The sequence below is a fragment of the Medicago truncatula genome, chromosome 7, assembly GCF_003473485.1.
Source record: "Medicago truncatula cultivar Jemalong A17 chromosome 7, MtrunA17r5.0-ANR, whole genome shotgun sequence".
In the NCBI taxonomy this organism is placed as follows: domain Eukaryota; kingdom Viridiplantae; phylum Streptophyta; class Magnoliopsida; order Fabales; family Fabaceae; genus Medicago; species Medicago truncatula.
The window spans coordinates 44,658,212-44,730,300 of record NC_053048.1 but is presented as its reverse complement, the minus strand read 5'-3'; the positions used below and the strand labels follow the sequence as shown (position 1 = coordinate 44,730,300).

The following is a 72,089-nucleotide window of genomic DNA, read 5'->3' as shown; positions in this document are numbered from 1 at the left end:
AGTTAACTCAAGTGGATTCGTCTACGTAATACTATTAAATCAAATACGGAGAATTACTAATTATACTAGATTTTTGTCGAAGTGGACTATAGTAAAGTTAGGTTTGTCGAAGTGGACTATTAGCCTCTCACAGTTTGCAAGTCCAATGGATTTGCAACGTCCCCTTAACAGTTTATGCACTCTAAATTCCAATTCTACCATCTAACTTGCGACCTTATATATATTTTTGTATTCTTTGACTTTGCAATGGAGTGTAACATTTTGCCTTCTGGAGATGCCATATTCTCACCTTTGATATTTAATTTGAATTAAAATTTTTCCCACTAACAGCTGTATGGATTACATACGAATGGAGGCAAAGACTGTTGAATTACGTCATATTTGTTAAACAAATGTTTGAAAAAGAGAAGCTTTTGCAAGTCATGATGCTACAAACAAACACCTTGATTCGCTATCTCCTCATTTCATATGCTGGAAATTGATGATGATGTTCTTTTTTTAATTATCTTACTAGTATCTAAGAATTGTAATTAAGTGCATAGCTAACTTTGAGAAGGTTGAAATTAGTTTAAAGTCATGGCTTCAAAATCAAAAAATGATATCTCTACCGTCCATAAAGCATAAATGGAATCATTGCATCTTCATTTTATTTTATTTAACGTTTGATAGGTTGATGTTCTTTGCAATTTCAGTATTTCACTATAAGAATGATACGTATGCATATATAATATAAAAAATAGGTTTAAATTTTGATCCGACGTGGACCAAAAGAGGACGGCGACCACTTCACAAAAGAAAGTAGTATACATGCAAGGATTCCAACACTCATGTCAACGAAGGTTGCATCGAACCTAGACCTAGATGTTTACCTTAAACAGAATATTTACATTTTAAATAATTAATATTCATTTCTTTCGAATAATTAAAACGAGTAGTAAAAGTTAAATCATCTGTAACAAAAAAACTTTTTTTAACATAAAAAGTTTTATTTGTCAATTTAATTACCACAATGTCAACCATTAGTCATTGTAATGATTGTTTTTATTATGTCATTCTTTAAGTGAATCGAATGACTTTTTTTCACAATTTTCAACTTAATTCTTAATCCTAAACTACAAACACTACTACTAGTACTATATTTTTATTTTGTTTGCACGATCGATCCTCATGTGTTATAGCTAGTTCTGTTGTGGCATTTGATCATTTCCATATTACTATTTTTTGCGTGGAGCAAACAAAACCATAGGAATAAAAAAATTGTAGCACTAGCTAGCACGGTCAATACTCAAAACTCAACTTATTAAGTAATGTTGCGTTTTATTAACATTTTAGACTGATTCATGCAAGAGAATCCATTGCCTTTCTTCCTCTAAAGACAAAAAATATGCCTTAGTTAAACGATACATAAAATATTAGCAAAAAATAACGATACATAAATTAACATTTCACGTACATAATGAATCTATAGCTGGCTAGAATAATTGTGTTTAAATTGAGTCTATATATATGCATTTTGTTCATAAAGGTTTTAATTGATTGGCCAATTTAGAACAACCGCAAAGAAGTAAGGGTGGATTAATCTAAATAATACATTCAAGAGCATTTGATCTATATATGTTTAGGAAATTGACCTAGCTTTCAAAAGTTTGTGTAAGACGCATATATTCTTGTCCCCTTCCTTTTATTTCCCTTCTCATATTCCTTTCATAATTCATTCGACCCTCTAATTAATGTATTACATATATATGAAGCAATTATCTAAGAACTATGCGTGTGGTGTACCAAAACCAGTAAATATTCTAGGTCCCTCTCTTGTAGCCTTCACGACTATACAATATATAAGTTCTTTTATTGGAATAAGATTCTTCTATTATAGACTCTATTTTCTTTTGGTACACTATAACTCTATTTTATTTTGTCACAAAACTAAATTTAGTACGTCATCATTGTTTGAAAACTATACTGTGTATTAAGGTTAATTGGACGTGTAAAACATGGTGTTCTGAAATAAACATAATTTTACATTTTTGCTATCATCTGAAACTAATGAATTGATGTATCCGACCACTGTTAGGTGTGTGATTTTGCCACTTAATTGTTACATGCATAAATTTGGTACTGATTACCATATTTGAGATGTCAAAAGGATATGTTCATGTGTCCTAATTAAGTCCAATATCATCATTATAAATCTGTAGCTAGCCATTTATAGCATAAGAATTTAATTTAAGTAGTACTATATATATGGACGGTGTAAAATAGTTTTACATGTTATTCAAGCACATTACACTACATATACACTGTAGATATCTTAGCCTTTAAGAATAACAAATATTATGTGCCTTCTTATTGGAGGTTTCTGTTAATTTTTGTACATTGTCAGTGATTACTGATTAAACTCGTTAATTAATGAATCACAATTTAGTCCATACAATTATATAATTTGATATCTGAAATTAATATTTTTAAAAAGTAATTCCTAGATTTGAAGATAATGTATAACACTAATCAGTCATTTTGGATAATTTGTGGGGCTATGATCACCTACAAGAACTAATACATTCAATGATTTTCAATTTGTATAGATCATTATTTAGTTTTGTTAATTTTAGGGACAATATTTCCCCATAATTAATTAACTAACTAATTAATTATACATGGGAGACAAATAATGAGCAAATTAATCATGGTTATAAACCAAATTGTTGGACTCGAATAACAATCGATTTTAGTAAGAAGGTCAAATTGATCGGAAGCATGAGTTCAAATAAGAAGAAACTAAATTATTCCACTCGACTTTAAGAAGCAGCACACTCACATGTCACAAGCCAATACCAGGAGGCCAACCTAAGTGACATAAATTGAAATATGATACATATTTTTTTTTGTTGTGGCCGAGAGTCGAACCCCAGACCTTGCATATATTATGCATTGTACTTACCAACTGAGCTAAGCTCACAGACGAAATATGATACGTATGATTTCATCAATCATGAACTAAGATAATGATAACCATGCATGGAGTAAAGGTGCCATTTAATTTGGGAAATAAGAGTTCTTTCCCACCATGGGAAAGTTGATCATGTCCATTAGATTAAATGAGAAACATATTCCTATCATACTCTCTCAACCACTAGATTATTTTTTTATACTATCTTTCACACTCTCTCTTTCATGTCCCCACACACCCATACCACCACCACTAAATCACAAATTCAACAACCACTGCACCACCACACACCACCATGGTTGCTGCCAGAAAGAACTTTCCTTTCCCAAATTAAATGGCACCTGGAGTAAACAATCAAAGAGAACATTTCATAATTAATTGCAAAATCTAGTAATTATTTTCAATGTCTTGGGGTGAAAAGCAATTTCCTTGAAACCGTTAGTTTCATTCATTGCCACTCGTTACTAGTTTCAATCCTAACCTAAGTGATGGATAAGGCAAATGAGCATATTGTATGTTATATATGTATATTGCATGTTGTAAGAGCCACTGCCACACAATTAATTTGATCCTTTTTGTGTAATATGCATGACTTCATGTACAATAGGCTGCACAAGTGGATAACTTTTTACTACCCTAGCTTAGCTATATGCTGTAATGTGTGTATGCTGATGATACATTTCAGCATTATTTCCAGTGAATTTTTAGCACTTTTCTGAATCTGCAGATTCCTTATACTTGTATTTCTGATTGTAAAGAGAAAAAAAGAAAACGTGTATTGTACGATGAAAATATTATTAGCCTTTAGATATTTATAAACCAAACTTTAATTGGAATATATACTTTGTACTACTACTAATGTTCATAAAATCGGAGCGGACCGTTGATTTTATCTTAGTTATATTGGTCAAGTAGTTTAATAATTATAAATTCACCTCTTATAAGATGAAGAAATGAGATGTTCAAAGTTCGAATCTCAACCCCTGCATATTTTATGACACAGTCTCACCGATTTTATCTCTGAACGATATGAGTTTTAAAACATTTGCTTTGTAGACATCAAGTGTGCATGACATATTGCTCAGCTGGTCCATACAGTTGATGGCCAAACGAATTTACTAAATTGTGTCAAGCTTTTAAAACCTTTTGTTCTCTTGATCATTTGTATATATGTTCGTATGAAAGTTATAATATATATTTATGGATTAAACTTTTAGACTGTGAGAGGAAGAGAGTGGCTCGAAGACCATGTGCTTTTACAAAGTAGCTTCTTTTGATTGATCGAACCTCTCTAGTTGTTTAAAAAAAAGAGCAAATAATATGAACATTTTCCGTACACTAATGGATTGTGGAGAGATTTGGCCAATAGAAAAGTCAGAAGAAAAGTGATGATGAAAATGATTCTTCCCTTTTTTCTGACCAGAAATATATACATGTTGGCCATTTTAATTTGTAGAGTGGGTTGTAAACTTCATTATTGAGTGAAAAGGTAAAGAAAAAGTTTGAGACCTCTTAGATTAGAAGACATAAAATTGTATAAAAAAAACTTAGAAAATAACAAAGCTATGATCCCTTTCAACAAAAAAAAAAAAACTATGATTATTCAAAACTTATTTTAGTAGTCCTTACTTGCTTCACTCTTGTATGGCTGGTTGACTTATTAATTAGCTTACAATTCCTCCACTATAATGTTGGAATTAACTTAATATTAATCATATGGTCAATAACAAAGATTATAAATAAGACCATAATTTTCTCTAATAAAAATATTAATCATAATTTAGTATGGAAATCAAATAAAAATACTAGCATGTATAGAAACTAAGATCATCAATGATCCATGGCTAGAAGTCTCTCGATGGTAATGATCGTAAAACACAAATAAAAACGGGTAATGAACATATATTGTCTTGTAGTTCTTTCTCGACGAATATTGTTTATGTCTTAGACACTCTTCAGGTGAGCATAAAAGACAATATATGTTATATATTGACATCATAAGTCTATAATATATATATATATATATAATGTGATGACAAATTATAATTTTATGGTATTTACTAGGTAGTTTATCCGCTATTGTATACCAAACAAAGTCTTAGATAACAACAAACATAAGTTATTATTTATTTTTAATAAGAGTTTAATTTGGTTTGGTTGGAGAGATATATAAAGTGTGTTTTTCTAATAAAGTAATAATAATTGAAGAAAAAAAGATGGATTATAGGTACTGCACGGATGGTGCTAATCCAATTGTGATTGTATAATATATAGTAAATAGTAATTGAAATTGGTTATTCTACTATATTTGGTTTTGTTCTATTGATGGTAATGCCAATGCCAAACCTATGGCCACAATAAAAAGAAGTTCAGTTGATAAATATAGGGAAGACTATGTCAGTTTGTTGCTTCTTTTTCACCACTTTAATTTTCTGTGGCAGCAAATTGATTTGTATATAGATTATATGAAGATAAGTAATTTGGGGAGCACCGTAATAAAACCTACACTTAACACTCTATTCATCCTTTATCACACTATTCATTTTAACATATCTTACTTCATCTTAGTTTTAGAGATAAATTAATTAATTAACTACACACATTATTCGCAGGCTTTACACTAGTGCTATATCAAGGTTTTCATTCTTTTTAAATATGTCAATATGTTTGTCATAAAAAAAAAATGTTAATACGTTATTAATGTGAAATATTTATGGATTTTGTTGATGGTTAATTTTTGTTAAAAAAAATCCAAAAAGTTACCTTTAATAGAATCACCGTTCCGTTCATGTGAGTTTAATTTAATTAGTATAGTCACTACATCAGAATATGCATGGGTCAGAGTTGAACTTCGAATATCTTATTTATTTACTTTTAAGCGAAATTTTTTTATCACTAAACTACTTGATAAAAAAAATTAACAATTATATCACCGCCCGCAAACATCTTTTCATCAACAAAGCTCGAGTCCAAAATATTGGTCAAAAAATTTAAGTTAAGTTATACTCAAATCAATATAATGTTTTATATATCAAAGTTTTAAATCGCGATAAAAAGGTTGCATCATTACACAAAACTGTGTTGAATTTTTTTATTTCATTTCATATTATGGTATATCTGATTTGAGAATTAATCTCTACGATCAGATGATTTTTTTTTTGTTTGACAACATGATAAACGGTTAAAAAAAAACTTGAATTTGGACCGTGAAACACAAATTAAACTCATATAATAATCATTTGAAGAATGAACATTTAGAATAATTCAATTCTCACTAATCAATCCGCCTCAATTAAATTATGCTGCAATGAACTTTTAGCAGAGCATATGTCCGAATGCCTCAAATTTTATTACTCTACATTACCACCCAGGATTCAGATGTCAAATTGAACTTTTCTACTGACATTCTTACATTTTTTTTTTATATTCATAAACAAAGAATAACTAAAGTTTGTTACTGGTTAAATAATACTAAAGTATAGACACAAAATCAAGGGTTTATATCAAAATAATTTTTTAAGAATTGATTGAAACATGGAGGGTAAACCATGTCGATTGTTAGATTGTTTCAAGTGCAAATGTTTTTAAACAACAAAAAGTGATGGAAGCATATTTAGAGCATCTCCAATCAATGGTAACTTCAATGGATGATTAATTTTTTTTTTTGTGGGTTCAACTCAAATTGCTATTTAGTATTATTTAAGCAATTTTCAAGGGATCAAACTACATTTTACTCAAATGGTGATAAAGTTAAGCAACAAATACTTGACTCCAAATATTAGTTTTTATTCAAGATTGAATGTCAAAATATTATTTTTAATGCCTAAGATCTTAGGAGAGAGGATTTCTTCTTTAAGCTCCATAACTTATTTTAAAATAATCTCAAACTCCATATCAACACACTCCAATGGTAAAAAAATACTAAATTTTATAATTTTATTTTTAAGAGAACAACTAATGTACCTACATTGGATATGCTCTTGGGTCATGTAAATGTAAACGAGAGAAATACAAAAATAGCAACAAAATTATCATAAGTAGACTTGAATTAATAAAAATTTAAAATTAACTTTAAAATATATAAATTGACGTTTGTACATATGGTTCGACCTTCCTTCCATCGATTTCAGTTGTGATTTTAAATTATTCAATGAAGCTCGTGGTTCTCTCCAAATTTGTAAGAGGGTATTTCTACCTTATTTTAAATTTTTACTTATGAAAAATATTAACTTTTTTAAAGGAAAAAATATTAACTTTGAAATGGTACCAAACTTAGAGAAAATAAGAAAAAAGTTATGCTATATTTTACCACTACTTTCCTATTGTTAGGGAATAGGGACCCTCTTCCCACTAGACACAATAAAGTTACAAAGGTTAGTAGGTTCACACCATTGCCCAACTATATATATTAGACCCACCCATTTCACTCCTCATTCATCTCCATTCCTCTCTTCTCAACCCTCTAATTTTCTCCCTTATCCTTACAAACCTAATCTTCAATTTCATTTCAAACAACAACAAAAAACCAATAACCAAACCATGTCTTTGGTTTAACACTCTCCAAAATTTGCTCTCACCTCATAACATCCTCATTTTTTTTTGTACTTTAAAAATCCTCTGTTTTTCCCCTGTTTTCACTTACCCTGTTTTTAAAACATTTTTTCTTTTTGGATAAGACAAAATGTCTTCTTCCTTGTGCCAAGGGTTGCAATCTTGTCTTGAACCTCGTTTGATAGAACCACGTATTTTAACGCTCAAATTGGCTCCACCAGGATCAAACATTTCACCTTCTTTAGACCAAGAGAAACCCATCATCATCAACAATGAATGTGAAAAAAATGACACAAAATCTAGCTGGAGTTTCCTTCAAGCTTTAACAGAAACTAACAAAATTGAAAATGCAAATGGTAACGTCTATGTTCATCCTACTGTGAAACGTTCCTCATCAATGCTAAGTGAAAAGAGCTTAGAAATGTGCACTGAAAGCCTTGGGAGTGAAACTGGTAGCAATGCTGGTGAAAGTAGTGATATTGATGTTTCATTATTTTCTTCTGACACAAGAAATGATGTTAACAATAACAACATGAATAATTGTGTGTCTAGAAGAGTTAATAAAGCTTCTTGTAACTTTCCTCCACCACTCACTTCAATAACTGATTTTGGTGGTGTTCATGTTAGGCCTCATCGCGAAGGTGGTAGGTTGATATTAGAAGCTATTGCTTCTCCTTCTACTACTCCTTATTTCCATGCAGAACGTGTTGATGGTAGGCTTAGGTTGAGTATTTTTGAGACTGTTTTTGATTATGATGGTGATGATGAGGATTATGAAGGAGAGGAAGAAGAATATGAAGAAGAAGAAGTAGAAGAAGGTGAAAGTGAAAAGAAGCATAAAGTGAGTGTTGATGATTATGAAGGAGATGAAGAAAAAGAAGAAGAAGAAAAAGAAGAAGAAGGTGAAAATGAAAAGAAACATGAAGTGTATGGTGATGAAGTGAGTGAGGAAGAGTGTGTTGAGAAGGTGGAAGATGAGATGGGTGTGACTAAGTTTGGAAGACCAAGAAGGTGCAAAGAAAGTGGGAATAGAGATTTTTTTGGTGATGGATACTTTGAGCTTCCATCTCTTTCACTATGTCTTTGAATATAACTTGTTTGTATTTTACTACTATTATCCATCACTTTCTCTTTGTTTCATTTTCTTTTTAGGATTTCACCACTTATGATTGGTGCTTATTTCTCATTGTCCTGTGGAAGTTAGTTATTATAGTTATTATTAGTTATATTTGGACATCGTCCTTCTATCTATGCCCCCTTCTTTATGGTGCTAGTCTCTTTCTCACTCACTATTTTATTTATTTTCGTTCATTATTATTTTTAATGTTTTCTTCTATTTGTTGTATTTTATGTGTTTTTTTACTTGAAATAATCATTGATTGCATTTTACAAACTTTTTCATCAAACTTTGGATCACAATTTTTTTTTTCCTTTTTAAAAACTAGAGGAAGCGTGAGATATAAGGACAAAACTTTGAATGAGATGATACAAATATCTTAGATGTTGATTAAAAATAGGCTTAATTGCACTTTTGACCCCTATCTTTTCAAAAGTTGTCATTTTGACCCTCTAACTAATTAAAATACAAAACATCCCCTATGTATTGGATCTTTGACAGTTTTGGCCCCCAAGATCAATTTTGACTTGGTCTTCGCTAATGTGGCAATTTAAAATAAATAAATATTTTTTTAAAAATAAAAAATGATTTTTTTTTTTTAAATTTAAAAAATAAAAAAATATCTTTTTTATTTTATTTTTTAATTTAAAAATATACTTTTTTAAATAATTAAAAAAAATTAATTAAAAAAATTAAAAATTATTTTTTAAATAATAAAAAAAATACATGTGGTGTCCACGTGTGCGTTGACCGAGTCAAAATTGGCCTTGGGGATCAAAACTGTTAAAGATCCAATACATTGGGGGTTATTTTGTATTTTAATTAGTTAGGGGACCAAAATCTCAATTTTTGAAAAGATAGGGACCAAAAGTGCAATTAAACCTTAAAAATATTAGGTTTGTAAGCAATATAGTCCTAACTTGCTTATGAGAGTGTTTACTTGCCAACATTTTTTTAATAATTATGATGTTTCTTAAATTATAAAAAAACAGTAAATGAACATGTGAATTAAAGTTGTACAACTAATTCCAATCCATAGAACAAACTTAAAGAATGAACAAGGAAAAGGGAAGGAGAAAAAGCTAGTGGTGGGGTGTAATATAAGGTGGACCCAAAACCTTAATTGCACCATATATGTTGATTATTATATTTTGTTATGGTCCTTGTCTGATTTTTTCTTTTCCCACGTCAAAATCCATATATTACATAAAGGGTGATATAATCCCATTTCTTTCTAATGATAAGACTTTGCTATGTTGGCAATACTTTAGGTCATATACCGGTTTCAATTTGAGCATACTGTTAGGCTCACGCGAGGCTCTCAACTAACCAATGGCTACACATTGATAATACAACTAATTGTTTGTTTTCATTAAGAAAATGATGTACTAAATCTTAGTCCTCAACCTTTAATCAATGTCCCCCCTCTTAATTTTTGTACCAAATTGGTGTTTGAGATCCAATTCCAAGTTATTTTTTAATATATCAAGGAGGACAATTTTACAAATTGGATTACCTATGACATATTGTACTGTATGGTGTAGCCGATATTAAACATCTGATTAAAAAAGAGAAAACTAATCTCTCTTAATCTAACGGTGTATAGTTAGTTGCACCATAAAATCGACGGTAGAATATCAATTTTTTCCCTTTGTTAATGTAACACTCTACCGTCAGTTGTACCATAAAGTCGGTTGTAGAGAAGTTGAGTTCGCATTTTAAGTTTAAGTTTCCAACCTCTAAAGCAAAAATGTCAATCATTGTTGAGATGTATTCCCTACAAGCATGTAATGTATGTCAGTTAGAGCAACATGGGTGGGCATGGAATCTTGCTAGCTCATGGGAAAGTGTTGAGGGTTAAGAGTGAGTGAAGGAGGAGGGGATATAAAGTGCGTGACTTCTTAATCTAGTAATAAATCAATGGGGGGAGATGAAAAGAATTGCTGCATGTATACCCCCTCCCCTTCCTCAATAGCAAACCTAAAACAAGTTGAGCTGTACGGACTTAGTACCAATGCCTGGTGACTATCAAAAAGGAGGGACCCCAAAACAATATAACATGGACTGACTTCATCACGTATAATGTATCTCACCCATGTGATACCATTTGCCACTCCTCTTCAGTCACTCCATCATCATGTTATCAACACATTGTAAATTTTAACAATTGGCCCTACTTTTTTTCCTTTATTAAAGGATTCTTACGTCATTCAATGGGTGATATGCAGTTGGTAATACACTTTGAGCTTGAGAATGAGAGGATCAAACTTCAATTTTTGCAAAAATATACATTAGTTAATGGTTGAATTGTAGACACTCGAAAGAGTTTGAGAATGAAGTTTGGAGTTCAAACTCTGTCTACTAAGTTTAAATTGCAAATCGATGATTAGTCTAATAATACGCCAAACGACTTACAGATACACGAGTCAATTGACAATACTTTCAGATTGTGGATAAAAGGATTAAAGTTCGCTCCTCACAAAGCACGCCTTTGAAAAGGCGCGAAGAGATGTAAATGTGACCAAATTCAAACAAATAAGAGAAATGATATTTGTACAACCATTTTGTGACAACTTTATCTCACATACTCACATTATACTCTTATTCTCTCTCCATTGTTTTTGACCAATGAAAAGAGAGAAAAAAGAGATTATCACAAAAGTTGTTTCAAATAGATGTTTAAATATCACTACTCAACAAATAATCACTCTCATAATCAATACAAATGATTTAAATTTGGGACACCCTTTGTCTTAAGGGAGGCAAAGAACCAAATTAATGTGGATTGAGAAAAAGATTCTTATGTGAGATATCATATCATGAAAGTGAGTATATGATATCCTAAGTGTGTTGATGTGACATGATTATAAGGTTTATAGATGAAGTTGGGTGTGTGTGACATTCTTGAAGAGGGGAAGGCAATGGCTAATCGTGGAGTTTGGGCATCCATACAATAAATTATTTTGTGTTGAGGGTTTGGATGACAATACTTGTGAAACAAAACTTTCAACCCCATATCACATGCATCATTTGGTCCCTAACATCATGTGCTAGCTTTAAGAACCTTGTTTTTATGTCCTTTAAGCACATATTCTCTCACCATATCATCTCACAGTAAGAAAAATCTTTGGGGCAATCCGCATGTCCCCTATTTTTATTTTTTATTTTGTCACATGCAGGTACAAATGCTAATATCTATCTATATATATAAAAGATCATTTAAAGGAGCAAGTAGATTTTTTGTTTCTCTTCATTTTTCTAGATTCGATATATAGGTGATAGAGTTTGGTGTATCTATGAAAAATGCTGCCTCTCAAATTTCATATTCGACCACCAACGGCTATACCAAAAGAACAAAAATAGAAATGTAACACATTATATATTTGGCATTGTACTTATTTTTTTTCTGGTCTTGGGTTGCCATTTGTCGATCACCTAGAGTTTTGATTTGTGTCTTCAATTAAGTCACAAGTGCATTTCATATGAATGATCATGATTTTAACTAAGATAATTGCAGCCACAATAACCTGTTAATGTTAAGGATTTTGATGTCTACGTGACACTTTTGCGATGATCACACTATTTGTGACCGCAATTTTAGTTGAAGAGTGATGTTTGTACAACCTATTTTAAACAACTTTTAAGACAACCATTTTTCCTCTTTTCTTATTGGATAAAAAGAATATAGAGAGAAAAAAGAAGAGGGAGAATAAAAATACATGAGAGAGTTATTTTCAAAGTTGTCAAAATTTGGTTTTACAAATATCATTTCTCATTTTAGTTGTAATTGTTGTATTTGACTTTTGTTTTTAACAATTTCAGAAAATGGTATATGGTCACATTTTCAGCTTTTACATAAAGCGATTTCGGTGACATTAGTTAGTTCTACGAATCAATTATATTAATCTCTAACATTCTTTGTTAACCATGAGTTTCACTTTTTTTCAGTAATGAGTCTGTGACATACATGCGAGTCTTTGGCTTTCATTCTAAGATGTTTTCGGTGGAGAATCATATAAAATAAAATACCTGGCAATCACATATGAATATGATACAGATTGTAAAAGAAAATAACTTTGTTTAGTATTTAAGCATTTTAGATATATTGAATTATTAATTGATTGATTTATTTACAAAATAAGTTGCAAAAAATCCTAGGAAATAAATTATTTCCTGATTAATTTAGAAAATAAATTATTCCTGATTAATTCATTGAGGGATTTCAGAGTTAGCCTATTGACAACACGAGTGGGGTAGCTTATGTTCTATGCTCATATGATAATTCAGAATAAACTTAGAATCTACTCCTGGATCTTCAATTTAAAATGAAGGCAAGCCAACAGAACCAATATAGTAGATATACTTTTTAAGACATAAAAAAAGAAGTTAAAATGGACTTATTTTTTTACTAGAAGTTAAAAGGAAAATTCTAGAGTGAAAGTCATGAGAATGACTTTTCTGGTGAAATTAAATGGTCAATTATTGAGCATTTGTGTATTTAATCCATGTCACGTCACATTATATGGTGTATTGCACATTTGCTCATAAGGTATGTTTATATCTTTACTGATTGCAATTGTGTCCCTGATTAAATCAAAATTAAACATAGATTTTCATTTGTACACTAAGATTGAAATTCCCCTTAATATTTTGTATGAGGACTGAATTTGGAATAAAGTAAAGTTTAATTTTAGAGTGGTCCACCAACAAGACACTAGCTGACGTGACACCTACGGTTATACTATTGACTAAACAAAATAACTTTTCCAAAAAAGATGATTTTCTAACTGCATCATAGAAACCTCCGAAGTTAAGATGATCTTATAATCAAAGTTGGGTAAATTTTGGTTTTGGTCTTGTAATTTTTTTTTTTTATTTTCACTTCTCTAGAATCTCACTGTGGTCATTTTGGTATCATCTTCATGTGACATTGCTAGTAGCTTATGCGTCCAGCAGAAGATGACATAGTCATCTTATGTTTTTGTTTTTTTTTTACAAATCATCTAATGTTCTTGGAAATATTTAGACGGGGATTCAAATTTACCATCTATTACCTCTCAAACTATCATATTCCTCTCCGTATAACATGTATTTGATAATACGATGAGTGTGTCAGAATCACTAAAAGCTGTAATTTATAACTTCTTTAAAATCACGTTGGGTCGTCGTGATTCTAATATATCTACCGTGATATCAAACATAGACTAATTAGGATTTAATGATTTTGTGAGAAAAAGTCACCATGGCTTTCTCTGTCTCTTTTATATATCACTCTCTCTCTCTCGTCTTAACTTTGTTTCTCATTCATATTTCTTTCTTATAAAATACTCTAATACTAATGTCACAATAACTTTTCCTCCATAAAGTCACACATTCCAATACCTACGTGGTCATTCCTAGTCCCGATCAATATTGTGTATTAATTTGGTTTCATGTTAGCATCTAACTATCCGATTATTTTAAAAAAAAAAAACGGATAGTTATATACTAACATGTAATTTTGGATGAAGAGAGTATTTGTTATAAAAAGAAAAACAGGTGTATTCACTTCTTTTTTTGAAGGATAACAAGTGTACTTACTGCAATTTAATTAAGAATTATTATTAAAAAATAATAATAAAATCCAAAAAATCATTATCTCATTCTTCCCTAGCTATTCTAATGTCACTATCTTACTATATTTAGGAATTTTAGAGGTACATAAATACCGTTTTGACTATTTGGTGTTGTTATTTTGTTTGAGGATTTCCCCCCAAATGTAGGTAACATGATCTGACAAACTGTGTCATAAATTCATAATTTATTGCATATTAGTAGTATATGTTGTTGAAATACTTAAGCAAGCTGAGTCGTTCCGCATAGACATATCATAGTGATATGTATTTGGCATCTCTGGTGTGATGTCTTCTTTCAAAGAAAAAAAGAAAGAAAGATCACAGTTGATAATATTAACCCACCTTGCATTATAGTCCTACATAAACACAAACATAAATAGTCAACCATGTCATTGTCTGGCCATAGTGTGCAGGATTTAGTACTTGATTATTCCCATAATAATTGATCTATTTGATAATTTTATCTAGATGAAAAAAATATAAAAATGAAAGAGAGAATAAAAGTTTACTACATTGCCCTAATCTATTATTAATATATTTAGGCAAAATTGTTTTTCCATGGTCGTTTAATTTAATTTCAGATAATTTTCAGTCTTTCATCTCTTTTTTTTTTCTTCTTCCGATGAGCTCATTTACATTTAAAATTCTTCAAACCGTTATCCTTCTTTATATAGAATTTGTTAGGAAATCCATAAACCTTGTACATGTTTTCAAAGAAACTTACATCTTCTTCGACCCACATGTTGATTAAAATTATGAATATTTCAGTTCCATGCTAGTTGATGGAGATAAATGAGAATGTAAAGGCATCCAAGCACGCTGTTACCCTCATATATTGTTTGTAAACTAACTTAAATAAAAGTGTGATGTACTAATATTTTAGGAAAATGTCTGTGTTACACCCATCTAGGTGTATACATCTTGAAATAAAGAGAAAAAAATGAGTAATGTAATAGATATAATATATTGATGTGATAAGAAAAGAGATGTAGAGAAAAAGTGAGGTATTGAATGAATATATGAAATTAAGAGGTGTCTATTTATTATTGTTGAATATCTATGATTACATTTTTTCAGTAACAATGAAAATAATATTAACATGTCAAAATATGATTAAATCATCCTTAAAAAAAAAAGATTAGATCATCACCATCTCACTTTATTTTTTTTTTAGGGAACCATCTCACTTTAATATATAATGAAGTTTCAACAATAATATTTATACACTTTCATTTTCAAACCCTCGTTCAATACTCTATTCTCTCTTTATCTTTCTCTTTCAATCATGTCACTATTTTATCCCATCTATCACATTATTTTTTTTATTATCTCAATCTCTCAAAGTGTCAAATAATATTTAGTATACAAAAGAATATTTTCCATTAAATATTATTGGCTGAGAACCCTAATAAATAGCAGCTATATATATATATATATATATATATATATATATATATATATATATATATATATATATATATATAAAGTGGAGTTGCATGTATTTGTTCTCCATGTGGATAAAAAGAAATATACCCCTACACAAAACACACAATTACATGACGTGTTAATGATATTAAGGAAGACGCCATCCACACATTGAGAAATCAAAAGGCCTTCCTAGCTTTGTTATAGTTTCCTTAATTTCAAATGCCAATAGTTGTATCCCATTAATTATACATGTGGTCTTCCACTCATATGTATAGATCTTAACTTGTTCAACGATCTGTTGTTTGCCACATGTTATGTATTTCTGATGTTGGATCCTTGTCATTGGCCTAATATCCACATTCCACTTGATCGATACTCAATTCAAAGTTACCTTTGAGGTCATAATTAAATTTGTTTTGTTTCCAATTTAAGTAGATTATTATTAGATCATATCCATAACACCAAACATCTGGTTAGTTGATTCATTAATTAATTAAGCTAAATGCATGGCCAATGTCGATAACATAGTTGCATGTAAAGTCGCACGTGTGATCATGTTATAAGGGTTAAGGGAAAAGAAGATAAGAACCATCAGGGGCCACAGCACGGTGGCTAAAGTCACCAGACTACTTATGGTGGTCAATTATAATTTGACAAAGTAATATTGGAGTTGAGTTGGCCAACAAATATTGATCCATTTTCTAAGGAGTTGACTTATATCCATGTTAAGAATTCTACATTTGATAAAACATGGTCTAGACATAAAATTTACTAAATACTTTATACTTCTTCAGACTAAAAATTATTATTTCTTTAGCAATTTTTTTATCTCAAAATAATTGTCATTTTAGAATATTAATTCATCATTTATTATTATTTCACTATTATATTCTTATTTATTGATTTTCATCTAACTTAACAACTCCATTAACTACAGTTTATAAGGATCTTTTTAGTAAATCATACTAATTTTATTAAAATCAATACCATTAATTATTTTTTAAAAAATCGTGTACAAACTTTAAACAATTATTATTTTGAGACAGATGGAATAAGTATTTTTGTCAGATGTCTCTTAACATTAAGACATGTTGGACTGTGATGAATTCATGAGATCCAACTCATATAAATTTTCACATGCTGGAAAAAAAATAGTTTTTTTTTTTTTAGAAAAAAAAAGTAGTTGAGAGTAATTTCCATTATTTCTTCGCAGAGAGTAATGATAACACACCCACTCTTACTAATTTGAATTCAATTGAGGTGTTAGTTTAAGGGTAATAGTTTAACATTATAACCGCAAACTGTTGGGCAAGAATTTCCTAAAAAACGGTTGTAAAATAATTACTATTGTCACTTTAATAAAAATTCCTCTCTTCCTCAATATTTAGAGGAAAAAATGGTATCCAATTGGATTCAGTAATATTTTATAAATGACTCAAACTATTTATGTGGGAGTGAACATGTTAAAAAGAGTGTGGTACATAAGTCTATTTTTTTTTTAACAATCTATCTTTTGTTGTTGTCTTAGCTCTCCAATTCTCGAGAAATATGTAATGTTAATTAAGAATTCATAGAGTGGTAAGTAAAACCCTAATGAAATATTGTTGGGATCAGAGTACACATGTTTCTCTCTCTATATATTGTGTATGTTCGATTTTAATTTAATTGATTTTAAAGATGTAGAATTGTTTTTGATATGTTTGGTTGTATGAGAATTCGATCATGGGTCTAATACAACATTACAAAATCAGCTTGTTAAAGACTTCCTTCACTTATATAATTATGTTAATACAATATCTTATTCGATATGAAACTTGATAGGTTGCTCTTAAATAAAATTGATTTTGCCCTCATAATTTATTATAACTTGAAATTAAAATTTGAAGTTTTTGTTATAGAATTGTTTTTTAGACTGAAATTTATGTTCAGCTCACTGTTAACCATGATCAAGTATATAAATTCAATTCATTCAAAATAAATTTTTATGGCACAAAACCAAACTCATACTTATATGTTAATTTATTAAATAAATAATTAAGGAATGAATTTAAATTTTGAACATACCCCAAGAAAAAGGGACGTTGTTCTTTTGATCGAAGCTTGGACGGATAGGTGGAAACATGACATATCGGTTTAAAGGGACCTATGGTCTATTTTACTTTAGGACTAAGCATTATCAAACTTTTATCTTTTAAATGGTGAAGGTTAAAACTTTTTTCAAGTCTATTTAATTAAGATTGTCATGAAACGAACCATAAAAAATCTTTTAGGCCTATTAGATGAGCATATTTAAGTAATTACGGATAACATTTATTATTATTATTATATTAAATTTTTGTACTCTAGAATACATTATAAATTTGTTAACTTTTTAGTATTTAACCTTATTTATTTGTCTACATTAATTTTCGTATATTTAAATGTATTATTATAAATTAAAAATAAAATATGATATTGTATATCATCAAATTCTTTAAAACATCACATTAAATGTTAAAAGAATGTTTAATTTCGTTGGTCTATTAGTTTGTCAAACGTCAGTTAAATTACTTATTTAAATATGTTAATATGAAACGTCGTACCCATTTTATTTTATTTTTTATAAAAATAAAATGATATTCATTCATTCAAATCGATAAATTACTTATTTCAACACCGCTAAAAATGTAAAGAATAAATCTGCAAACAAACTCACAGCATCCAAGTTAATAGCATACGATGGCATAAGCCTGCAGTAGCCAGCTTAGGCGGTTGGTGTCTTTCACACACACTGATCTAGCCGTGGAGTGGATGGAGTTGCAAATTGGTAGTTTGTTCGAGAATTTTGTTGCTTCGGGGTCAAACCAAAATTGTTTGTTATTGTACTACAACAGATGCCATGTCCATTAAAGCAATCCAGAGAATCCAATAGAGTATCCTCTGAGGCCCCCCACCTATGTTATTATCAACTACTTGGAAAGGATCCTCATTATATCAAATGATCAGTACTTGATAAGACGTTTTTTTTGTTTTTGTTTATGAAATAATGTTTGAGAATATCGTATCATGGATATTAAAAATATGAGAAATGATATTTGTACAATCATTTTTGTACAACTTTCTCTCTCATACTAATATTATCTTCTTATTCTCTCTCTTCTTTTTTTTCTCTCCATTGTTTTTGACCAATGAAAAGAGAGCACAACAAGGTTATCCTAAAAGTTGTAGCAAAAAAGTTGTTCAAATATAATTACTCTATAAATATGGGTCATGCTCACCCGTGCTCTTAGGGTGCCCTTAGAACACTAGTTAAGGAAACTAAAAATAGTAAGTCTGCATTGAATTTAAAAAAAAAAAAAACTTTTAAAAAGGCAAATATATTCATTTTCACCATTTTCCAATACAATATTTTTAAGTTTGTCCTCTTAACCAATGCCCTAAGGGCACTCTTTAACATTTCCCTAAAAATATTTTATTGGATTAAGAAACATATGATTCAGTCTATTTTAATTTTGTGATATGCTACTTGAACAATTATTTTTGTAAAATTTATAAGACAACCAAAGATATATAAGTAATGAAACACAAACCAAAACAAAAGAGAGAATGAGTTAGAATATAATGAATATAAAAAAAGTTGTCGCAAAATAGTTGTATAGATATCATTTCTCTTTTATTTAACCTGTTTTGAGAAACTATTCGTTAAAATAATTTTCGCATTATTGTTTTCCAAACAAAACACATTAATTTATTTGGTAACCTTAATTTGAAAATAATTTTAGAGAGTGGACAACCAAAAAACTTCAGCAATATATTCTCAGAGCATATTATAGATTGGAAGGTGACAAGTAGCGATGATGGGAAAATTGGAAAAACCTCAAGTTTTACATTGACTAAAATAATATTTGAAATGAGTTTATAAAAATAACATTCACCTTTCAAATCGATTTTGTAGGGGACGAGTCAGACCTAACCCATAACCAAATAGAGAATGATCGCATATGGTTGTGGCAGCAAAGGTGGAAGATATTAAACACTAATGATAATGGTGGACAATGTTGATTCGAACAATAGTGAATGTTGGTGGGCAGTAGTCTAGTAGATGGTGGAAGGAGTTGGCTTGTGGTGGTGGAAGGAGCTAGGTTGCTAGGTGGAGGAGGGTGCTGAATAGCAAGAGCGATGGCATTGTTGGTGGGAAAGATGACATTGGCTAATGGTGTCCTACCGTCGCAATGATAGTCATTAAAGAGGTAAAGAAGGATTGACCGAAATAGTAAGAACATCAAGACTATCAACCGTCTTAGACGTCAAAAATAACTAACTTTATTCAACTAAAAAACTTTACATTATTTTCCAAACTAAAATTAATAATATCTTCGATAAAGATTTTAATTGATTTTTTCATCAAATGAAAAAGAATATTAAAGAAAATTGATTATACTAATTAAATAAATGATTATGTATTCTAAATACCTCTGAAAAACATTCTATCAATGAAAAATATATATCAATGAGTATATATAGCTCCATAGTGTTATTATTTTCTAAAAAAAGTGAGGCGCATTAGATTAGAGTAGTCAATTCCATTAAACAAGGTAACAGAAAAAATTATACAATTGAAAACTCCAGTCCTGATTGTCTCCCACCACCTATGCATAGTGTTTGGGCATGTATGGAACTTAACTTGCATACAATACAATGACTGAGATATCATGTTCTTTTTTTTTCTTTTCTATTTTGTTGCATTAATTCAAGGCAAAGTGCGATAGGACAAGGAATTGTTGTCAACAAGCACTAGCCAACTTTAAAATTCCATTCAAAAGGGTCTCAAGTTTAACACTTGCTCTAGCCAATAGGGTAGCCTAGACTCTCTAAAAATGGATGCCAATTTCCTGATTTGTTCTCTTTTGGCCCTAGAACAGTACTGTCCTTTGAAGGGAATTGACACAAGTCCCTGAGGAAAATGGAAATTGGGGACCATACACTTGCACTTTAAAAAGGGAATATATTGCACAGAAACCTCATTCAAATCGATCAGGATATATTTGTACAAACCTGTACTGGAATTAAGTTTTACGTGTCGACACCCTGTGTGGCTTGTGGAGATTTTCTTGTACCCTATCGAGTGAATATATGATTTGGCAATGAGGTTTGCACTTTTTTTCTATTGCTACTTAACAAAACAGGTAAGGTGGAATCGTCTATGCCAAGGTGTAGCCATCATGTCATGTGTTAAGAAAAAATATATATGATTCGAAACCACTACTTTGTAGAATAATTGGTGGGGGCAGAAACCTGTAGCTATATATCAAGCACGATTTTAGGAACGAAATGAATGAACATGCATGCCAGAATAAACTTGTGAATGAATAGGAAGGTTTATGATTTAGTGATAAAAAATTTGTGGCAGTTTCAGTACAGACTACACTGCACGGGTGTCCTGTGAAACTAAACCCTAACAGATAGATAACAGTACTCATGCAAGAGGAGCACGATAATTTTGAACTTAGCCTAGACTTTATTTCGCGAGTTTACAACTTTTTTTAAAGGTGCATTCTTTTTATGGTTTTTTCTAGATTACCTTTAAAGAATGGTGGGTAATTTACCCACCAACCAATGAAAATGAACAATTTGTTGGTGGGATCAAGATAATTTATGGATACCACTTAAAAATGTGCTTATGTGGCTAATGTGTATTGGTTGGGATAAATTACCCACCATTCTTCCATGGGTACCCTAGTTGTCACCTCTTTTTATATGTTATTATAGATACAAGTTATCTCATATGACTTATTTTTTAATTAATGAAAATATATAATTTAAATTATTGGTTTCTATTACGGTCGGTTGAACCCGTGCATCTTACGGGTCAAAAGTCTAATTATTTTAAGTTTGAATATGTTTTCTATCCTAAAAAATATAACAAAATTTGGTTTTAATCTCTAAAAAATAAAACAGAATGATTTCATCCTCCAAAAAAAATTATTTCATTTTTGGCATCTACCAACTAATTTATATTCATATAAATGTCAAGGTTATGATCATTTCATGTTTGATATATGTGTTTAAATTATATTCATCTATTATATTTAACTTTTGTATGTCCATACTATGTTCAAGAAAAATCAAGAACATAACAAAATTATATCATTTTTCTAAAAAAAAAAAAAAAATTATGTCCATTAAGGACCAAAAAAGAAACGAGAAATGTTAGGAGGACGAAAATTTTAATTAACATTCGTTATATTTTAGAAACAAAAAACTTAAACTTATTTATGTTAGAGGGTAGTGCAATTCAACATACTTTTAGAAACGAAAAAACTTAAACTTATTTATGTTAGAAGATAGTGCAATTCAACATTTCCCTTATGATTCTCAACCACCGAGTCATCCTTAAACCCTTTCATGTCAATCTATAATACTAATTCATAGATATATTATTTAAACAATTATTTGTATGATAACTTATAAAACAATCATAAATTTATAAAGAAAAGTAGATATTGACACGAAAATCAAAATAATAAAGATAAAAGTAAAAACATAACATGAGTATGAACAATTTTTTTATTGTAAAATATAATGTAACTTTATATTGGCATACCATTGTTTATCTCTTGTGAAGTTTTAGATAATGATGATTTGTGTGTGTTTACGATGCCTAATGATTGTCAGATTGTAAAAAATAAATTATTTGATCAGTTCTATATTGAAAACCAATATAAAGTCTGATTAGCAGTTTTGGACACGAACTACTATTGTGTGATATACATCACGTGTTTTAAACACTACCCAAGGTCGTTACAAACATAGCAATTTAATGAACTTAAACACGTGGAACACAAGTTCATCAACATAAAGACGGCTATATGAAGCATTGATCCCATAGTTTCCACCAAAGCCGTTGTGGAAAGAAAGTACAATAAACTTAAATAGCAAGGCTTTAGGTTAAATTAATAGTCAGAGATTTGCAATATCATACCACTAAAAATCACATAATTGATATCAAATGGTAAAGAGAAATCTAAATTTCATTTTAATCTGACCAATCAAATTGTTAAATTTAATGACATTACCCACTTCATATTTGAAAACCACCAAAATAAAAAATAAAATTTATTTTCTTAGTAGTGGTTAATTGTTCTTCCACTTAAAATAGTTCAAATCACTCCAGTGATATAAAATCCAAAATGTCAACTTAAACAATTAAAACTAAAAATATATCTAACCAGCTTTCAATTTCATTTGCACTCGACTAAAAAAATTAAACAAGAGCGATAAGTGTAATTTCGTCAAATCAATGTGATTGCCCCTAAAAGGTCCACAATGAAAAACAGACTGAAACCAAACAATCCTATTGAGGAAACTATACAACAAGCCTTAACCTGACAAAGAATAAATGAAATTAGTAATTCCTATGCTTAACACATTCTAACATAAGGTTTTCCAATAAGGTTATGTATACATAAGTATTACCATAAATTAACTTTTGATGACTAAGCAGAAGAATTCTTCTTCACTGCATATGCACGGCATGCTGCCAAACCAACAACTGCCATAGCGGTCCCAACTGTAAATTCAACATAGAAAACTATTTTAGCAATGAACATTTGTTTTGCTAATTAACAATCAACACTTGAACAGCAGAAAAATGGATATTTTGCAAATTTGTGATGTATGTATGCATCATGCATCATGTCCTGGTTGGAAAAAGTTAAGAGAAACACCTGAAGCAAAAATAAGAGAGTTCTGAACAAGCCGATTGTATTGCTTTCTTTTCTTCCCAATCTCAGTTTCTGGAATGCTCAAATGAGGGTGTTCTGCAGCACTAACAATTTTATTATACACATTATTTGAATCACCTAATTTCATGCTTACGTGAATAGGTGCCTCTATTCCCAACTCCAGAGTAACCTATGTCAAAAATAAATAGATGATAACATTCTGAACTGTCAGATTGGGCAATGAAATTGTGCATAACTTATTCAATTATATGATAACACATGGCTGGAAATGCAATACCTTCACTGAATCTTGCACCGCCCTTGGATATGGAGTTAGATCATCCTTAGCAGCAATAAGGAGGCAAGGAACTCTATAACCAGTTAGATCACCTTGCCCAGCAACCTTCTCAAGCAAATCTCTGGATTTCTTCCACGAATATTCATCTGAGCTGGAAAACAAGCACAAAAGAGCAAAAACTAAGAAGATACTGGAAACAAAATGCCAAAAATAAACAAATATGCAACTTAGAATTGAACTAGATTAGTTTAATCGAGAGAAATTTATTCACACGAGGCCTCAATAGAATAGGCATGATAAAGATCCCTCTCAAAATCTGGTACAGGCATACAGCGATACTCATACAAGTACATAAGAATCGCTTTTTATAATTTTAAATAACATGAATTTGACTTTGAGAGGATAGCCTTCCCTAAGAACAAGTGCAGATGATGATGCATCGAGTTTTTCGTTCCTTCTTTAAACTAGCCCAGAAATACTGCCAATGGTGTTGGCATGAAACAGGTCATATCAGATTTTAATGAAAATTTTGATCTCATAATTTGTTATAATTTATTGGCGATTATTAACTCCACATACAACAAATCATTCCTCTAACTTGATATGATCATTTCTCTAGGAGGTCGAGAACCATAAAAGTGCAAGCCGTATCAAACTTCATGTCGATTTCCAATACAATCAAAATGAATATGTCAAAGATTAAGGGTAAATTTCATTTAGTTTTTCCCCCAAATAAACTATTCTATAAAACAATTTCCAAAACTGCATTTCCTTACAAAAAAAGAAAAAAACCAATTGCTATCATTGATTTGAATTTTTTTTATAATGATTTAAAACAAACAAAAAACTTAAAATGTGTCCGGTTATTTATCAAAAAAAAAACAAACAAAAAATGTGTCCGGTAATTTGTTTTATGGTGTATATTAAAACAAAAAAAGTGTTCGATAATTGTTTTATGGTAAAATATTGGACGACAGTGCCAGACAATTCTGGGCCGGAGAGGAGAATGGTGCCGAGTTGCAGTTGATGTGATTGTGGAGGGAGTTAGACGACGACAATGGAAGAGAGTCCATGGTGGAAGCAATGGTGTCGATGTTGCTAGGTAGTGACAGCGGTTGGGATTTAGTGTAGGTTTTATTTCAGAAAATAACATTTACATTGATAACTAACTAGTTTATGGGGAAATACAACATTAAAGACAGGTGTTTTTAAGTGATCTATTGGGGGTAGACTTTTGAGGGTTTTGAATAAACTTCTAAATCTGTTCCCTCACTTCATAATACTCTCAAAACAAAGAAAATATTATACAAGTATTCTCTTCTCCTCCCCTATAAAAACACTCCCAAATAAGGTGATGGGTACCCTCAATTTCCCTTCCCCCCTCCAAAGTGTTTCCCCCATAACTCCCAACAAATCCTTGGGAAATTAATTTACATACACACATATGGGGAAGTTATAACTTCTATTCCGGCAGTTGCTATATTTCACAGCTTATAGGATTAGAGATCATGTGTCCCTCTCCCAGCCAACCATCTGCCAGGTAAAAAACCGAATCCCCAACATTCTCTTCCCACTTCTACTTATTCTACACATATAATATTAAATTAGGCAAGGACTGTTGGGTCTGTGCCTTACATAGTGTGCTTAATAGGAGGCCTACTAACACATCCATACATAAAATGTTGGTGAAAGTAAAAGAAGAATGCAAAACAATCACTCCTACAGATTAAATGTAATAAAGCATGAACACACAAATTCATTTGCACCATACCTGTCATACACAAAAATAGCTACATCACACGCTGCCAAATAATCCTGATTTGACAGAAATTTCGATACTTCACTCTCAGGTATCTCCCGTAATACAAGAGTTTTCCTAGTTCCCTATATAGTAGTGAACAACAAAATCAAAAGTATAGAAAAACTGCACATTATACTCACTTAACTTCCTCCACAACATCAATGTGACTCTTATATTTACTAGTTACGGAGTATGTTGCAACTTGCATCAATGCAGAGCATGAAAGAAATAAAGCATACTTTTAAAATTGACATAAGTAATAATAATCTTCTCCCACCTTGATACTCACCCCTATTAATTCAATGGCATTTGCAGCAAACTTCTCAACTGTTGTTGGAGTATAATTATTTGAGAAAGGCCTACAAGATCGGTGATGTAAGTGTCGCTTTGAAGAAAAATGAACATAAACATTAAGAGTGGATAAGTTTTACTTGCTCATAGATCAACATATATTCAAAAGATGCACTAACTATGGTACTTGGTTTAGAAGCACACCTTCCCAATAATGCATCCAACAGAGCAGATTTGCCGGCATTTTTAGAACCAAAAACGTAGCATTGGAACACATTCCTTTCTGTCGTTTGTTTCTTGCGATCAACTGATCTCCTACGAGTAACACGGAGTGCTGCAGCAGGATTACCACTATATCCAATGTAAATCAAATTCGCCAGGGTACATGGTGGATCAAGTAATGTCATAAGGGCCCACTGCATCATAAAATGTAGGAAAATATATCAATAACTATCTCACTGTGAAGACTAAAAGACAGTACATGTTATCCCCACCTGGGATAGGAATCCGTTAAGAGACATGTAATCCATATCAGTTCTCTCAGTAACATTGTTATATGGAGCATCATTCCATGGACTGCAATTCAAAACGAACTACTGAACATAAGAATCAAGTGGAGAAACAAACATATAACTTTAAATCATTTCAGTATTATCACAATTGAAAAAGAAGGAAACAAAGTGAATAATTTGCAAATAAAATATCACATTTGAATCACTATAAAGTTAAGATCAAACTGCAAGTAGGCTTCACTTGATAATTTCCAAAATTTTAATGCTTCTGAAGGTGACCTGTGGTGGGCCATTGATCTACATGCATAAAAATAGAGGAAAGAAACGAAAAATGGGCCTCATAGGGTTTGATATACTAGAATATAAGAAAATATCTTATAATGGCTTTGATATATTATATTAGAGCACCTTAGTTTATTTCCTAGGAATAATTTACAGTTTTAGAGTATCATAGATCTCTTAGGATTAGTTTTTATATTACTTAGATATTATAATGATTTGTTTCCTCACTTATCTATTTATTTATGAATAGAGCCTTGTATCTCTATATGTAGATTTCGATCAAGTTGCTATCAAGCTACAATCAAGTTATTATGTGAGGTGTTACATTTCTATTTCAAAGAGTATATTTGTAACAAGGTTATAGCTTAGTAAGCTTTAGCTTGAGGGGCGTGTTAGAATATAAGAAAATATCTTATAATATTTTGATATAACAGTAGAGTATCTCAGTTTATTTCTTAGGATTAGATTTTAATGTGATTTGGTTCCTTATTTTCCAATTTATTTAGGATTAGAAGCTCTTATTATTTCTCTCCTCGTTTTATCTGAAACCCGTAACTTCAACGTGATAGATCATTGGCCCGCTTTATAGAAGAGGAATGAAACAGAAAGATGGGAGTAGAAAAGACCTGTTGTGGTGTATTAGTTTCCATATTCTAACAGAGAGGAAAGATATGGGAGAGGGGATTATCAAAGTAAGGCAGGAATACAAGGCCACTGATTGAGGAAAGGAATGGCACTGTATCTGGGGTCAATTCCTTATCTTTATGTTCCTTTGTTTTGTTTTCTGGGAAATAGGATGCTTTGTCATTTTTCTTGGGTTCTGTTCTAGAGAACTAGGAGCTAAGCACCATTGTACTTGAACATATATTGCTCTGTGAGCTCACATAATGCAGTAGGATAATATGATGCTTGTCGATGATATGTAGAATGAAATTCTGTTTTAATTCTACAGAAACAGAGACTTGTCAAGAAAAGAAGTGAAAAACATTCCTTCAAACTGTTAGATTCCTGAGATTGGAACCTAGGGAAATGTAGAGGAAATAAATAATTACAGAGAATGGGCACGGCAAGAAAGCAAGAAGAAAGAATATGCAATGTTATTATTCTGACTCACAAGGGTTCTCATAACCTTGCCAGGGCGGTAACCCTTACAACTAAGAGACCAGCTTCCATCAAAAATTCTACAAGTGTCTTATCCCTATAAAGAAAGAATACCTCTATATTTTACAAAAAATTCAACTACCAAACCAACTAATTTAACTAAAAGAACAATACACTAAAGATGTCCTTATTTCAACCTAGAAGATACATCCTAGCAATACATTCCCCTTTAAATTTCACCTTGCCCTCAATGCGGAAACAGAGGATTCCCATTTTGCAAGACTTCCTACTGATCATATCCCCAGCATGCAAATTTCCCTTCCAAATGCAGCAGATCAGCAGCCTCTCTGGATTGTTGATTCTAAGCAAGGATCAGGACCTGCACCTTTGGACATCATCTATGCTTACTGCTCAGGACTAAACAGTCACCCGCACTTGAAGAATCTCCCTTCCTCCTTCTGAAGAAACTCACAAGAAGGCAACTTCCGTGTCCCAAGCCTTGAATGAGCCCTGATCCAACATGTTACTCGTCGTCGCGTCGTACTCAAGGTTGTTGAGGCAGCATACTCACTACTTCCCTATCCACGTTTCTCACCGTCCTCATACCTAACCTTTGGTAAAGAAGTTGGTGCCACCATTTGCCCTGTACCAATTCTTGCCGCCAAGCATTCTTTAGCAATTGAGAAATCAGTATAAATCAAGAATTCCGCGAGTGCTTTCCCTTTAAGGTTATCCCCATCTCTTACAACAAATTCAAATACGTAACTAACTAATCTTATCTTATCAAGCCAACGGGCTAATTGACTAACAACTTCCTCCTAGAAGATGCATCCTAACACAAACCCACATATTCCAAATTTCTAGTGATGCCTCCAATAAATTGTTTTTAGAACCAAACAGTCTTAATAAGATATCGAAGCTTCTTAATAGATAAGTCTGGGAGTATAACAGTCCAACAATAGCTACAATTTGTTTTTAAGAAAATACTATCCCTGATCATTTTCAAGGGCATCCCAATGCATGAGACACTCACCAAGCGGGGTCCGGGGAGGGTAGATATACGCAGCCTGACCGGCGCAAGCAAGGATGATGTTTCCAAAACAATCAAAAGGCAAGTTTTCTTTGTTATATGCATAGAAAGATTTAAATTTTGTTTGGGGGGGTTTACAAGTTCACACACCTTTCTGGAGCAGTACAAAACAGCTTGTCCACTTCGGAAGGTTTTAGGGCTCGGTCCTATAGAATATCAATGTTCAAAGAAACAAATCAGATAAAAGCATGTTGAATACCATCAAAAAAAATAATGTGGAAGGAGATGGGGTTAAATTACATGGTATGGTTAAAGAAGTGATAATAAAAATCATTAGTACATACTTTATCGGTATCCAATAGTCTAAAGATGCCATTTAGAAACTCTACAGCTTCACCTGTCAGCTCCACACTCTGTATGATTATCAATGAAAGTTGAATACAGAGTGTAAAATAACTACATTAATAATGACTTAATGACCAAAAATGCTGGAAAATACTATTGGGTAAAAAGTGGATAGTGTGTCTTGTGCTTCTTTTAAAACCATTATTTGACTTAACAAGATTGCATCATAAAAGCAGTGACACCAAATCTCTGCATTTGTCGTCTCTCCGTCCCAGTAATAACTGTATAATATGTCAAGATCAATAATACACCGATTGAAATCCAAACTGCCATATTTGTACAATAAATGGAAACAGATAAGGAAATATCTAGGCAATAACCAGGAAACATGTAAGAATCATTTTCTGAAACAAATATAAATTCTACACTTGATTTTTCCAAATCATCAATCCTAGACCCAAGAAATTATGTTCACAGCTAATATTTGCAAAACCCTGAGTACACTTGGTTTTAGGAAATCATCGACCATGAGAAAACCTACTGGTGAATGGTATTATTACAATAAACATGCATAACCAGAAGATAAACTTTTAGTCCTTCTATCTCATCTTAGTTTTCTAATGAGAGAAACTCCAACTTCTCTCTAAACTTTATTTCTCCTTCGTTCATTGAGGAGGGGTGGTTTTAGGTCATTTTTTGACCTAGAATCACCCCTCTACATCTTTTTTCCCTTTTCTTTCAATCTAAATAAGTGGTTTACACATATATTAAGTTTTTTCTTTTGTGTTTTTTTGTGATTTCATCATCTAAGTGCGGCGTTGTGTTGTTCGTCGTCTTGTGCGGCGTTTGATTTTGCGTCTTGTCGCGGTGTTCGTTTAGTTCCTATTGAAAGATCGACATCAGTCAATTACAAATTCAACCAATGATTTGGGCGTCAACGTTGCAGATCCGGAAGCATGTGAATTTCGGTGACTTAGGTTTTATCATATTACTTGTAGGCATTTTGCCGTTTTATGCTATTAACTTGGGTGCTGTGAGTTTGTTCGCATATTCACCCTTTACGTTTTTAGCGATGTTTGTATCTGATGTACTCTATCGATTTGAATGAATGAATATCGTTTGTTTTTGTCAAAAAAAAAAAACTTTTAGTCCTTCTAATTTAACAACAATTTGCATGTTCTGTTACTATTGATACCAATATTGAAAATTGTTTAGTTAAATGATAGTATCACTACTCAAACCTCTTCCACTCAAACCGGATAGGAAGACAATGGTGAAATTTACATAATAATAGTATAAGTATAACCTGATCAGGAGCAGTCTTAGATGGAACAGGAAGGAAATTGTCCTTGAGTTTTAGATCATTATCATATCCAAAGTATCTTAACACAGCCCAAAATGTCTCCGGATTCCCTTTTCTTAAGAACATATTATGTATATACAAAAATCCTGGGAAAGTAAGACCATGTGAGTTGATTCCTTCTGGTACATCCTGTTGTACAACTGTTTTGACATCTGCTATTTGAGGTAACTCCAATGGTGCATTGAAACATCTAACCTGTAGATGTATTGAAAGTTTTGAATAAAGGGGCCACAAATGAAAACAATGCATTCTCAGAGTACATTAAATAAAACGGAAATAAAAAATAAAATTCTAAATCTATAAAAAACCTGAAAATCACTTAGTTCTGCATCATTGAGGGCATCATCCATGTCACGGTCACAAAGAACAAATATTCTTCTCAACGCCCTAACACATTTATCTGTTAAAGCTTGACTTTCATGATCAAACAATGGCTCTACCGGATGTAGTACAGCTTTTTGAGCAAAATAAAAAACTTCTGGGACCTAAAAACGTAAGATTGACGTTACATTTCAAGCAATTATATGCAAATTGAAGTGAAATACAGAAATAATATTATGAAGAAGATGTCTTTCCTTATTTGCACAACTCAAAACAATTGCAATATTGCAGAGATGCACAAATTTCTTACTTCACACTTGACTTGTATAGAATAAATGGGAACCTATTTAGCTGTTTTTGTATCTTTTCATGTTTTGTATTTGATGATTAAAGGTCATTTCGCCTTCAATAAAGCACGGATTGTATTTTAGAATAGGGAAACACATTGGAAACTTCATTAACTTGTAAGATATTGCTGTAATGAATGTCATTGAAATCTTTATAGGATTCAATGATTTTTAATCCAGAAAAAAGAAAGATAAACTTATAGAATTTCATCTTGTAGGCACAAAACATGATATACTCTCTGTAAATAAGTTAGCAACACCTCGTGAAAAGATAATACAGGAACGCAATATACCTGGTATAGTGTCGCTGCAGAGCATTCAATGCAGGTGGCAACATTCTTGAACTCTTGTAGGAGCTGTGCCATGAGACGTTCTAAGCTCACTTGTTGGCTTTCATCTCGCAGATCTAGCTTGCAACCAACCACAATTATAGGTACCGTTACCTGTATCACAAAATAGATAATATACTTCCATAGTTCCATGCCTTCTCGAAAAGAAAAGTGATAGCAAATAGCAATATACACTTTTCAATTTGTTTATTATTAGTTAAGTTTCATCTAGATTTTACTGAAGAGAGAGCATGTGATGGGATCAGATAGATTGATCTATTGGTCTGTAAACCAACCAGGCCACCAATTTGGAAGGTGTACACTAGGCAGCATAACAGTGGGAGTAAAAATATCTAGTGACAGTTATGGTTAGAAAAAGCTAGTAAATATCTTGTACTCACACCAATTTGAGTTGGGTGAACATCACGAACAACACCAGACTAATAACCAGAACCACTAAAAGAGCAAGACATGATATGCCACCCAAAACCCTAAAGCATTAGTTATATGGGTACATATCTATTATATATTCTTCAGTTAGCTCATACCTAGCCAAGGCAAAACTAACTACTCACACTCGAATTCCAACATTATGTAAGATTGGTATTCTGTATTTTATACAAAAATACTCTCCATACAAGACTTAGTCCCTAGGAGAGAAAGAGCATGTTTCCAAAATCTCAACGACTCACTCTGATTCTGGCAAACTCGATGTGATACCAAACATTTAGCACAAAAAACTTGCCATTCGCCTAATAATAGAAAGTGTATAAGAAAGAACATTCTGACATTTTCCTATCAAGAAAGCAAGCAAAATACATAAAAACACACAAACCTCCAACTTTTGTAGTTCGCGAAACCAGTAAGAACTCAATCGCGAAAAGGACTGAGAATCATTGCAAGCATATGTTAAAACCACGACATCAGCACCTTTCAATTCTTCATTGCGCTTGTTTTGTTTCTCCAAACTAGACAAATCAACAAAATCACGATTTCATTCACTAATCAATCATTTCAAATCGAGACATGGAACAAACATAACTTCAACGCAAACATAATTCAGTGAAGAAAATGCAATACAACACACATTTAGGTGAAAATAAATATTGAATCAAATTTAAATGAATGAATTAAATGCAGAGGTTGACTTTAATTGATCAATCAATTGATAAAAATGGAAAGTGATTAATTCCAAATAACAATTGAATATATATGCAAATAAAAGCGTAATTTACCTAGAGGATGTGTCGATTACGGTAATGGGAACATGATCGGGGAAATAATCTGCGGGCAAGAGAGTAGGCGGAAGAACGGGAAGAACGGTATCGGGGAATGACTCCGACGCTATGGCAGCGATGAGGCTTGATTTTCCGGTGCCGCGGTCACCGGCGACGACAACTCGAACTGCATTTCGATCGGTCTTTGTCATTGATGCTGCGATGCGAGATAGGGAAGAAGAACGGAAAATGTGAAATATTCAAAATAGTGTTCATATATAGAATTTAATTAACTAATTAAACATTAACTTTCCTAAAAAAACTAATTAAGCTACGCCTTAACCTCTCCCTCCATAATTTATTAATGTTTTTTTTGTTTACTTTCTGTAGTTTTTTTTTTTGGATTATACTTTTTTTTTTTTGGTAATAATTTTGGATTATACTTTTATTGTGTTAAATGCTAAAGAAACGAAATTATTGTATGTGAAAAAATTAGTGCCAATTTTAAAGTTTTTTGCTTTTATTTTTAACCATTTTGTTATCATGGTCGATAGGATTTTATAACTCTTGAAGTTTGGTTGAGAGGTTATAAAAATCTAATAAGTGATTGTGTTACAATATTCAAATTTAAATTATCTTGAATGAATTGTTCTTAAATATAGTTTATAAGTTATGTAAGTTTAATTATTTGATGTTTGCATGCTTAAATATCAATATATGATAGTTAAAATGAGTAAAATCTATTTTTACAAATGACAGTTAAAATGGCTAGAATCTATTTTTACAAAACAAAAATCGATTTTTAAGATTTAATAGTCAATCTCTATAGTAAATTGATTATCCTTATAGTAAAATTTGATTTTATCAGGTTATAGCGTATTTTCACTCAAAGATTTGGATTTTATGTGTGTATAGTGTATAGAATGTCGTTTAGAACAAATCATGTCACGAATATGATGAATCATGTCTAAAAAATAATCAAAGTATTTAAGTATTATTCTAAAATTAAAAAATATGCATGTCATCCCTAACAACATACTCTTATTATGTTTTTCCTTTGGTTAAATCTAATGGTATATTTTTAATCGTACATCGATTAAGGGATTTGGGGGTAAAAAATAGTTATACAAATATATTATCTTGCAAATTTGGGGGTAAAAATATCATCAAGACAAGATATCTTTCTAACTCTCTCACTAGCACTCAGCACTTGAGATTCATTTTCAAGTGCCACTTAAATTTCATACATTAGATATAGTAGTGACGTTGGTTTCAAAAACAGAAAAAAAAACAAGAGTGACGTTTTTGGTCTGGATAGTTTCAGCACTCACTCTATCACTGTTGCGAAGTCCAGCCATGGAAGCAACTGCAACGCGATTCTCCTCATTCTATCACTTCCATCCCCACAATTTCCAACCCAAACCCAACACGATTCTCCATAAAACTAGAATTTCCATTTTCACAAGAAATTCACCTTCGCTTCAACGCAGAATTTCCGTTAACTTCTCCGACCGACTCCGAACCAATCATACGCCGCACATTCAGACCCCGATTTTGAGTGAACAACTTGTTCCGGAAACTCGTGGCGGCGATGGTGAAGCAATTGTTGCTTCTCCGGGAACCTTAGAGTTCAAACCTAGAATGTTCAAGAATAGGTTTCTGAATTTTGTGCGTTTTGGTTCCGTTATTAATGGTGCTGCTGAAACGTTTTTTAAAAGCGAGATTAGGAGGAGATTGTTTGTTACTGCTGTGTTAATTGTGATTAGTCGTGTTGGTTATTTTATTCCTCTTCCTGGGTTTGATAGAAGGTTGATACCTAAAGATTATATGAGCTTTGTTTCTGGTTCATCTGTCGGTAAGTTACACACTTTAATTCCCTTTTTTTGAGTTTTCATTGAAAATTGAATGATATTCGCCTTAAAACTCGCTTAAAATCCAAAAGGGCCATGATTGAATGAAAAAATTAGTAGGAGAAATGTTTGCTAGTGGTTTTAGAAATTGGGTTTAAGCTCAATGTATAGCTTGTGACTATCTTTTAATATCGATTCATACGGGTCCCATTGCTTATGAAGCATTGATACAGACATCATGCACGACATGACATGTTAACACTGGTAATAGTTTGAAAAAATGGAAGTGATTGAATGTAATCATATGTGTCAGACACCAGAGACACATTTAATAGAGATGTTATTTGAACAACCATTTTTTAGACAACCTACAGGACAACCAAAGATATACAAAGAATGTAGGTATTGACACGAAAACCAGCAATAGAGAGAGAAAATAAGAACACAATGTGAGTATGAGAGAAAGAGTTGTCACAAAATAGTTGTACAAATATCATTTCTCCATTTAATATGAGGTATCAATGTTGCATACTCGAGCCCCATTATACGGGGAATGAAATCTACATAAATCATCAAAACCCATTAGAATTTCCAGTGCTTCTATTTGAACTGGGCCCTGTTTGGATAAATAACTTATTTCTAGCCTATATTATAGCATAAGTGCTTTATCATGATAAGTGCTTGTGTATAAACTATTTCTATAGCAAAATATAAAATAAAGTTAGATTGTTTTCGTTAAGCTATAAGCTTTTTTCATAGGTTATCTGGGAGAATTTATGGAATAAGCTGAAAATAGCTTATGAACAATGTTGTAAACTGTTTATATAAGTTCTTCCAAACAGTCTCCTGGTGTTCAAGTGCTGTTTTTGCAAGTCCATTTTTTATCGCTTGAATAATATTCATGAGTTTATACATGTGAACGGTCATTCATGTAGCTTCTGACAGATGAACTTGGTGACTTCTCCTCTGAGCTGAAGCTGTCTCTTTTCCAGCTTGGAAACAGTCCTCAGATAATAGCATCCATTATTATGCAGGTATACCCCTTTCGTTCACTGAGTTTGTTAGACAGATAATTGTTGCTAAGTTGTTTTTCTGCTTGTTACTTTCAAGGCCAAAGGATGTTTAACTTCCTTTAGTTATATATGATTATCGTTTTCAATTCTTTCACGATCTTTTTGCTAATGTTAAACATTCATATAAAACAGGTTACTATTATGTGGAGTCCAGTGTTGTTCATCTTAGTTGTATATGCTTAATTTCTTTCAAAATTTTGGCCTTTTATGAACTGCATCTATACATCATATTCATGTGCAGGTATTCTGTCATGTTGTTCCTTCTCTAGTAAAGTTGCGGAAAGAAGGTTTGGATGGGCATGAGAAGATTAAGAGTTATATGTGGGTCTACGAGCTAATATCTAGCTACACATTGTTTTTCTAACTCCATTTATGTGATTCATGATATAGGGAACCTCAATTAATGAATTGTTCATTTATTCTTTTAGCTGGTGGATGTCACTGGGCTTTGCAATTATGGAAGCTCTAATAGTTTCTTGCTACTCACTTCCATACTCAATTTACGCTGCTAGTTACAGGTACTCTTCATAAAACAATATTTTTAAAGAAAAAATTAAACAATCTAACAAATAATTTAACTATTGATATTTCCTCAAAATTTGATAGGTTAAGCCGGGAAGGTTAAAAAGATGGTTTTTTAGATATCGTAATCCCGGCAGATGTATTTAGGCAGTCTTATCAATTGTTGGACATAGCAGTGACATATCAACGGTCTTTGTTACATTATAAATTGTTATCCTAAATTTCATTTCTTTGTTTTATGCTTTATAAAGATACGGATCTCATTTTCTTTGCTTGTTTTCATACTTTTACTGAACCATAAATATGGTGGAACAACTCTTGGTCTGAAGTCTTGTTAAAATATGTGTTGCTTTTGTAGGTTCAAACATGTTATGGTGACAACTTTGTTGTTGGTTTGTGGTGCAATGACTATTACATGGATATGTGATACCATTTCAGAATCTGGATTTGGTATTTTTCTTACCACAAACTTTGACTTTATCATACTTGATTTGAGTTAAAAATTTTAAAGATAACCAGAGCATATGATGGGAAAAATTATGCATGAATATAAATTTTGGATGTCTAAAAATGTCAGTGACCTGTCTTTTCATTCAGGACTTTGGAGTCATGTAATCTTAAGCCGTAAATGATAAACAAATGGCTTTTATCATGTAACTTTTGTGATTTTTCCTAAGTTATTCTACAATTTCTATTTACGGTTGTATCGATCCTTTTCAAAATGCTTCGTCTATCTACCATACTGCAAAAGGATAAGAAGACTTTTATTATTCTCTATACTTAAGTCATTATGCCATTTCAATTGAAAGACACACCAATCACACACATTGGATGTTTGCTTTTAACATTATTATTTATTAATTCATTTGATATTTGCCTTCTTCAGGTCAAGGTTCATCTCTTTTCATATGTGTTGGAATACTGATAGGGTATATGGATACATTACACAAAATGGTAACTCAACTTTCAGGTACATGACTGTATGCAAAAAAATGGCTTTTAAAATTTTATCCTCCCTTTCTGTTGCCTCTAGCTTAAATTTGGACTTACTGTAGTAACATGTCTGGTATCTTGAGTTTGGCATGTAGGAGCATTTATATTGAGTAGTTTTCTTCCATATGGGACAAAATATAATGAAATGGCCTGTTCAGTTCTGTTCTCTTTGGTTCCATCCTTTTCCATGGAACTAAAATGCATCACTTTCTGACATTTTGTTATGTGTTGTTCTATTTTTCAATATACACCAAACATATAATAGAACTCACACGTTTAGTTCTGTCTTGTTCTGACCTGTCTACCATACGCCAGAATATATATTTTTTGAATGACAAATGTTAGTAATTAGTTGTTAGATTAATATCTACTCCTTCGTCCGGGTTTGAAGCCAGGACTTCCAACTCCTTTAACCCTTAGATCAAACCAGTTGAACCCCCCCCCCCCCCCCCCCCCCCCAACAAAGATGTTTTAACAACTTTAATCAGGTCAAGACACCTAGAGCTATATTATTATATTTATATCATTGAATTATTTGTGGCTGTATTGATTCATAGTTCTTGATATTGCAGTCAGTGCTGTTAGTTGGTGGCCTTATGTGCTTGCAGTATTGGGTCTCTTCACCATAGTCACTATGTGGGCAGTTGTAGTAACTGAAGGTTGCAGGAAAGTAAAGCTTCAGTACTATGGTTTCAAACTTGCTTCTGCTGCAAGGTAATGTCATTGAAGTTGTCCAGACAGTTGAACCTTGTTATCCTCATTGAAACTGTAGATGTTACTGGAGTTATCACATTCTCTCACCCATAAAAAGTTTTGCTTGCCATTTCCTGACAAGTTGGTTCATGAGGAAAGTTGTTACATACCTCAGAAAACTGTGGATTCTGATTCAATAGAATCCATTGTGCTTATTTATTATGACAGACAGTTTATGTCTTTCTGAAGTAATTAAATGATAATCTTGAGTCCTTGACTCAATTTGAAACAGGGAGCAATCACCTATTACTGAAGTGGAGCCATATATTCCTTTCAATATAAATCCAGCAGGGATGCAGCCTGTTTTGACCACTTCGTACCTCTTGGCCTTTCCAAGCATTGTCGCTGGGTATGTACATTCCGTTTTGTATTTCAAATGACACTCTTGGTTTGACCTCATGATTCAAGTTTTGTCGGTTCCATAGCTTGCTAGCACTCTATCTCTCTCTGTTTGCTAGCAAATGTGTTTGCCTGTTGCCAGTTACATGTTGTTAAAAATAATAATGAAGTTTCCTTTACTACTCATTTGCGAAGTGCAATTTCTAAAATTGCTATTAATTGGCAGTTTGCTTGGGTCACCTTTTTGGGAGCATGTGAAGGAAATGTTGAATCCTGACACTTCTGTTGGTGCTGAACCGTGGGTCTACTATTCCATATATGCCTTCTTTGTCTTCCTTTTCAATATATTTGATATTGTAAGTTTCTTGTTGCTACTATTATATGATTGAACAATGTACTTGATATAAGGAGTTTCTAGTTTTTTTTTTTTTTTAACCTTTATTTCGTTACAAGTTATTGGTTTTCTCAAATTGATAATTGATGGATTAAACTTAAGGCTGCTGTAAAAATTTGTCTGAAAAGGGCTCCAGTCTGAAATGAAAACATTGAAGAAGACACTAATATGTGTTTCAACAAAGTTTGCATGGTATCCCAAAATGTTACTGATGTATCACATTATTTCAAATTCTAGTTACATAGACATACTTGATTCTTAATTATGTAAAAGTTCAACCAAGATTTGCAGAGTATAAATGTTGAGTAAACCTGAACTAAACATTGCATGTAGTGAAGTGGTTTGTTTCTCTAGTACTATTGTAGGCTGAATTAAAAATATGGTAATGCTAACTTGTGCCCTTGGGGCATATGTTAAGAAACCTAAAAGAAGAAATATTCTCTTAAATTTTGTGCATTCAATTTATTAAAAAGTTAAAAGATTAAATTTAATACACGCATTCCAATAAACTATTTCTATATTTGATTTATTAACTTGTACCATGGACTTGAATATGGAAAAATGATACTGAATACGTTACTTATTGCAATGATTTTAATTTTGAGCTGCCTATTCTGATTGTTAATTTTCAACATGATTAAAAGTACATATTTTGTAATGGTAAATATTTTGAATTCTTAGTTTGATGTGGCACCAAGTCATTTCCATACTATATTAAAATATCATAATTCAGAACAACTTGTATCTATCTTGTTAAAAGCCTTTAATATGTGGATTTTTCACAGGCTAACTTGCCAAAGGAAATTGCTGATTACTTGAACAAGATGGGTGCAAGAATACCAAATATTAAGCCTGGGAAGGCTACGATAGAATACCTCTCAAAGGTTCAGGCTTCCACGCGATTTTGGGGTCTGTTATGGGTGAAAGCTGCACTTTTATCCTCCTTTTGATACTTAGAAATTTAATATTTTCCTGTTATGAGATGTTCATCCACTACCTCATGAAAATTTTGCAGGGGGTCTATTGTTAAGTGTTTTGGCCACTACTTCAAGTGTTCTCGATCACTATTTACGGCGTACCAATGCTGGATTTGCCATTGGTTTTACATCAGTTCTAATTATTGTAAGTGCAAGAACAGTTCTTGTTGTATAATTCTTCTACTTTGCATTCAAGCTTAAATAGTCATACACAGTCAGGAAAGAAATTCATGCCGGCTGTATTTATCGGGCTTGCATTGCATTCTAAGTAATTTCTATTTGCTAGCATAGCGTTGACCGGTTATGTTGAGTCATTTCGCATGCATGTCACCAGTACCCTACTGGTAGTACTGTAGTATTTTATCCTTTCTACTGTTTTCATCACCCAAAATACTTGTCATTTCTTGGTTATTAAGATGATTTTTTTAATCTCTTTCTCGTCTACAGAAAATTATTGGTTTGATAATTGATTCAAGTGTCACATTTCTAAATAGTATATACAGTATTGTACACTTGGAATGTACTTTCTTTGAAAATAAACTATGAAGTGTTTTGTTCAACTGCTTAGTCTAATACAGTTTCACTGAGCAGCCCTTGGTTTTATTTTTCCAGGTTGGTTCCATTATTGAACTTAGAAGATCGTATCAAGCATATAATGTGATGCCAGGCTTAAGCAATGCTTTGAAACGCTATGGTGTATAACTTCTGAAAAGCCATGCTATCATTCCTGCTTTCGTCAGCATCCTTATTGTGCAGATTTTCCAATATAATTGATCAGGACTGCTAGTATTTCCAACAAGCTTGGATTTTTGGGGAATTAAATCTGGTTTTTAGGTCTTTTAGTATTGAGGTCCATTAAGCATTGCTAGTAATCTGGTGCAAAATGCTGCATATCAATGCGTGCAAGCTACCGATTCAAAAGCCTCATTTTCTGATTTCTTTCAGAAGGAACTTATTTTGATGATTTTAGGAAAGTATTTAGCTAGGTTATAGTTTTAGCTGCAGCTGATATTTGTAAAAGAAATTTTGTTATAGATACTATGTGTAATGTAAAAACGAGGTTATGTAGGAGATTAAACACCTTAAAGTGGCCTTTAATCTCTCCAGAAAAGGGCCTTGGTGGTAGGCATTAGTAATATTGTAACCAAAGAGAGACATGCCATTTGATTTTTAAGTTGTATGTTATCTGCATGTATAGTGATTGGTGAAACCCTTCGAGCACGGTCCAAATGGTGCAACGGAAGAGCGTAATAACTAATGAATAATGATCCCCTAAAGCCTCTTGAGCACTATGGCGAAAATTATAGCGTTTATTATAAGTAGTTCATCTTTTGTTTGTGTACAGCTGGCTTTTTTTTCTTCTGATTTTGCGTCTCTATTTATTGAAGAATTTTTTATTTGAAAGTGATTGATAATTTTGAACTTTAATTGAAAAAGCCAATCAAACCTTTTCTTTCATGTTTACAACTTATTTTTTGCAGTAATGTTTAAAACATTATAGAAAATGTTTCTTGTAAAGGTTCAAATTTTTTTTGACAAGAGAACAATTAAATATTAATTTTGTTAAAAAATTCTAAATTTACGTGGAAGTATTTTTATAATATTTTAATCATCTTTGTAAAAGTTCTATAAAAAAATGTGAAAGGTGAATATAAGTTGAGATATTTGAGATATTTATTATGAAGAAAAATTGGGGTTTTTCATTCCATATATTTGGTTTTGATGATTTGTTTTTTAAGGGTTGTCTAATATGGGTCAAGTTCAAAGGTGGTCATTTATATATTTAATAAATTTTAAATTTAAATAAAACATTTTTCATCATAAAAATTATTTTTATCAAAAACAGTAAAGGTTACCCTTTGAATTATTTTTAAGAAATTCGTATTAGACACATCCTATTTTTTAAATATTATTTTGGATTTTATGATTAGGTAAAGAGATTTATAAGAAATCTCATGTAAAGAAGACTTTAGAGTTCAAAGAATACTCACAAAAGTATTTATATTTACCTCCCTTCAAAAACACAAGCGGAACTCAAACTTAAGACCTCTTAAATTTTAAATGTAAAATTAATGCTATGTGAAATTTATAACCAATATCTATAATTTTTATGAACTCTATGAATATAAATGTTGGAACACAAGTGCGTGAGTTGAAAAATTCATAGAACTCCCACATTGCAGAGACTTCATGCAAGTTGAAAAATTCACAGCTTGCATGATGCAACACAAGTTTTTATATAGAGTAACTCTTGGGGCGTGTTCCAAAGGGTGCCCAATGTTGACATGTACATAATGCTGACATGGCTATAACACAATCAAATAACCGGCACATGTGACAACATCGACATCAATATTTGTTTGGGCGGGTTGAGCCTAGACCTTGGCTTGGATTATGTTGTGTATTATGAAGTATTAAAAAAGTGGGATTTATATTCCCGGAGATGTTATTTACGGTGAAGGCTAACATAGCAAAAACATCTTGTGATCAAGTTTTCGTTATATATATCATTATTCTATACTCTTTTTTCACCGTGTCAGTATATTGAATTAAATAAGAATTTTTTAACAAAAAATTAACAAATTCACGGTGTTTCGAAATTCTCATTAAAAAACGGTTCCCACTTTACTATCTTCTCGCACGCTCTATAAGATTTTTGAATCATATAATCCGAAAACAGGGTACGCAAGAAGGACGGAGGATGAAAAAAGAATTTTTGAAGTGGTTTTCTTCATTGGGCCTTAATTAGTCGGTAGTATCTAAGCCCAGTAATTAACGGGTATTTTGTTCGAAATTAACATTTGAATTGACCAACGGTGAATGAGCAATGTCGAAGACGGTACCGGAGATGGATCTCGCCGAGATCTACACCGCACCAGACACCATTGATTCCTCCGTAATCTTTCACACCATCTACGACGTCGTTGCCTTCGTTCTTTACATGCACCAGCAGATCCCCTCGTAATTTCTCCTTTCCTATTTTTTTTTCTTCATTTCTTTATTTTGTTTTAAATTTTCACCATTAGGCGCATTTTGTTTATGCAGCACAGTTCAGGATATGAGCGTTGAGTTTGATTCAATGCATTCCGAGTATAAACAACTGGTAATTCATTTTATTTTCAGCACAGTTCAGGATAATAGTGATTTAGCACCAGACATGACATTGACACGTCCACGCCTATAATAATTTTAGAAAATGACATAATTCAATTTAAACAAGTGTGTTGATGTCGGATACCGACACATGTCAGACACCTGACACGCCTCAATCAGATGTGTCGGCGGTGCTACAGTCTGTGTATTGCAGATTAATAGCGATTTGTTTAAATTTTGATATGCTATAGTGCTATAGTCGGTAGTTAATTAATAAACACTGTTTTTGTTCATGTGGAAATTGTTTGAATTAAGTGGTTACTTGATATCTGATTATGTTTGTGATATGCTTGGAATTTGAATTTGAATTTGTTGATGTTAGGAGATAGATAAGGGAAATGAAGTGAAGGCGTCGTTTAGGAGAATGCATGTGAGTAGAATGAGGGAAATCAAAGTAGGAATAAAGAGATTGGATAAATTGATGAGTTCTCTTTCGAAATTACAAACTGCGCTTAAAGTGATTATCAACGAGTGTCATAACATAGACAGAGTCGTTTTGGCTCTTGGTGGTAGCTCCCTTAGACCTCAGAATGTTTATGTATTGGAATTTCCATGTCGAGTTGATGTTTCCAATGCTGGGGATGATTTCGCTAGGAGCAAAGCTGCAGAGGCTCTTTCCAGAAAGGTTCGTTAATTAGCCATGTTGTTTCTTTCGGTGTTTTGGACTTTTTGATTGGGATGCAATGTGCTTTGCGAGTGATCATGTTTTTGTGTTTTCTTTAACAGGCGATTCGAACATTGATATCAAAGGATGCTGGGTCTGTTACTTATCCTGGTAGTTATTGACTTTCCTAGTTGATTCATTTTGAAGAATAGATATGAAGATTAAATACTGCAATTGGTCCTCCAACCATACACGAGACATTGATTGAGTTGGTCCTTTGAAGATTTTGGACATCAGTTTGGTCTTTTGCAGCAGAAATGAGCATCAATTTCAGGACCAAATTGATGTTTGAATACATTTTCTGGGACTGAATTGACGTTGATAAAAACACTTCAGGGTCATATTGATGTCCAAAAATCCCCGTTGGACTGGACCAACTTGATGTCTGGTGTATCTTTGAAGTACTGGTTTGAATGTTACTATTAGTTTGAAGGAATTTTCTTTCTGTTATCTCACTTATTTGTTTTGCTTTATTCTATAATGACAGGATGATTGCATTTTGACTTGCTTTTGTGTAGGTCCTAACAAACTGTTTGTATTAATTAAGGCCCCTTCTTCTTTTAACCAGCCTCAACATTTTCTGCCCAAACGTGATTTCAAGTACAACAGAAAGGTAAACTAGACATTGAGGACATATTTAATTTGTGGTTATTCGTTTTTAGGTTTGAAGTATATGATGGTTCCTGTCTGCATAGGTCATTATATGCTGTATTTGTTAGTGTTGCCTTTATAGTGAGTGATGTTGATGACTTCTTTATTTGGTAAAGAAGATAGCAAGTGCTGTCTATATGTGTGCTGCTTTCTGAATTCAAATATTGCCAACTTTTTTTTGTATATGAATGATAAAGTGAATACATAATTTACACACTCACACACAGACACATGTAGCTGTGAACTTAATGAAACTCGTGGCAATTTGTAATTCATCATTAAATCATTAGTATGATCACTCTTTAATTTCTTTTAAGCTATAACTTTAGTTGATGCTTTTGTTGTTCCCGTTGACTTGTTTTCCTTTGGAACTGAAACAAGTTGTTTTTCTCTCACCCCGAGTAAGCTTAAGGACATTTATTTAGGACGAAAAAAAATAAATCTTTCAGTGCATCTTTAAGGGGCGTTTGGCATTTCCAGAATCTGTTTAAGATGGTGAAGAATGGAACAGATTAAATAAACCCCTATGAGGGAATGAGCCTGTTGAAGCATGAAAATGAAATTGGTTTTAATATAAATGTAATTTCTTTGACCTAAAATGAGATATAAACTAATTTTATTTTATTAGACTGAGGTTCCCAATTCTTAGTAATCGGTTGTCATGCATTATATGTTTCTATGTCGCACCTTTTTGGAGGGGCTTATTGCATGTATTGCCAGCAACTGAACTGCATTTTCACCTCAGATTGTGCCTCTCAGGCTACTGATTAAGTGTCGGAACCAGGATCAAGAAGTGGCTGCTTCTACTTCAGAAGATTGGATCTGGTAACTTTCTTATGATATGAATATTTATCTGATGATGACACATTTTTGCTTAGATGAATTGCCTTTTATATGCTGCTACTTACCAAATTACCTGTTAATAATTGGTAAACTTATATTTGTTGGTGGAGGTGAAAAATTGCAGAAAACATGTCACTGTAAAATTCTTTTGCTCATTCTCGATGTGGCACATTATATTGTTAATAGTAAATTTTGTCATTGTTAGATTTTTTTTCCTTCTATTTAAAGTATATCTAGTTAGTTTATTTTGTCAGAGCATATCATTACTGTTTGCCAGGGGACAATAAATTTGCATTGCTGTTTGACATTTCGGACCTTTCTGAATAGTATTCCATTTCATATCTACCAATTGTATCCTTTCCATCCTCTTTCATTATATGGCTTCTTGATGACTTTGAAATGATTTGCACCTTCTAAATCACAGGTTTCAATGCCGACATGTGATAAAAGGCCTTGCCATGAATGCAATGCCAGAAGAATGAAATCCTCCGTTCCAATATAACATCGGAAGATATGTTGTAAATACGACTTATGCTTGAATTGAAGCAATGTACCCTTGTTTCAGTTTAGTTAGGATGTGGGGTTATTAAGCTTAGATATCATTATCATTGCAACATTTTAGGCCATCTTATACCATGTATGTTAAAAGAAAGTAAGAAATGTTAGGCGTTGGTAGAATTACATTACATGTTATACAAAGCCGTTAGGAAAGCCAGTGATTGCAGTTTTTATGGACAACAGAAGCCCAAGAATATGGAAGTTATGTAAAGATTCCAGGACTTAACAAGATTCTATACCCAACCTTGTATTAAGATTTTCTATATCTGTAGCTTTAATTTTGCAGGCAAGTTTAAATTATTTGATCTGGGGCTGCATTATAAAATGTGCAATTGATTGTGTGAAGATGTCGTTGAATTGGTGTTGCATCTTAACTTCTGTGCACTTGAGACTGACATTATGCATGTTATACAACAACTATCTGTCTGTACCTAGTTACTGCGTGTCAATTTAGTTCAGTTGGTGATTTAGCATGTGCTATAATACTGGCCAAAACTGGCCATAGTACTGTTCTTTATTTGATTATTATTTTGATAATGTAATGTTTTTTAACGGTTGATACTGTAATACTATTCATCTCTTACATATATAATTATCACACCCTTTATCATACATAACTATAGCATTTTAATAATGATATGTTAAGAGCAATTCCAAAACTCATGGTAATGTGATGTGACTGCTGGCCTCACAATTTCTTCCGTAGTACTCGTATATAAAAGTCCACTTAGTGGCCATTCCACTAACCACTCTACAAAGTTTTAAATTTTTGGTGTCATTGGTCTCCTATCATTTCAGGAACAATTGGTTGAAATTAATGTAGAACTTCAATTCAAGGGATGTAATGCTCCCTTTGCATCGGGTTCCTTTTCGTTGTGTATCCATATTCTAGATTCATACATATGTTCACCTAATTTCTCCACTAAATAATTAATGTGACTGCAACCTAATATTACCCATCCTCTTTTTTGACGTTGGTGCTAGTTGGTAGCTATTTACATTTGCTAATAATGCTAAATAAACTCATGTACCTAAGTATAAACCACGCACATAAATGCCCAGTGATCCACTTATTTCAACAGTCTTAATGTTATTTATTTGTATTCCATTGTAGAATATGTAATAAACAAATCAGACAGGTCTTCTTTTTGCATAACAATAATCATAGACGTCAAATTTCAGATAAAGGCAAAACTGATAGTTTTAATTATGTAATAATCTTATAAATTGTGTGAACTAAAATTCATGCTATCATGTTGACAAGCATGTCCTCTCAATTTTTGCTTGGACTATTCGTGTACCTTGAGGCTGAGAGCACGATTTTCTGTTTGGTTACAAGCATTCAACAATACATCTTGTCTTACTCATATTCATATCAGAATTATGGGATTGCATACGTACATCGGCAGATTTGTGATTTCTCCTCAAGACACGTCTCAACCTGGGAAATGGTTTTCTAATTTGTTGTTGTTGATAGCAAACACAAAAACAATCCTTAGTCAAAAATAATACACAAACACAATCGGGCCCTTAAAATTTACGTGAACATCCTGTTATGTTCCGTTAATATATTCCTAAACAAGACAAACACCAACAAAAGCTGTTAAACTCTTTAAACTTGACTAGTTGAACACCACATTGGCTTTATCTTTCACACTGATTAAGTATATCTTTGAATTCACTTGCAAAATAACGGTGACACTATGATTTTGCTGAAACTATAATGTATAATTTTTGCTAAAATTGCAGTGACTCATCGTGATTGTCTTTTTTCTTTTAATCCCGAAAAAGTATGACTAACTTGTATCAACAATAGCTTATTAAAAACTGAAACTTAATTGAATTCTTTGTTGCATGAACACTTCTATTTGAAAGCGTGTCTACGTGTTCGACATGTGACACTGACACTTGCGATTACATTAAATTATGTTATTTTTTCAAAATTTTATCAATGTACTCTTTCATCTTGCTGCCCTCAGCATCTGCATCAGCTTCCTCCAAACATATACTGAAAATATGAAACGTGGTGAGAAAGAAACACCAAACGCACGGTGAGTTTCAAGTTCTAAAAGCTAAAAGCAGGTTGTTGATAATTGCACGGTGCCAACGTGAGAATTCATCTTTCTATGCTGTTTTATTTTTTGTTTCCTTTGTTTATTATTATGGTCCAAAAAGTTGCATCAGTGGCCAACAAAACCAAGTAGCAAACGCGTGCAAACATATATCCTTCAAAAATATATCCTCTAATTGTTTGTCGACCCGTTAAGATGGTACATATGTCGTACACATTAAATAAGCACACAAATGACAAATTATAGTGCATGCTTTTTTCTTCATAAGAAATTACAATTCAACGTATAAACGTCACCGGTGTACATTGTACTATACAAGAAACCGTGTACGAAATGACGCTTTTATATTTTTTATTACAAACATAATTGATAATCTTTTTAGACCCAAAAAAGTTAACTTTTTAAAAGAATGGTTAAATAAGTTTTAGATTTGTATATAAACGTATAGTTTCTATCAAATTTTTTCATTACTAGATTCAGAGGTAGCGATGACTTTATAACTATGTGGAAGGAGTTGAAATTTGCAAAAGACATATCTTTTCTAAATCTTATGGCGGAATCATATGATTCTAATGTGGTTCAGGCACTAAACACTCATCAACTATATCCCAACTTAAGTCTCAAATATTTTTTAAGATTTTATTCAATTACGAATACTACCTGTGACTCATGCAAACAAATTTAATAATTGAACCGGGTTAAAAAGTCTAAAAACTAGTTGGGCCGAAGTTTTAACCTAACTCTTAAGTTATGTCGAACTTTGACATACGAGTGGGTCAATTTTGTCTTTACTTAAAGGCATGACAACAAAGAGTGAATTAAAGGGCGTATTTTGGTGGCATCTCAGCATGTAGTAGTATTATTAGAGGTTGTGGAGGTAATTTTCTTAGAGACTTCACATGTGAATCAGGATTTTGAAATGCTCTTTTTGATGAAGTTAAGGTTTTGTTTGATTCATATCAAGTTGGCTAATATTTAAACTGGAGGGATGTGATTTTTGAAGCTTATTCCTTGATAATTAACAAGATGATCCAAAACAGGATAACAATTAACCATGCCTCATATATCCCTTGTTGAATGGTGAGTTTTTGGATTCAAAGTTCACCAAAAATGACTTGCACAACACATTTGAATGTACCCTACAACATAAACCAACTTCGGGACTCTCAGGTTATCTTTGAGATTTTGGAGGAAAGGGGATGAAAAGTAGTTTTGAAGATTAAGATATGAGAAGTGAGAAGGAAAATTGGAAAAAGGACACCAAAACTTCTTAATATGGAGTAACTCAAGATAAATTAAGAGGGAAACTTTAGGGTTCTGGATGATTTTCAATAAATTTTCAAATCATTCTTCCCTTTTAAAATATTCTTAAAAGATAACATTAATAATAGATAAGAGATTTTTTTTTTTATTTGTCTTGCTCTGATCCCCCTCAAAAGCCTTTTCTTTTCCTTTTCTCTTAACTCTGTCGTAGTTGGCTCGACAGAACAACACTTAATAAACCAGTGCAATGAAATTAAATACAATAATAGAAAAAATAGTGAAATAGTTAGAATAAAAAAAATTAATTTTAACAGACACATATACTATTTCAAATAACGTTTGTAAAATAGTATGATAGTAGAATAAATCAATAACAGGCCCATAAAATTAAACTTCCTCCTAGTTATAATGTCTCCTATTTCCATATAACTTTTTTTTTAAAAGTTTCTATATTTCATGTTTTAGAATAAATCATACTCTCATGAACTAACTTCTTTACCCACACTCGTTCACGATGATGTGAGAATTCTTTTTTTTTTTTTTTGCACTGCATCTAAGTGGTGATGTTGTGGCTCTTGCTCATTTGACTATGTACCCAGATTATAAACCATGTTGCTTTCGCAAAATGACCTAGCCTTTACACTATTATGTATTTGGTCCATCTCATAGAGATTCATCAAAATTCTACATTGGCAATCAAGGCCATACAACTCTATCATTTAATTCGGGTTTGGGATCGGCTATGCATAGCAATGCTAACATAGACATGGTTAAATATTATAATAATAAAATAAGTCACTTTACCGATTGTTTATATTTTAATCAAATAAATATATTAATTAATAAAATACATTATAAACAAGTTGCAATGAGTACTAAATAGAGCTATAGTTGAATAAACACTTTGGATGAAATTTGATCACTCAATTAGAGACAAGTCTAGGAATAGGAGGACCATGCTAAATTTGGGGCTCACACGCCTATAGTGGTTTCGCATAGTTATGTTTATATTTTTTGCTAATTAGGTATAAATTCCTAATAGACATTACTTACCTAAAGGTCACTTGAAATATGATAATATTTTGAACACAATACTTTGAACCAATATCTAGCCTAGCCACTACTTCACAAAACAACAAAATAGTTGCAGAAAGTTGAGAAATTCAGTGTGTCGGGGCATGGTCTTTCTATGTGCAAACATGACTGTTTTAAATGGGGTTATCTAAAAAATTAGGCCTACATTTTTAGCAATCTGATTAATCTATTAGATAAGTGTATCCTACCACGGAACTCAGCACAAACAATAGATAAAGATCATTTACATAGGTGCTTCTCACTCGTGGGAATAGTTTTTGTGAGAAATGAAACTCTGATAATCGAGTCTTATTAGTGATATGTAAGACTTTACTAAAAACAATTTCAGACATAATGTAAATTTACATTCTCTTCAACGAGTCATCTTTAATGTGAGCTCAGCTTATTCACAGGGATTTAATTAGTTGTTATTTTTCCTTTTCTATGACACCACTTAAAATTTGTTAACTTGGTGATACTGAATTTGTCACTTTTTAGATGTTTGCACTTTTCACATATACAAGACAAATTAATAATGTATCAATGGAGGTTGAGCCTAAGATAATGGATAAATTATCACAACACGTCAAACCAATATTTGAATTATGTCTCGTAGAGGTGTTTATATCTAGTGTATGACAATACTTCGAAAAAGATTTTTTTAACAAATACTTCGAATAGGATTATCACCAATGTTGAGAGTTTATGTAAAATATATTAAAATTGATAATGTAATTAATGTGTATATTTTGTACGAGGATCTGAGTTCAAATTCTGATGAAAGTGAAAATGTTAATATAAATGAGTGAATATTTTGTAGGAGGGTGTGAAATCTATTTTTAAAATGGTAGATTCCACGTGAATTTCGCTCATTAATAATAAATGAGTGATTTTAAAATGAAATTGCTAAAAATTAAAATGCATTCTTAACATTACCCTAAAAAAAATAACACTATTTTTTTTTTTTTTGTGTAAACCAGGTATCCGCGCACAACTGCGAAGAGTTTTGTGAGATTCAAATGAGTGATAAACTCTCCCTAAGAGTTTTAATGTTGTTGTATGTCCAAAACTAGATAACCTTAATTAAAATAGAAGTGACATATGTAATCTCATATAAGCGTTATTGCGTAACATTACACTAATTTTGTTCCTTCCAAAAGACCATCCCCATAAAATGTACGGATGATGGTGATTACATACGTGTTCCACTAAGGTCACTCACTAATTAAGGACGTCCTCTTGGTTTGTGCAAAACAAGGTATAATTTGCACAGAAGATATTGGTGCAATGGTGCTACTTATTCATACTCCATGGTCATATGATATTGGTGCTGGGCAATGAAATTCAATTTGTGCTGTGAAATGAATTAGATTAGCAACGCATTCTCAAATAAACTTTTGTCAAGACACAAATATCAAATTTACTGAAATTTAATTCAGTTGTATTAAATTCATGTAAGGCAACTTCTGAATTTGTCCTAAATTGAATGGAGAAAATCAGTTTAATGAGATGTGAGTAGATATTTTTTCTACTATTAAAAGTCAACAAGAGTTTTGTCAAAAAAAAAAATCAACTAGGGTTTGTGCCATAAAAAGTCAACTAAGGGAAGTTCAAGGTACAGTGATGCCTAGAATTAGGCAACATTTAATGTGAATAAACCATACTCCCTCCGTTTTAAAATGAGTGTCGTTTTAGCCAATTGCACACATATTAAAGAATGGAATAAAATAGTCAAATGTCATAGCAATTTTACCAAATTATCCTAATCAACTATTGATTTGTTTTTCATTAAAGAAAAAATAATACTTTGAAAGTAGTGTAACATAGTATTAATTGAAGGGTATAATTGAAAAGAAAAAATTATTATTGTATTGGAAATTGAAAGCGACATTCATTTTGAAACAATTTTTTTTGATTAAAACGACACTCATTTTAAAACGGAAGCAGTACAAATTAGAAACTCATGGATAATTTTTGTTAGACATTAAAATCGAGGTAATGGTCTAAAATTAGTGGCTATGTAGGGAACTAAGCAAGTGGACTAAGAGGCTGGCTTATTTGAATAGACTCTTGGGCTGACCTTACCAGGATTGGAGTGAAGATGAGGGAATTTCTTTTCTCACCCCCACTTGTACGGACGTGGATTTAGTGCAATATGACTGCATGCCATGCATTCAACATATATGGACCATCCGATGAAAATCAAACGGTATATTTTGACATCATATTTTAATTGTTTATAAGTATAAAATATGAGTTTAAAATCTGGATCGTTCGATCTTGATCCGACAAACTAAATATGGTTGACTGCACTCAACCCTCTTCCCACTTGCACTTCATAAGCATCCTTTTAGAAAAAAAAAACATAGTTTTTTTTTTTTCGTTTGCACTGCAGTCACGGTCTTGTGATTGCACTCAAACTCGTACCACTTGGTAAGTATCCTCCTAGAAAAAACGTAGTTTTCTTTTTCGTTTGGAAATATATTTCTGGAGTCATATGAAATTATTATTTAAAAAAATTTAACAATAAAACTCACACACACTCTCAGTAGAAAAATGAAGTGTTGCGAGTTCGAATCAATGTTCCAGTATATTAAATGTCATAGCAACTTTTTATCAGCTGAATTGAATTTACTTACCGGATGATACATGTGAATTTTTAATAGTGTTGGAGAAGAAAATGAGATTTCCAAAGATGATGTTGATACTAGCGCAAAAAATACCATATATACTGTATATAGCAATAATAAGTGAACATCAAAATTTTGCTAATTTATGTGACAACCTATAAAATTCAAGTGTAATTCGGTTAATAAAGAGAAAGAAAAAATTATTATAAAATTGTCATAAGTTGTTTTTAGTGTGGCTTTATAAGTTTTTTTTTAATGAGTGTGGTTTTATAAGTTGTCGCATAAGTCGTCAAAATTTTGATGTTCAAATATTATTACTCATATTTATTTATTTAAATGTTTTGATGTGACGATTTTAAATGTTTTGATTGATTGTGTGTGCAAATTTGTTTTGAACCATCAACCCACCACCATTAATGTATATATATTAGTTTCATTTGTTTTTGTTTGTCTATTTTTAATTTTAAATCGCTTTCAATTAAATATTTTATTTTATCATTGTATGATAATTAGTTAACATAAATTGAATATCTGTTTTTCTCAAAAAAAAAAAAAAAAATGGAATATCTGTTATTTTTAAGTGGGATTAAGTTGCCATGCCTAATGATACTTCCCAAGTTAAACCTTATCAATCTCCACTCACATTGCTTAGTATAAATAGGGGTTCCCCAAGAGAATGACTTGGTCACAGTCCAAGTGAAAGGGAAAATAAAAAGAGGGGGAATAAAGACAAAATGGAATCAAGTCATGTAATATCCATTGCAAATGAAGAAGATAACAACAACAACGACAACAATATTGCTCAAATGAAGAATGAAACAAATACCCATCTTGAAAAAAATAAAAACTTATCCTTTGTTCCAATTACTTCCAACCCAAAGGACAAAAATAATAAGCAAATAAAAAGTGACCATGATATTAAGAAGATGGTTCATAGCATCAAAGTAGGAATCTCACTTGTTTTGGTATCACTTCTTTACATTTTGAATCCTCTCTTTGATCAAGTTGGTGAAAATGCAATGTGGGCTATCATGACTGTTGTTGTCATCTCTGAATTCAATGCAGGTATATACTTTCATTAGCTAGCATATATATTTCAGTTATCAATTCTTATATATAGCAATGCCTCTTAGGCAATGATGAATGTGTTAATTAATCACTTTGATCAACATGTTAGGAGCTACACTAGGAAAAGGCTTGAATCGTGGAATAGGTACCATTGTAGGAGGTGGATTGGGATGCTTGGCAGCAATTTTTGCACAAAGCATTGGAGGAGTTGGCAACTCAATTTTCATTGGCACTTCGGTATATATTTTTGGTAAGTGTTTTATAAATCTCATACAATTTTTGCTTAAGACAAGAATATTTTGAAGTGGAGTAGTATATACAAGATCATGTCCCCGTGAACTTAACTAAGAATAATACATAATATATATAAGGTTGAGGTTCGAATATTGGACACCAAAAAATATATATATATATACAAGAAAATTTTGTTGTGATATATATTAATTGTATTATTACAATTAGTACGAAAGTTGTCCCACAAAAATTGCACTGATCAATATAGAAATTTGTAGCAGTGCAATTTGTTGTTGGCTTGTCTTTCATTTATGTATTATAAATTCAAACCATTAGCTTACAATATACATATTTGAAAGTTGATAGGTTATTAATAAGGAGTATATATATATATATGAATGATTACAGGATCAGTTGCTACATATTTTCGACTAGTTCCAAAAATAAAGAATAGATATGATTATGGAGTGGTGGTATTTATGCTGACCTTCAATCTAGTAGTGGTATCTGGGGCACGTCCAGGTGTGAAAGTGTGGGAATTAGCAAGAGAACGTTTATTGAACATCCTAATGGGTTTCATTATTGCAATTTGTGTGAATTTGTTCGTCTTTCCTTTGTGGGCCAGTGATGAACTTCATGATTCCATTGTCTCAAGATTCCATAATCTTGCCAATACAATACAAGGTATATATAATAATTATAGTATATTGTTATATACTCATTATATTATAGTTTATGCTTTTCTAGGTGAGATATGAAATGAAAACAACAACGCAATATTCTCATGACCAAATATGTGGTCCCTAGATCAACCAAAAGAGACATAAAAAAACTATAGCAAAAGAATGTTAAAATGTGGTCTTCCTTCCTTAGTTTCATATTCCTTTATTGTGTTGTAATTCACCTGATATAACTACCTAACTTTTTTTTTATGCTGGCCAAAATATTTAAACAAAGACTACCATGCTCAAATTTTAAAATAGTATTCTTCTATAAATGAGTGGATGGGATTCAACAAATTACAATTGGGGAAAAACTTTCTTCAGTACCCTCAACATGAATTCAAATGTACACATTCAAGGAATGAAAAGGACTTATTTTGTGCTTGAGGGGCAGAGCCACCTACAAGGCTGCATGGGCTCCAGCCCCTCCATATTTTTGTTACACTAATATAAGATATTACCTGACTGTATTACACTAAAAATGATATCTAGGTACAATTATGATAACTATACTCATTACATCATCCCAAAAAAAACTTGATAGACTTCTATATAAATGATATAAAAAGCAATCATTTTTCAATATTGAACATGTACAACGATTAATTTGTTGGTCATTTACTTCTATTTATTATTAAGGTTAGATATATTTTTATCCCTTATAAAATAACGGTTTTTAAAGTTTTAGGCTCTAAAAAAAAATTATTTCGGAGTACTGAACTTTTTTTTTAATTTAAAAATGAGGGTTTTTAGTTGCTATAGGTACTAAAATAATATTAGTCCATATAAAATAAAATAGCGACTAAAATTGACAAACCCCTTCAAGGGCTGAGAAAGTGTATACTGATGCTATTGAGTTTGATATTATTAATATATTAGTAATGAAAAAAATAGTTAAAATATACCCAAAAGAATATAATGGTCTTTTATTGTAGGTTGCTTAGAGGAATGCTCCAAAACGGTCAAGGAAAATCAACCTGATACCAGCTTCACAGTTTGCAAGTCAGTGTTAAACTCCAAGTCAAAGGATGAATCATTGGTAATTAATAATTGCAATTTTTCTTAAAAGGAATTATAACTTATTTGTGACTGTTTTTATTTTATTTTATTTAAGTTGTATGCTTATCATATTTTTATCAAGAATGAATCTAAGAATACTTTGTTTTTCCAGGCAAATTTCGCAAAATGGGAACCCTGGCATGGGAAATTTGGATTTTCCTACCCATGGCAAAAATACTTAAAGATTGGAGAGGTTATTCGAGAACTAGCTGCACTCATTCTTGCATTGGAACGTTGCTTCCAAGCCTCAAAAAAGGTAGCTGTTTATTTTACATTCAGTTTAAATTTAAATATCTTTTTAGACACGTCAAATACATCATATTTTGCTATTAGTATAAGTCAAATATTTTTTGTTTTCTGTTTTTTAGAAAGGTACAAAGGGAAGTAAATTTAAATCTTTTTATAAATGTTCTTTGAATTATGAGGTTTCTCTATCTTAGACTGACATTTCGTCTCCTTATTTTAAATTTTTACCTTCTATTGTACAAAATTAAAGGAGCAAAAGAGTAGCTTTTTACTTTAGCTTTACCATTTTATTGTTCGTCTTTATAATATTTATTTACGTTGAAATTAGTTCATGCATCTTGTGAACCATATTTAACTTTAGTTAATATTATTTAAAAATGAACTATTTAATGTCTAAAAGTTGTATCGGAACATAACAAAAAAATTTATGAGGATTAAAACAAAACAATGATGATCAAATATAAAAGACATTATATTTGTAAAGACTAAAAATAAACAACAAAAATTACCACGAGCAAGAATAAAAAGATGTCGTGTTTGGCTTATAAAAAATACATTATATTCGCTTTCTTTTTTTTACTAAAATGTTTGCATGATCTAGAAAATGATATAGTTGCAAAATGACAAAAAATATATTTGATGTGCTAATTAATCTTTTTTTTGTTAAGATTACGGCATCTTTGAAGCAGCCCAAAAAAGTTCAATTAGAACAGTGCGAGGCAATAGGGTCAAGGATTGTGTGGACTCTACGAGAAGTTGGAGATAGCATGAAACAAATGAGAAAATGTGAAGGAAGGGACAACACTATAGATAAGTTGAAAACAACGAGAGAAGAGTTGAGTTTGGTCATTTCCACGTCCATGATTGAAGAATTTGAGAATGGTGAAATGCTACCAATTGCAAGCTTGGTATTCTTGCTAATGGAAGTGGTGGAGAAGGTAGGGGAATTGGTTATAGAGGTTGGAGAACTTCAAGATATGGCTGGTTTTCGCACCCGCTAACTCCATTATCTTCCTATATACATCATAAAACCGGTCGTAGATGATCTGAGTTTTCATATGTGTATGTATATATGAAGTTAGTATTAACCATTTACGATTTTGGGTCATAAATTAAAAATGGGGTTGAGTGTGTATTTGACATATGTATCAATATAGATAGGAAAATAAAGTAATTAAAGTAGTATATGATACAAGTCCATGAATTCATATGTCATCTCACACTAATAAGACTCTTGTAATTTTAAAGGATGAAGTTTAAAAAGAGAATTACCGTTAACATTAACTTTGATAATATTATTTAAAGGAGGAATTCATTTAACCTGTCTAATGGGCTTCTGAGTTACATCATTAGAAAGGTGTACCGCCATCACCACATCTGAATGAAGAGAATAAATATGGCTAAGACAAATCCAATTTACCCAATCATTTTTATTAAAAAACCTTCTTTACAAATCAATCCTAAAATAACAATTTATTATTGTCATTTTAATCATACAAATCAACTGCCTCTGTATTTATGAAAACGTAAAATCTAAAGAATGCTCTTTTATCTTTTTTATAAGTGTTTTAACACGCGCGCACATACGCATATATATTAAAAACAATTAGCAGTGTAATTAAATAGGTAGATTTTGGGTATAAATATTATTCAATTAATGTGTAGGTTTATTTAATTCTGACTTTTCATATTTTAAAGACTAGTTATAATTACGAAGGGAGTAGAAGTAAAAGCCTAAACTCTTTCTTTTTTTTTGGACAAAGCCTAAACTCTTATTTTATTTATCTATTTACCACTCACTCCATTTCACTTGGTATATGATATTAAGAAAAGAAGAAAAAAAAAATTAAAATAAGTGTTATTTATTTTTTATTTTATTTAATTTAAATGTTATTTTCAAATTAAATATTATATGCATCAATCTCAAAAAAAAATTATAAGTCAAAGCAAAATGACATAAAAAAGAATAGTGTCCAACTAAGTCGGTACTTTACTTTGTTACCAATTACTCATATATATTATTAAAAAAGAAAAAAAAATTACATAAAAATTAGAGGGACGTAAAATTTGACTCAGTCAACAACCCTACCGGAAAAAAAAACATCAAAAAAGATCTACAAAGTGGTGTGATGTGATACGGGGAAAATATAGGTGCAACGAGAATGGAGAGGAGCTTAGCGTGAAATCAAGTTATTCAAGTCTTTGAAAGCCCATGTGTCCCAAATTGAAGGATTATTGTTACTGGTCTTCAGGTGATAGAGCTCGGATTAAAGTAGCATTGCAAAATACTGCAATTATTGTGGTAGTATAGTGGAAGACAATGCTAAGAGATTGTCCTATTGGTATGTCTCTTTGGTTGAATGTGATTTCTCTTAATATGAGTAATAATGATGTTAAAGTGGAATAGCAAGATGTTTATGGAAGGGTTTTTGGGCTGTTTATGGTATTGGAGGAATATGATAACACTTTTTGGAGGCCAAAGTTTTCAGCTCTTCATATCATGAAGCTTTAGTTATTCTTGGTTTGCCAATGGATGATAATGTTTGTTATTAGGAGTCTTTGTCACTTGTCAGGAGCTTATGTTATAGGAATTTTTGTTCTTCAATTGATTCTTTTTAGTTTTTTCTTTTTTTTTTTCACGCTCTTAACCCTCTCTATAATATGACCCCATTAAACGTGAAGCTAATCAAGCAGTAAACTTGCTTGTTAAGTTTTACTTGAGTCTATAATAGACAGATTCATGAATTTCAACCAATGGGGGTAAGAATATATTGAAAATTGTAAACCGTATATTCACAAAATTAAAGACACTTTAACATCCACAAATTTTAGATAAATGATATTTGAACATCCATTTAGTGACAATTTTTGCAACAATTTTCTCTCTCATACTTACATTATTTTTTACTTTATCTCTCTATTGTTATGCTTTCCGTGCCAATACCACTTTTTTCTTTGTAAAATATGGTTGTCAAATACGTTGTCACCAAATTGGTTGTTCAAATAACACTCCTCCAAATTTTAATAGTTCTCTACATGTTGTCATATTTGACAATTGTAAGATTTTTAATTTCCAATACTATAAAAAATATCTCTCTATATATGCTAGTCATTCGGTTTCAAAAATAAACAAAAAGTTGATGTGTTTGATTCAAATTTTGTACTAAATATATATTTCTTCAACCAATTTTTTCTTATATTTGAGAACAAATGGAGTATGTGACTAGAAAACCATCCAAAAACTCACAATTCTGATGATTACACATTCAATTTTCACAAAATTCCTAAGAATAACTCCTTTTATAGTATGGATTTTTATTTAGTGAGGGTAAGATATTATTTTAAGAGAAGACAATAATTTATTCAAAAAAGAGAAGACAATAATTAAAATATTGAATTCCTAACATATAAACTTTCAAACACACATGGTCGTATTTGAGGCATGGCAAAGAGGACGACTGTCCTAAACCCCAAAAAATAAGTACGAAATTTGAATTCCAAATTTTTATTTTAGGGTTCTATTAGGTCCTAAAAAAAATTGCTTAGTTTTTTATATGAAGTTTTATGTTTATATATATTTATTAGTTAGGACCTAAATTATAGGCTCGCCCTAAACCACCAAAATCTCATAAACGGCCCTGCAAAAATAATGGGGCATGCGCCCCCAATTAACCAGAATTGGATCGTCCCTAAGCCTATTGACTATAGTAGTAAAAAAAATTAGTTATCCTTGGTTTTGTTAATTAATTGGATTTATTGTAAGTTTTTCGTCTTTTCTATTTGTGTGTTTTTTTTTTTTTGGACTACAGTTCTTTTATCTTATTTTCCATAATTTCTTCTACTGAAAGTTATTCTATTTACGGTGTAGGATACTAAATGACAATATCTCGTTCAGTTAGATCAATTAGTTGGAACACCATTCTCGTAAAAAAGAAAAAAGACCAAGTTTTGTCTGGATAAATAAATTGAATACTAATGTTTATTCCTTCATCAAAGCATAAAACAAAGGTTAAATGGCCGGCGACAAAGTATAGCATGTTTCTCCTCTAGAAACCTCCGCTGTGATATCTCAAATTCATATATAAAAATACAATGACACATATATTAATTTTTTTTACATAAATATAAAATTTAGATGAGGGGAAACTCATCATCCAATACAAGGTAACTTTTATCTCTCAATAGGGTTGGGAATAGGCCAGGCCAGCCTACAGGGGCTTATGACCTGGCCTGTTTAAGCCTGGTCTGGCCTGACCTGTTTATTAAAAAGGTTAGGCTTAGGCTTTTTAAAAAGCTTATTTAAGTAAATAGGTCAAACTTAGGCTATCAAAAAAGCCTATGAAGCCTAATAGGTCGGCCTGTTTATGCATGTTAGGTTTCATAGTTGACTTTTTAAATAAACTTTAAAGCTTTATAGTGAAATAGGCTTTTAAGGCCTTATAGTGATAGAGAAGTCTTACACTGAAATAGACTTTGAAGCCTATTAAGCCTATTTAAAAGTAAATAAAATGGAATGTTTAGTGACTTTAATAGTAAGTAGGCCTGTAAATAGGCTTTCAGGCCAGACCAGATTTTTAAATAGGTCAGACCAGACCAAAAAAATAGGCCTATGAAAGGCCATAGGCCAGGCTCAGGCCTATCAAAATCTGGCCTGACCTGGCCTATTCTCAACCCTATCTCTCAAGTCTCAATGGCTCTTGAGGCTATCAAGCAGTGGTTTCCAAAAATTTCTCCCATCCTAGCACCCTCAGGAGTCATATTAAATATATACAAACCAAAGCCCCTGAATTTTCACCACCAATTAATTAGAGAGAAAAACATTAAAATATAAAATAAATAGAAGAGCTACTTAGCTGTGCTTGTTTATTAAAATGAAAATCACTTGAAAAGAAAAAGAAAAAAAAAATCAGATATTTGAAGAAGCTGAAAAAAAAATCTTTAAATTCTTTTTTTCAACAATATACAATAAACCGATGAAAAAAAATTAAAAATGATTACTTTGTTTAAAAAAGGTGATTTTTTTCCCTAGAAAAATCAACAAATGGACTCTAAATTATCCATAACATAGTATTGTTTCAACGAACAAAAGACAAAAGCTTGGTATTGAATATTTCATAGATAAATGTAGTGGATAAATAAAACCAACACAATAGATTAGGTAGATGAGCCTCACACACAAACCCTTTAGTAGCACAATGAATTCAATCAAACATCATAGGAATATGGACAATCCTCCAAAACATGTAACAATTGTGATTATTTTGTTGTGTCTATGGAGTTCAGCTGAGAGTGTTCCAAATACAAACATCATCCAAGTTCTATGCAACAGTGGAGTGTACACCTCAGGTGATCCTTTTGGTATTAGTTTAAGCTATGTTCTTCAAGATTTAGAGAATGAAACTCCATCACAAAAAAATTATGACTATCACAACATTTCACCTTATCCTAATTCATTTGCTTATGGACATGCTACTTGCAACCTTAATTTGACATCCTCTGATTGTAAAACATGTCTTGGTGTTGCTAAATCAGACATTTTCAGTACTTGTCAGACAAAAAGGATAGGGGCTCGTTCTGTGATTCATGATTGTTCAATCAGGTATGAACAATATCCATTTGATGATTAGCAACAAAAAAACAAAAAAGTTAGAGCTTTTGGTTTCAAATTTTCATTTTAAGAATTTTGTTGTATGTAAAAAGCTCATATCAAAAGCTATTGTTTTGTAAGTCAAATACTCCAACTTTTATTTCTAAATAAAGTATGATCGTGTATTTTATTATATGGTGAGAAAAGGATCATAATTGATTTTGCCTCTTATCAATGTGAAATATCGATACATATGTGATTTCAAACAAAATTGTTTGATTTTGTTACCAAATCAAAATTAGATTTAATCCGGTCAAACGGTCAACCATTTTAGCTGCCGATGAAGATTGAACCAATGAAATTTCGAGTTTTGAATTGGGAATCATATGATTTCTATCCAATGAATTAAATTTGCTTCTTGCTGTACTGAATTTAAATCCCTCCAAACTTAAGTTAGATTAAAAGTGGTAAAGAAAAAGTGTATCAAGTTGAAAAATATACACAAGATTTACAATAAACTTGTGTTAGTAAAAGAAAAACACACATACACATCAATCGTTTATAAAGATCTAGTCTATCTATCTGAAAAAGAAAAAAAAAAAGTCTTGTAATAATATTTCACACATGCCATGGGATTTGAACCTTACATGTTAAATGAGAGATCATATGCATGATTTTATTTTCACGAGGGAGAAGGCCAGTTGTTTAACTCATAATATGCCTCGTTTGCTGCTTGGAGTATATTTTGGATCCGTTTATTACATAAAAGTATTTGACTTCACATTTAAGTTTGCTTTTGATGTTATCGAATACAATGATGCATTGCCGAGTAAGTATTGCTCACGCAAAGTACATAATGACAATTTCAAGAAAAGCTTAATCACTTGTATCATTTGGAATCATTCAAATGAGATTAAAAAATACTTCTACAAATAAATCTTGAAACTTGAACTAGATTACATTTACATGCATGAATTGATATTAGAGCAGTAATGTACTTATTTATCTCTCGGGGTCCCTATTTGAGTTAAATTAAATACTATAGTTAAATTAAATACTCAAAAAAAAAAAAAAAATTAACAGTGGATTATTGGATTATGAGCAAAATACAAAGCACTACACGTAGGAATTACTAGTCTGTTAAATGAAAGCAAGTTCCAACACAAAATATGTTTTGTATATACTTTGTACAGAATGTAACATAAAAAACTTGACACATCTTCCACTAATATTTTCAAGACCAAATGTCACCTAAGATTTTACCAAAAAAAATATGTTGTATACATCAAGTTTGTATCTAGGTGATTCTTATTTTCCTATAAGCTATCTGCTATCCCTCAAATTCACCATCCCAACATTAATCTAAAATGGCAGACCACTACAAAGAGGGTCAAAACAATCACTTTGCATGAAATTAGGTCAACATGCATGTTCCATTTAAGAAAACATCTTCTGTTTGTATTTTCAATTTTAACCAATAATTATAAACATATCATCTTATTTTCACATTATTTCAAATTTTCAAGGATTTGTACGACCAAAAATAAATATTTTGTATATTTTATGATGTACAAATATCCAAAAATAAGAAATAAGGTCAAATTAAAATGATATGTACATGCCTATTGGTAAAATTAATAAAAATAGAAACAGAAGACATCTTTCTTAAACCAAACATGTTAATTTCTTTGCTTTGTAACACAAGGCAATTACTAACAAATAGTTAGATTCACCAATTAGTGAATCTGACCACAAAGATGGCAAATTTAGCTTCCAACTTCATGTCATTCACCAATGATTGAGAAGGGTTGGTAAAGATTTTGTAATATGTGCTTTTTCCGCAAACTGTATAAGACTATTTATAGAATAACTTGAGAAACTTTTGTTGTATTGCGGTCCGAAAAAGCCTTCCTCTTGAGAAGAAGAGCATAAAGAATCTCATTCCACGAATCGGGAACACCAGGGAGACACCAATGGCTACAGTCTTGCCGCTGCATAGAGGCTGGGCCCTTGTCTGGCCCGATATAGTAAATAGATGCATGGCCGTCTTTCCTGCGTGCCGACATTTGTGTAATGTTAAGTAAGTCCAAATTCAAAACATGTGATTTACTCGCGCGTTGTGACAAGACATTGGTGACGGTACTGAAATGAATGTCGGAGATTGCAGGCACGGAGCCTAAATCAGGTAGTGTTTCCGAATGACAACCACCACCAGTATTCCAGTCACCACCCCTGATACATCCACAATGAAATTAATTAATGGTAAGGAACAAAACCTGATCAATATGCTGAGGAAGAATAATATACAAAATATTCTACACAAGTTTTTCAAGTATTTAAATTTTAGTTTTCCCGCATTAAATGGACTGAATCTGATATCAACTAACATTAGCATTGCTATGCCCATGATTGGATTTGAGGTGAATTTGGCAGAATCACGGTTTGCCTCCGTAATTTTAACAAAAGCTACACTTCGGAGCTTAAACAAAATCACGGTACCACCGTGACAGCATGACTTTGTCAAACTCATAGTGAAGCAGCTAAACTAGTTATTATATAGCAAAACCAGATTTTGGAGTTGTGAATTCTGATCATTATCCTAAACAGTTATATTTTGAACTACTTGCTTTGTCTCCTTCCGATTCCAAGCACTACATACTTAGGTTTTGATTTTTTACCCCGGCACCAAATGTTTTTAATGACAATTTGATAAATTAGAACCAATATTCAGATTCTCTACAATGACAACAATAACCTGCATAAACTCTTTCAAAGTAACAAGATTGAGATAAAAAGTCATAGAGGGCAAAGCATACACCACGTCTGCTAAAAGGAATGCCCTTAAGAAGCAGAAAGTTATGTGATTTGAGTCTTGAAATTCGTGTCAGATTTTAAAAAAGAATTACAGTCAATAAACAGTAAATGCTTGCCAAAAGCTGTGGTGAAAGGAAAAATCCCTCTGAAAAAAGCAATGCAGAAGTATCCTTTTACCAATCCTAATATTCTTTATAGCACTGACATTTCAAATTGAAGGCGTGCTTGATAGCACTCACCTCCCATTTTTCAAAGTATTACCGGTGTCGTGTAATCGTGTCCAGTGTCATTGTTTGTGTCAATGATTCATAGCTCTATATATATTTGAGAAGAAGTGATATTGTAACTGAGTTTTCCATTTAAAAATTTATAACATAAATTTTGATCAAATAAAGATAAAAGGGAAGGTAGGTTTGTTTGAAAATTTAGGCAAACCTGAAATGGACAGGAGCATAAGTTCTGAAAAGGACATATGTTTTGTTCCTGTTTACTTCACGGGCAATCCAATCAACTACTGTCTCAACTGATAATCTGAAAGCATCTTCTGTAGACATATTCATCTTCACTTGCTCCCCTATTTGAAAGTAACAACCCCTAAGCAATAAAATAAAACCAACATCAAACTCACATATAATTACAACAACTTCAATATCAATATCTTAACCACATATAGGGTACAACACTGTTGCAAACTTTCAACAAAACAAAGTAACCTATACACCCAAGGATTTTAACATCATGGATTTAAACAGAGTATAAAGATGGGCCTATAACAGTTAATAGGTCAGGATCAGGCCTTCAAATTTTAGCTTAGCCTATTCCCACCCCTAATCACATGATTAATGTATTCTTTCACATGTCCTTGTTAAAGATTGAATTATTAAAAATAACAATCCATCACACCAAACAAACATAAAATGAAATCCTTACATTTTGACGGTCTTCTCGTAATTCCACCAATGCCCAGCATTGAGAACCAACACATCTGCATCTCTCCACCTATGAGAAGTCCAGTCCATATGATCAACCCTCAAAGTCAATTTTACCCGGTAAGGTGCCCCATGAGGAGGCCGTCCCTGCACTACTAAAAATGGAGACCTGTAGTATTCAACAGTGCAGTTGAAATCTTCAAACTTGAATGCCAAGAAGCCTGTGTGCTTTGTAATTGGGTTCCCATTAACCTCATAGACAGAACTCTTGTTTGTAACGGCAGAAGATAGCATACAGAGAAGTGATTCCCATTGGTTCCTTCCAATCGAATCACCAACAAAAACTAATCGTTTGTTTCGTATATTTTCCAACATCTTCCTTGCATCAAATCTGTCATATAAGAATAAAGCTCCAAGTTATATATCACATTCCAAAAACTATTTTTTGTTCAAATTCCGCTATGTACACTACTATAACACTGTTATAGCTGCTATTTCACAATATTTTGTACTAAATAACTCTGGTCAATGATTCTTCCAAGCTAGGATTCAAACTCGGGTTCTCCCATACAATTTCCAAAAACTAATTTGACTTAACTTAACACACTATATTGTATGCATAAACAAAATGCTTCATAAGATGCAAATCAAAAAGTAGATAATTGCAGGTATGAATTATTAAAGGAAAAAAGAGTAGGAATAAACTGTCAAATTCAGAATGGTAAACACAAAAGCAGCTTAACCCCAAATAAAAAAAATGATTCCTTTCTTCCTTATAGAGAAAGAAAAATAGACACACTAAGTAGTTGTTGAGCTTGAATCAGACGCCAATGTTAATAGTTAATCATAATGAAATTGGAAACACTGACAAATGACAAGGACAATTGTTATCACTAGCACAAAACCAATAAAGGAAAAATCCTAACAACCTTCATACCAACACAAAAACACCTTCATATACAAATTCAACAATCCAAAAATAAAACACTAAAAAAAACTTCCTAGTACCAATTGATAAGGGTAGCTCATCAAAAAACCTGATTTTGCAAAAATATATAAAATACACGGAAGCTTATGAAAGATGATATCATAAGCAATCAACTATATAAGACAAAAACTAAACACTGATGATAACCAATAAACAAAAAAAAAGTTTTTGTCTTCATATTTTCAGCACTATGTTCTACCAACCAGAATAAAATAACTACAAAAACAAAATCAAAGCAAAAGGGGTTGCTCAAAACCTTGGCAAGTTGCAATCTTTGGGTTGCCATCTCCACTTAGTGTAGAAAGCATCAGGTCTACCATTCTCAGAGCAACGAAAGCCTTGATCCAAGAATGAACAATTTGAAGAATGATAAAGTGGATAAGTTTCATCCCAAACCCAGTTTCCATCAAAAACATCACAGTTATCACCTTTTTGAGTCAAAAATTGAATAGGAGGAGGAGAAGAAGGTGAAGTAGAAGAAAAATGGAATGAAAAAAGTTTGGTTCCTCTAGAGTGAAGTATACCCTTGTAATCAACATAGAAGAAGCAAGTAATGAAGAGAATTGAAACGAAGAAGAATCCAAGGATTGTTAAGGAAGGTTCTAAGGGGTTAAAGCGTTTGAATTTCTTGAGAAAATCCATGTGGGTCATGGTAGTTTTTTTGGTTTCAGAAACATTTGTTTTGTTCATATTTCAGTGTGAGAGAAGAACAAGTAGTAGAAGAAGAAGGTGAAAGGGTTAAAGTGGGGTCCACAAGGAACAAAAAAAGATAGTAAAAAAAAAACAAAGAGAAGAGAAGCATTAATGAATGGTAGGAAAAGGTAAAGTGGTGTTTATGAGGAAGTTGAAGTTTGAATGAATGAGGTTAAGGTTGAGATACAATCAATGATATGAAGTGAGGGGTTATGAAAAAGGAAGTTATTGGAGCGTTTTGTGTTTGAGTTTTAGATTTTGTTTTAAGGGTGTCGGATTTGTTGGTATTTTTCTCCCTTTATTTTAGGGGTATGGGCGGCAATTTATGATCTTGTTCATGTATTTATTTGATTCATTTTATAGATTTAATTTACAGTCTATTTATATACACCATTATGGTCTAACGATGTGTTGTCGTATCAATTTTTTTGTGGTGGTCGGGGTTTGAATTCTAAATCTTGCGTATATTATGCATTGTTCCTGTCAATTTAGCTAAGCTCACGAGGAAGTATTTTTAATCTATTAGTAATAATGTGGCAATACGTCATGGATGAACATAACTCGATTGGTAAAGAGAATGTATCGTTATATGTAGAGTCAGATTTGATCTCAGACACCTCACTTATTTACCTGATCAAAAAATAATGTGACAATACATGATTAGATATGTGTATAAAGTTTGTATATTAATTGCCTAAACTCTTGTTTTATTGTTTTTTTTTACTATATTTATTTATTTATTTATTTTATTTACAATAATGTTATTGATTAATCAAAATCGTGGGGAGAGTGATGAGGTGGGTGAAAGGGAATGAATGAATGGAATGGGGAAGGAATATTGGGTACCATTGGACGCGGAAATAGTCATCATCTTTTCTTATTCTCTTCTCCCTCAAAATATCTTTTCTTATTCTCTCCTTGTGATTTTCTATATTTATCTATTTTTCTTATAAGAAAGTCATAAACACGTCTAATAAAATAAGATTTTCTTCTTGCACCAAATAAATAATTAAGAACTTCCTTTTTGACTTAGTCACAAAATAAAAATAGAAGAAACATTAAAAAAAATGGGTTGGAATTTCTTGTAAAAGAAGAAAATGAGTTGGAAATTATTAAAATAAAAAGGCACTCCTTACGTTTCCACCATTTATTTTTATTTCTGGTCAAAACTAGATATATTAATTTTTGAATGTTTACTTTTTTTTTTATCTCCATAAATATATTAACTTTTTTTTTATGCTCTAAATTTTTTTCTCTCCATATTTTTCATTCCTAAGTTGTTTTTATTAAAATCTTGAAATACATTAATTTAATAATTCAATCTTTAACTTATTTAATATTTTTCTTTTTTATAGGACAAAAATTTGAAGACATACTTTTTTTCTGAAGAAATTATTTTTGTAAGGATTGAAAACAAAGCCTGTATATTTACCCAGATAAAAAACATATTAAACCATTTTCTAATAAGATGTTAACTTTCCGTGAATGCTAGCATACTCTCTACCACAATTCCAACATATTTTTATTGGTTGAAGTTTATATAGATATTTCACAAATTTTAAGTGAGACATGATAGATTTAGTGAGATTCATTTAGATTTAAAGCAACATGATGGATGTGTTGTTAGCGTTCACTCAACATTTTTCTTAATCCTTCGGTTTTTAATGGAACATTTTAATAATTTAAAGTTCAATTATGAGATAAATATGTTTTCGTTAAAAATTGTTTCACTCTTCAAAATTTGATTCTTCAAAATGATTTATTATTTGATAATGAGTATCATTTGAGTTTAATTACTCAATTTTTATTCACTTTTTGATATAAGAAGTACGTCTCTTAACTTTTTATTCATCTTCAAATGAACACAAATGTATCACTCTCAACTCAAGTTATAATGCTCTATTATATACTTCTGATCATATTTTTTTAAATTTATTGAATATCTATTGTATTTGATTTATAATATGTATTAAATATATTAGGTATTCAATAAACCTAAATTTTATTTTATTTTGCATATTAATGTGACTGAATGGAACATGTATGACAATAGTTTACAATAATAGTTAAAAAAAAAATTAAATTCTATCCTAATGTTATCTTTTCACCCACAACTATTTCACATTTCCCCTCTTTCAATCAAATCGTCAATTTGTTAAAAAAATTGTAATTAAGAAATGTCGAATAATTGCGATTGATCATAAATGCTCCTAATGAATTACTAGACTACAAACGGATTTTTTTAAGAAGATTTACGAACTGATTACGAAGTTTTATTTTTCACTTGAATCTTCGTTGAATGTTAACGAGTGTTCTCGTAATACTCCCTTCGTCCCAAATTGTATAATGTTTTGGACATTTTACACATATTAAGAAATGTAATTAATATTGTAAGGGAAAGAGATATTATGAGTTGTTTTACAAAATTATCCTCAATAAATGATATGGGAAAGATAGATGAAGGAATTGAAAGAAGAGAGAGTAATAAATAGTTAAGGATATAATAGGAAAAGTAACATTAATTTTTCATTGGTATTATAAAGCGACATATAATTTGGGACAAATTTTTTTTCTAAAGTGACATACAATTTGGACGGAGGGAGTACTTTTTAAACACTTAAAATGGTAAGATTTTATGAAAATTTATGCATTTATTATATTGAAAATTGAAGTCTTTAATTTTTTGAAAGAGTAATTTTCTTATTATAAATATTTAAAGAGTGTCTCGAAGCACTTAATAGGACTCCAGCTTTCTAATACTGAATCAAAACTTAATAGTAGTATTTAATGTAAAAAATAAAAAATAAAAAAAAAGACAGAAAAAATAATTTTTGAAGCCTTTTTGGTGGCATAGCGCAGCCAATCTAATTATGATAGGTCAATGAATGCCCATCCAACCTGTCTAATTATGCCAGCTTATCGGACAAGCACATTTTGCCCGCACTATTACATCATTAATAACATCTAAACTGTCTTTGTGAGGGAACTATATTCATTACATTTAAAAATTAAATAAACAAACATACTTAACGTCATGGGGTTTTGTTCTTTGTTTTTGAACATGTAGAACATGAGTATAATTTATTTATCATAAGGATAAGCACAAACAAACTGTGCTAAGCAAAGAGAGATTACAATATCAGGAATAGGATTAATAGCACAGCCTAACCAAAAGAGAAAACTCAGCAGAACAGTACACCCTTAAATTCTAATTTCTACATAAGTAGCAGAATTAATTGACTCAAAGTTTGCCTACCAAACCTGTACCACGGCTCTGAATCAACCCCCCACATAAATATTTAATGATTTTAAATAGTTTTTTATTATGGACTTTAGTAATTTGTTCAATATTTTTATTTTATCTTGTATTTCTTCATATTTTATGCAGGTGTAAAGCCATAATGATATTGCGAATCAAAAATAAATGAACTAAAGTATTTAACAAAGAACATGAGTGTAGATTTTATCTTTGAGAGAAAACTGGAATGTAATTCAATAATGTTTGAGAAGAGGATAGTGTATTTTTCTCATATATATTTTGCAAAAGAGACGACGGTATATTTTTAACATAAAAATGAAGATTAGTGTGATTTAGGCAACACTCGCATAAGAGTGTAATTCACTCTATCTTTTCCTTAGTAAATCCTTTAACTTTCATAACATTACTAACCTTGATTTTTTTTGTTCTCTCGTTAAAAAAACATGTATACAGTGCCTGTTATATGGTGCTTATGTGTTTGTTATGATGATTATGTGGCTAGTCCTAATAGGGTTTCAGTAAAAAAAAAAAAAACAAATTTTTAATTATTATTTTTGTTAAAAAAATCCACTTCATGTTTGTAAATTTTTTAATTATGTGGACTGCCACGTCAGAGCCACGTGGCAAAAGTTGCACAGTCAGCAACTGCGAGTAACATGCCAAGTCAGACATGAAGTGGGGACAGGGACCTTTTTCAAACAAAAAAAATTTACAAGGATGTATTTTAAATTTATTTTTTTCATAGGGACGAAAATCAAAACTGACCCAAATTACAGGGACGATTATCATATTTAAGCCTTTAAATATCAGCACACACTTCCTCTATGAAACCATCAGGCCCCGAGAGCGCCAGAGTCCACCATTTAGAGGTATCCACAATTAACTCATGGTGGAATCCATCTATTAACTTTTTTGAGATGTTGGGTTGTTGGAATTTGATGTTTATCAGATATTAGCATTTAAAAAAATATAAATTAGTGATATCTACTTCGAGATTGAGGCATCCAAATTTGACAACTAAATTGTGGATGCTTTAAGTCCTTACAATTATCCTATTCCAACTCATAAAAAATTTATATAAAAAGGAAAGAGTAATACCTCAAATTTGTCCTTGAATTTTCAAAAATCAGCCAAATTCGTCCTCAAATTTTGCGAAATATCTATTTAGTCCCTGAATTTTACGGACGTCCATCAAAATAGTCCCTCCGTCCATAAGCTCCGTTAGCGATGCTGATGTGTCCTCTTGCATGTTGTGTTGTCTTCTACACGTGTCAAGAAGGCAGCCACGTGTATATATAAAGACTAGTTTGATGAAAATGGTAAAAACTGCAGTTTTAACTTTTCAGTGTCATTTTTTAGTGTTTCCAATTATACCCCTATATATAAGGATCGATTTGATACTTATTGTGATAATTTAAGAACTGATTTGATGGATAGTGTTATAATTTAAGGTCTAATTTGATTGATTTTATTTTAGGGAATGAGTACAAGGAGATATGACATGAGAAGACCAGTGATTTCAAATAACATGCATAAACAAACATCAGTGCAAGGTCCTGCTCCACAAAATCCAACTGCTCCTGGAGTTATTAGAGTTCCAAATCCAAATTACGGGCCATCCGCTTCTACTTTTTTTTGAGTCGGCAAATATTATTAAACGTCGTCCCCACAAGACGCAAGGTATGGACGAAACAAGATACAAATGGTGTCGCGATTAAACGGTACACCATAACCACCTAAAAACACCCATGAAGATAAACCCACAAAAACATATCACCACCTAAAACAGACTCCAAAAAAAAAAAAAAAAAAGCACTGTAAACACGGTATCCACCACCGCCCATCATTACTACTTAACCACAAAGAACACCCTCAAAATAAAACTCTCAAACCCCAACACCCAAGCTGAGCCACAGTTCGAAGAGCACCTAACCGAAGGATCATGCAGCTATCACAAACCTCGCGACCTCCGAACCACCGAAAGAGCACAACACAAAGCCCAAAAACCAACTTGACTCAAAGAACTGACTCCCGATCTCGAATCAAAACTGAACGGCCCACCATACTATATTACCAAATT

General features: G+C 31.7%; 6 protein-coding genes across 12 annotated transcripts; 4 read left to right on the top strand and 2 right to left on the bottom strand.

The window, feature by feature from the left end:
• Positions 1–7,377: 7,377 nt before the first annotated feature.
• On the top strand, positions 7,378–8,766 carry LOC25499113 (protein FANTASTIC FOUR 1). Its single transcript, XM_013594273.3, has one exon. The coding sequence runs from the start codon at positions 7,632–7,634 to the stop codon at positions 8,586–8,588; it is 957 nt and encodes a 318-aa protein (XP_013449727.1). The 5' UTR covers positions 7,378–7,631; the 3' UTR covers positions 8,589–8,766.
• Positions 8,767–22,859: 14,093 nt separating this feature from the next.
• LOC25499112 (mitochondrial Rho GTPase 2) lies at positions 22,860–32,890 on the bottom strand. 4 transcript variants are annotated; one of them, XM_013594269.3, is made up of 15 exons: positions 32,620–32,888; positions 32,220–32,352; positions 31,349–31,498; positions 30,696–30,872; positions 30,331–30,582; positions 29,024–29,092; positions 28,830–28,885; positions 26,249–26,330; positions 25,959–26,170; positions 25,741–25,822; positions 25,434–25,546; positions 23,663–23,813; positions 23,368–23,554; positions 23,117–23,210; positions 22,860–23,025 (listed from the first exon to the last, which is right to left on the bottom strand). In XM_013594269.3, exons 1-14 carry the CDS (start codon positions 32,811–32,813, stop codon positions 23,137–23,139), a joined length of 1,932 nt encoding a protein of 643 aa, XP_013449723.1. In that variant the 5' UTR covers positions 32,814–32,888; the 3' UTR covers positions 22,860–23,025; positions 23,117–23,136. The 4 variants fall into 4 exon arrangements, with proteins under 4 accessions (XP_013449723.1, XP_024626341.1, XP_013449722.1 ...); XM_024770573.2 differs by having other exon boundaries at positions 22,860–23,210; XM_013594268.3 differs by having other exon boundaries at positions 22,860–23,210; positions 25,753–25,822; positions 32,620–32,887.
• An 896-nt stretch (positions 32,891–33,786) lies between these two features.
• Positions 33,787–40,779, top strand: LOC25499111 (preprotein translocase subunit SCY2, chloroplastic). Its single transcript, XM_013594267.2, has 12 exons — positions 33,787–34,456; positions 35,397–35,485; positions 35,766–35,845; positions 35,953–36,042; positions 36,405–36,496; positions 36,933–37,016; positions 37,612–37,753; positions 38,025–38,141; positions 38,358–38,487; positions 39,311–39,434; positions 39,541–39,647; positions 40,115–40,779. Exons 1-12 carry the CDS (start codon positions 33,958–33,960, stop codon positions 40,202–40,204), a joined length of 1,644 nt encoding a protein of 547 aa, XP_013449721.1. The 5' UTR covers positions 33,787–33,957; the 3' UTR covers positions 40,205–40,779.
• Positions 40,780–42,190: 1,411 nt separating this feature from the next.
• On the top strand, positions 42,191–45,958 carry LOC25499110 (uncharacterized). Of its 4 annotated transcripts, none has more exons than XR_003007288.2 (7): positions 42,191–42,463; positions 42,548–42,605; positions 42,978–43,280; positions 43,382–43,430; positions 43,838–43,932; positions 44,730–44,795; positions 45,238–45,958. XR_003007288.2 is itself a non-coding variant. In XM_024771508.2 (7 exons), the coding sequence occupies exons 1-7, from the start codon at positions 42,330–42,332 to the stop codon at positions 45,293–45,295; spliced, it is 774 nt and encodes a 257-aa protein (XP_024627276.1). In that variant the 5' UTR covers positions 42,191–42,329; the 3' UTR covers positions 45,296–45,958. The 4 variants fall into 4 exon arrangements, 3 of the variants coding, with proteins under 3 accessions (XP_024627276.1, XP_013449717.1, XP_024627277.1); XM_024771508.2 differs by having other exon boundaries at positions 42,981–43,280; positions 44,716–44,795; XM_013594263.3 differs by having other exon boundaries at positions 42,197–42,463; positions 44,716–44,795.
• A 7,142-nt stretch (positions 45,959–53,100) lies between these two features.
• LOC25499109 (aluminum-activated malate transporter 2) lies at positions 53,101–57,017 on the top strand. The gene is made up of 6 exons (XM_013594262.3): positions 53,101–53,475; positions 53,588–53,728; positions 54,121–54,396; positions 55,370–55,473; positions 55,606–55,749; positions 56,408–57,017. Exons 1-6 carry the CDS (start codon positions 53,145–53,147, stop codon positions 56,738–56,740), a joined length of 1,329 nt encoding a protein of 442 aa, XP_013449716.1. The 5' UTR covers positions 53,101–53,144; the 3' UTR covers positions 56,741–57,017.
• A 5,426-nt stretch (positions 57,018–62,443) lies between these two features.
• On the bottom strand, positions 62,444–67,091 carry LOC25499107 (protein trichome birefringence-like 10). The gene is made up of 4 exons (XM_013594259.3): positions 66,314–67,091; positions 65,071–65,460; positions 64,576–64,734; positions 62,444–63,558 (listed from the first exon to the last, which is right to left on the bottom strand). Exons 1-4 carry the CDS (start codon positions 66,745–66,747, stop codon positions 63,186–63,188), a joined length of 1,356 nt encoding a protein of 451 aa, XP_013449713.1. The 5' UTR covers positions 66,748–67,091; the 3' UTR covers positions 62,444–63,185.
• Between the last annotated feature and the right edge of the window lie 4,998 nt (positions 67,092–72,089).

Coding starts and splice junctions, on each gene's coding strand:
- LOC25499113 (XM_013594273.3), top strand. CDS start 7,632: ATGTCTTCTTCCTTGTGCCAAGGGTTGCAATCTTGTCTTGAACCTCGT.
- LOC25499112 (XM_024770573.2), bottom strand. CDS start 32,813: ATGACAAAGACCGATCGAAATGCAGTTCGAGTTGTCGTCGCCGGTGAC. Junction 31,499..32,219: donor GCGAACTACAAAAGTTGGAG/GTTTGTGTGTTT, acceptor TTTGTGATACAG/GTAACGGTACCTATAATTGT. Junction 26,331..28,829: donor TTTTGTACTGCTCCAGAAAG/GTGTGTGAACTT, acceptor TTTGAATTGCAG/TCCATGGAATGATGCTCCAT.
- LOC25499111 (XM_013594267.2), top strand. CDS start 33,958: ATGGAAGCAACTGCAACGCGATTCTCCTCATTCTATCACTTCCATCCC. Junction 38,142..38,357: donor TTTCCAAGCATTGTCGCTGG/GTATGTACATTC, acceptor ATTAATTGGCAG/TTTGCTTGGGTCACCTTTTT. Junction 38,488..39,310: donor TTTTCAATATATTTGATATT/GTAAGTTTCTTG, acceptor GATTTTTCACAG/GCTAACTTGCCAAAGGAAAT.
- LOC25499110 (XM_013594263.3), top strand. CDS start 42,330: ATGTCGAAGACGGTACCGGAGATGGATCTCGCCGAGATCTACACCGCA. Junction 43,431..43,837: donor TGGGTCTGTTACTTATCCTG/GTAGTTATTGAC, acceptor GCTTTTGTGTAG/GTCCTAACAAACTGTTTGTA. Junction 44,796..45,237: donor ACTTCAGAAGATTGGATCTG/GTAACTTTCTTA, acceptor TCTAAATCACAG/GTTTCAATGCCGACATGTGA.
- LOC25499109 (XM_013594262.3), top strand. CDS start 53,145: ATGGAATCAAGTCATGTAATATCCATTGCAAATGAAGAAGATAACAAC. Junction 53,476..53,587: donor CATCTCTGAATTCAATGCAG/GTATATACTTTC, acceptor TCAACATGTTAG/GAGCTACACTAGGAAAAGGC. Junction 53,729..54,120: donor CACTTCGGTATATATTTTTG/GTAAGTGTTTTA, acceptor GAATGATTACAG/GATCAGTTGCTACATATTTT.
- LOC25499107 (XM_013594259.3), bottom strand. CDS start 66,747: ATGAACAAAACAAATGTTTCTGAAACCAAAAAAACTACCATGACCCAC. Junction 64,735..65,070: donor TACGAGAAGACCGTCAAAAT/GTAAGGATTTCA, acceptor TTTATTGCTTAG/GGGTTGTTACTTTCAAATAG. Junction 63,559..64,575: donor TATGCTCCTGTCCATTTCAG/GTTTGCCTAAAT, acceptor TGGATGTATCAG/GGGTGGTGACTGGAATACTG.